Source organism: Hippichthys cyanospilos, chromosome 2 (assembly GCF_059441005.1).
Source record: "Hippichthys cyanospilos isolate Australia breed blue-spotted pipefish chromosome 2, RoL_Hcya_1.0, whole genome shotgun sequence".
Classification (NCBI taxonomy): Eukaryota; Metazoa; Chordata; class Actinopteri; order Syngnathiformes; family Syngnathidae; genus Hippichthys; species Hippichthys cyanospilos.
In genome coordinates, this window is record NC_142370.1 from 7,057,743 (window position 1) to 7,129,831 (window position 72,089).

At 40.5% G+C, this 72,089-nt stretch overlaps 1 protein-coding gene across 1 annotated transcript; it reads right to left on the reverse strand.

Annotated features, from left to right (window-relative positions):
• Positions 1 to 1,474: 1,474 nt before the first annotated feature.
• On the reverse strand, positions 1,475 to 21,870 carry LOC148427055 (prospero homeobox protein 1-like). The gene is made up of 7 exons (XM_088401822.1): positions 21,708 to 21,870; positions 19,428 to 19,817; positions 18,353 to 18,919; positions 16,401 to 17,624; positions 13,537 to 13,644; positions 9,256 to 9,450; positions 1,475 to 1,907 (listed from the first exon to the last, which is right to left on the reverse strand). Exons 2-7 carry the CDS (start codon positions 19,761 to 19,763, stop codon positions 1,722 to 1,724), a joined length of 2,616 nt encoding a protein of 871 aa, XP_088257948.1. The 5' UTR covers positions 19,764 to 19,817; positions 21,708 to 21,870; the 3' UTR covers positions 1,475 to 1,721.
• Positions 21,871 to 72,089: the final 50,219 nt, after the last annotated feature.

Here is a 72,089-nt window from a genome sequence, read left to right on the forward strand (position 1 = left end):
CACGTAAAAAATGTGTTGGCAAATGCGATGGTAGTTTGTTGCGAAGTTCCGCCGGGCTATTCTGGTGTGCGGTCATGCGGTGTACGTACAGCATGTGTTGGTGATCTCGCTAGAAGAGATGAAAACCCTCAAATGGAGGTTTGTAGAGGTGTGGACACCAAAAACAGGGACACATAAGCACCGGCGAGAACGGTCGGTATGTATCAAGGGCAGATGGGCCATGTGTGTACTCACGTGTGAGTTTGTGTACGCGTGTGCGCATGTGCGCGCCCCTGCGTCTTTGTACTGGCTAATCTAGGCGTCAGCAGCTTTTTGAGGCTTTTGTGCTGACAATAATCACACAGCGCTCGTCTTTTCAATTCATCAGCAACAACAAGGAGGGATCACATGTCCTGATGGAGAATGCAAGTGAGAGAGGAACACGCAGTTAAAGTGGCCATCATGTTGCCTGGTTACTGCCTGCTTCAATGCTAAATGCCTCAAAATACAACACGCGATAATTTACTGTCCTGTTGCAGTGTGATGGAGGACTAAACAAGAGATCCAATATGTAGCAAGCTTTAATTAGAATAATTAGCTTCAGAATAATATTAACAGCAGTCATCATCATAAATAAAGCAGTATCAGAATGGTCAGAAATGTCATAACATCTAAAAATACAGCAGTGTCCTCCCCCTGGTTAAAAGGGTTACATATGACCCTTTCAGCTTCTTGACTCAAGGATTTGGTTGTTTTTTTTATTTTTTCGTCTGAGGACACCATGAGACGGGGAACTTTAGTTTTACATTTGTGCAAATTGTTATTTATCACTGAAGCAGGTTTCCATCATTCCCATTAGGTAGAAGAAGTAATTGTTTCAAATCCTGGAAGCAGCAGAAACAGGAATGATTGTTGTGGTGGATGATCATCTTTGAGTTCAGTAAACAATTCATTACAACAAGCGATGCACTCAGGTCTTTTGATTTATGTACATATCATCAGATATGTTCCTGTTGAAAAAATAACATTAACTAAATTAAGCTGCAAACACCCACACACTCACACTCACAAAATTCAATAAGCTTTCAAATATTAAAACAGTAAAATCTGAAGGTTGAATGCAACATACTTTCAAAACAAAAACCCATCAAGTCTTGCTACACTGAACGAGACAAACAGAGTGTAAACCTAGAAAGGGGAATCAATGGTTTTGTGGGAATGCTACGGAGCATTACTGATCAGGAAGTGTGTGTTGGCGTGCACGTGATAGTGTGTAAGCTTGTACAAACATACAGAAACATCACTTTTTTTTTCCCTCATTAATGTCCATAACATTTAAAAACATCCACATCTACAATAAAAAATGTTTTATTTATTTTATATATATATATATATATATATATATATATATATATATATATATATATATATATATATATATATATATATATATATATATATATATATATATATATATATATATAATTTTCTTGTTTCCATTTGCTGTCTGTAGGATGGAGCACATGCATGGACAGCCCAGGACGAAGAGCATCTTTCAGTGCAACTCACATTTTTACTTCAGACCAGCAAAAAGAAGGCTGTCTTTGTCCATGACAAATTTCTTCTCTGCCTCTGAGGATCCGTCATGAACTTCATCGAACAACCCCTTCAAACATCATGTTTAGTTTCACGTTTGTCTCGGCCGTTCGGGGTCACTGGCCAGGCTTCCTGTCTCCTCCTTGTTAGTCATGCAGCAGTTCCTGGAGGCAGTTTGGCGACTTGAAGGTCTCTGGGACTTCACTGTCCAGCTTGCAGATTACCTTGTAGATCGCTTTTTTCCATGATGGATCAGCATCTTTGCCGGCCACTATGGCATTGAAGAACTCACGAAGAGTCACCTGGGCGACTTCAAGGAATCGGTCAGGCACCTGTAAGATGAAAAAAGTCAGTCCAGGTGAAACACCAAACACGTTTTCCGTTTTGTATCTGCTCCCATCTGCAGTTTTGATATTGAGGAAACACTTCTTGTGTGACTGTGCTCATGTGTGTGTGTGTTTTTTTAAAGCAACTTGCAGAGTTCCACTTGTCCTTTTCACACGATTCCCATAAGTGTTTGTGTTCCTAACAAGCAGAAGAATACATACACTTACACGGCATTTTTTTCTTTTTTTCCCCCTCTGCCCTCCTCCCGGGGGCAAGAACATCCAAAGACACTAAACAATCTGACAAGCTTGCTCTCTCTTTCCTCTACCTGTTTGTGAGCCATTTTGAATGCAGCTACACACACATCGTACACATGCTGACTCCTCCAGACAAGGTGCATGATCCTAGACAGTCCAGAAAAGTGTGTAACCCCGTCACACGTGGCAGGACGCGCCAAGGTTAGACGCCACCAGAATGGATGGATCGCCCTCACCGCACACACATACGCACACTAAATGATTCCCCAGACTGTTGTTCACTATATCCACCCTGTCTCTCTTTTTAGCAGGCCTCTTGAGACCACAGTTGTTTCAGCGTGGCCCTCTGCCACTGTCCCGCCATAAAAAGCAGACACAAATTCACCCAAATACTATGTCAGATGAATTCTGTGCTTGGACAATAACGGCACCTGAGCAAATTATCAGTGCGCGCAACAAGCAGGCCATTGGGGGGTCTGACCGGAAAAAAAAAAGATACTGATTGTTTCAGGTGGGTGTGCTAATACAGATAATAAGGGGTACTTCATGCACTGATGCTTTTATCCTGCCTTCGCTCTCATCGAGCGACGCCAGTGATGCTTTCATGCTCATCTCTTGCTGAGGGAAAACCACATTAAACTAGTGATGCTTTTTACTGCAAGTACATGCCGAGGTATGTTACCTCTGACATGCTGTCGACTGACAATTGAGATCCACTTTGCTACTTGTCATTATTGTTCTATCACCATGTGGCTGTGTTTCTGGAAGGATTTACTTGTGAGAACCGTTTTGAGTTTTCTACCGACTTCGCGAGGGCATTTTGGAGAAGTAAAGACATTGAGGCCGGTCCTCACTTGTTCAGTCCTCTTCTGAGAATCGAGACTTGTTTTTTGAGCATAGATTTGTGTTGGGTTAGTGTTGAGGGTTAGGCAACCATTTCTGATGGTTAAGGTTATGAGCTAGGAAATGCATGATGTCAATGTACGTATGTGTACGTGTGCAGCTGTGTGTGTGTGTGTCAATCTCTCTGCCAAGAGACAAGCATCTGTTTCCTTTTTCCTCTTTTTCAGCATCCCCGCTATCAAGCCTGGCTTTTGTCACATTCTCCTATTTCCAAAAATATTGTTCACTTGCTTTGAAATGTCCCAATTAACTTTTTTTCAGACATCCACACTAGACACGCTTGCATATGTTAAGGATGTTCAACGCCGTTTCCAAAATTCTTCCTGTTTCAAAGATAATAATTCTCAAGATAGATTGATCATTATAAATCATGATTTCCTAAGAATATACTGCCTGTAAAATATTGTCTTCTTTTTCATCACAAGAGTCACTGTTGTTCCGAACTATTTATCAGAATGGTTCTATTCCCATCATGGCAATTTCCTTAAGATAGATCTTTTTTTGTACACAACAAAATTGTTCCACCCATTTTGGAGGGGAATGTAAAACTACAGATTTCGGCATACATAGTCAGGGTTTAAAGACATGTTCTAACACTGTACCATTTACTGTGTGAAGTGATAGTTGATATTATTCTATATAATGTAGAATAACCTTATATTAACTCCCTTTGTGTTGTCAAAGGTGAGGTCATTTAAAACCTGTATGGATCCCCCTGGTGTGAAAATGACAGTCATGACAGGAAAACAAACAAACAAACTTTCTTTTTATTGCGTTGTGGAATGGACACCTGAATCGGGTATCTTTGATTAACCAGACTGTGACCACAAAGGAAAATGTCAGTTACATGTACCTGGGCATAGGTAATGAGTAAGCGTTTTTGAGGAGACTTTGATATAAGCATGTGACCGAAAAAAACGGAAAACTGAAACCCTACGTGCCTGAGTCAAAAAAGTCCTCATTTCCCTCATCAAACTGCTTTGCCTGTAGGCGACCGTGGAGCATCTTTGCGACAGACCCACTTCACAGAGACAAAAATAGACTACAGTTCCCTTTGCCATGCATGTTTGGTATTGGTTGTCGGTGGAATGTACAAAGTTGTATGTTTTGGGGGATGTACCATCAGATAAATGGTTAATAAATCACTAGTCTCAGCATCACACAAGGACAGTGGTAAAGTTGCTCTTTGTTCTTAGAGGAAGGGTCTGCATTCTGAGATTGCTTATGTGTGTGTCACCAAAGAGGACAATAGCCTTGGTCATCTGACCAAGAGGCTGCAGACCACTCGTATCACATGACAGCGGCTCAAGGCCACGGCTTTGTTAGCCGGCCCATTGTCAAAGCTGAGGAGACAGCTGTGGAGGGGAATCACTGTGTACACACACACACACCCGCACACGCACACACACCAAGCCCACACACCAACACATAAACCGTCCCCTCGTGACTCCGCATGGCTCAGTGACAAAGACGATGCCTTCTTCTTCTTCGTCCCAACTGGAAGACACTTGCACATGCGCGCACACACATGCACGCATTTTCCAAGCGCATCGCTATATTTATAGTGACAGAAACTGGCAGGTGGCTTTGTCTACAGCTACAGTAGGTCTGCTTTCTGTTCATTGGCACCATCGGGATATCTGCTTTGGTCCATTAGTAACTTGGATCAAAAAGTTTGTAACAATGGTTGCCTTCTTTAAGAGATGAAAAACAAACGCAAAAAAGCTGATGTTTTATAACCCCTGGTCACCAGTACAGATTCATTTAGAGCTGTGGGCATTAAAGAAGAAGAAGATAAAAAAAAAAAAAATCCGCTATTAGAATGGGCTGCGGCAAGTTGAGCAGGGCTTCTCAGCATGGGAAAGAATAGGAAGCAAGAAGAATGAATGGATGAATAAGACGAGAGGAGAGATGAAAGAATCAAGTAACAGAGAAAGGCATGAGAAGTGGAGCCCTTCATGTGACACAGTGCTTATGAAATCGGATAGTCCTGAAATGTGAGCCCCCCCCCCCCAAAGCCACCACAAAAGTGTGTATGTGTCTCATTTGAAGTCAAAGGGCAGAATTTGTCACCGCACCTACACTTCAAGGGGTCTTTTTCAGATCATCACAAACAAATAACTGTCTGAATGTATTGACCGTGTGTATATCTGTGCGTGTTTTGCCACAAATAAACATTCCTCAAATTGTAGAAATTTTTTGCGACAAGCATGTAAACACAAGTGGGCATGTATTTTTGTACTTTAAAGTTCAGTGTATCGTGTTGCTGATGCGTAATGCAACGTGCCCCCCCCCGACTCGCATACATTGGCTCATTGTGCAAATATTTCAAAACTTTTAAACTCACAAAAGCCTTGTGCAAGTTAAGGATGTCATGCCCAGTGCTGCTGGCAGACTTAATGGAGACTCGTCGGTCTGTTCCCAAAAGAAAGTAAAAAAACAAAAAGGAAGCATTTTTCTTCCTCTTGGCAGTGGCTAGAAGCTGACACCTTCCCCTGAGTGTCCTGGCAAAGAAAATCCCTCTGTCTCTTTTTTGTTTTTTGAAGATGAAACTATTCCCCATTACCTTTCCCTTTCTCCCGCCGCCCCCTCCTCATGCTCCTCATGCCTCCCTCATTAGCTGTCGGCCGAGCTGTAATTAGGACAAAATACTTCCAGAGAAGCGGTGGTGGGCGACAGTTGGGGGAGGGGGTGAGATGGGGAGAGGGTTGGCCGATGGGGGTGGTTGTGTACAGAGGGGATGCGGCAGGAGAGTGTGGCGTAATAATAAATAAATAAATAAAAGTTTTAAAAAAAAGTCTGTGAGGAATATGAGGGAATTAACGTAGTTGCAATAAGTATGCCAACATACGCTAAAACAGAATGAAATATCATCGGCAGGTCATTATTTACGTTAAATGCTGACCGCAAGCAAATGATGTTAAAAGTTAGAAATCGAACTGCTGGGATGCTAACAAGATGTTCAAGTAATCCTAACCAGGCAGAGGATAGGTGCGATGAGGAGCAAGCTGCTAAAGATGAACCAGGTTGATAACCGATGAGGAGGACAGAGTCAGAAGGACAATGGAAGGAGGGGAGTGGGGGGGGGGGGGGGGGGGGGGGGGTGGAGGGCTGACGAGGGACAAATCAAGGTGGAACCGTGATGCTAAATTTGGCTAAAAGGAGAAGACTCCTGTGCGCGGCGGAGACTTGCTGAATCGGCCGCGGTTCCGGTTTCACGCCTCCAAGCTTGACAAAGAGAAAGAGTCCCTGGCCAGTAATGTTCCCTCAGGGCAGACAAAGAAAGGAGGCAGGTGAAGGTGGATGCAAACGCCGTCAAACTAAGGCAGAGAAATTTGGAACATTTTATGCACAACCTCCTCAATGTCTTTTGGGTCGTTGTGGAATTTGGAAGTTGTCTGCGTCAGTTGCAGCTTTATTTAAATGATGAGGTCTAACGGCTGAACTCACCGGTTTCTAAAAAGAGGCTCTTCAAAATAGACCCCTAAGTACCTGAGCCAAGATAATCCATCGACTAAAAATAAGAATCCTAAACAAACTCAGACTTAAATGCTTTTCATATGGCTCAAGTCACCTAACTCTAGTTATCCAAAATATTAACAGGAAAGTATTTTAAGTTTAAAAAAAAGAAAAGTGTTTTGTGCTTCTGCTCGATTAGTTTGATCACATTTGAGTGATGGAAATGCATCATTTTTAATTAATTACTGGAAAGTCATTGACGTTCTTTTTCATTTATACGGTTGTTGCTGGTGTTTATGCTGAAAAAGATGAATACATATACACATTTTTTTTATTTTATCTTTTATTTTTTCTACCTGCTCATACAGATCATACAGTTAACGGTAAATAGCTAACTACTACTTTTGTTCTTGTCCTATAAGCTAAAGTAGGACTATGTTTGAGATTTTAGAGAACTATAAAGTGATGTAAGAAGTTCTATGTATTTTCGGAGTTCATTTGTATGTTCTTTTTTTTTTTTTATTTGCGTTAGTGCCTTTGGAACAAATGCACTGAAAAGTACAAGGTCGTCCTTTGACGGGGCTCCGGTACATTGCATGTTTCACAGATTCTGTTACAGAAGCTTATATTAAAGGCAGAGTGTATCATAATACTTGTCATTTTATGTCCCGAAGTCACACCATTGTAAAGATAACGTTGAGAAAGTGTTGGAACGTGAACAACAGATTTTGTTATGAAGCAATCGCTGGATTAAGAAGTAATTTATGAGGTATTTTCATTTATGGTAAATGTGTCTTGTGCAGTGAAAAGTTGAATGTGACAAATGACCTAGAAAAGGAATGCACCCCGTAAAAGAACAGAAATGTGGAAAATGAAGAATTTTGTTTACATATGGTGTGCGCAATAAAACAAGCTCAAAGCAGTGCACGTCACATCCTTATTTACACCTGCTTTCTACCTGCTAATACAGTTAACATAATTGTCACTGTGTTTCAACTCGCTGGACCCATAACGTGCATATTTCTAATGGACGTCTAAATGCTGCTGATGTAGTGTCAGAGTTTAAAGGCCCTCAGGTCCCCTTAGACTAATATTGGGAGGAGAGAAGTGAGGGGGAGAATGTGACTTGTGCAAATCGCTTTGACAAGGACACCCATGCCTTGAGCGGCGTCCTCTTTCGCCTCGTGGAACACACACAAACACACACATAAACACACGCACACACTGCAACGTCCACACCTCAGCAGAAAATCGGGAGGTGACTGTTGCGCTCTGAACAGCTGACTTGGAGGGCATTTGCTGAAGCCAATTTGTGTAAAACATTTTTCACCTGAGCTTCTTTGGGCTTTTCAGACTGGAAGTCAAAATCATATGAGTCTTGCTCTTGATTAGAATCATCGCTCAGTGTTGAGTTGTATTGTAGCCTTTGAAATGTAAAGAATCTTGAAGGTTCCTATTTAGTTCCCCAAGATATTTTATTGGGGGCAGTTACAAAATTAGCTTGCATTTTCAAGTTCATCCATTTTTTTAGATCTCAGGAAATAACCAAAATGTTGCAAAATGTCCCAATGAAATGAGCAATATGGCCTCACACCCCTCTCATTTGCTATGACTTGTCTGAACGAACCGGCTTTAGCTCGAGCTCTGTGTGTGTATTTTTTAAAACGGGATTGTATAATTTTAGCTAGCATTTATAATTTAATCAAAAAGTAGGCCGATTTGCTGGATGTGCCATGCGGGATATTTTTCGAAGACTGTCTTTATATCCATCCATTTTCTACACGGTATCTTCAATTAGGGTTGCGCGCACGCATGCTGGCCATTTAGCAAGCATACCTTGCCCTGCAAACGCGGAACGCTGAGTTGCTTTCGTTGGCGGACACAGGCCAGAGCGTTTGGCTCTGATGATCGACGGCCATCCACGATCTTCTCGGTAAGAAAACAGCGTCATGGCTGTATTCAGGCGATACAATGTTGCCGGCTGTTACCGGCTGGCCAGTTAACTGTGCTAATTACTTAACTGCAGATGCATCCAACAGGTGAACAAGCTGGCTGGCTGTGCATAAGCATATTGGTAGCAAAATGCTTACTGTTTTTGATGACAACTTACCATGGCAAACCAAGCTTTGAAACATTACAATGTTTGCCCACTTTAGAAGCTGGGTTTACAAAGAGACTCTTTTATTATCCCATCTGAAATAATTCCAACAGAAGCTCTCTGGTCACCTGTTTACATGTGAGGTAATCATTTCTAATCCAACTTTTACAATCAGATCCACATTGAGAGCAATCACATGATCTGTAAGGATGGAGTTTATCTATATACCACGGGGGTTACCAGTGATAAAAAAAAACAAAAAAACAAACTTACAAGTACTTTAAAAGTGACTCTTTGTTAGGGTTCTCAAGTTGTTTTTTGTGTGTTTGATTGTGATTGTACTATTCAATAAATAGTTTTAAAAAATACACTGGTGGCTGTTACTTCGTCTTTTCCACTTCACCCAACAATGGTGTGCCTGAAGATTGCTCGGAACAAAAACTTTGGCTCACAACATAAAAAAAAAATTAAAAAATCAAGCCAGTGACTGCTTGCAACACAAACAAATGTTCGAGCTCTCTTAAGCCAAGTTACCACTGTATGAAATGAAAACGACCTTTTTTCTTAAAACAAACAAACAAACAAACAAAAAAAACTAAACAAAACATTGTGCCAGCCGTATGTTCCTTCACCTACCTCAAAGTCATTGGCTTTGTTGTAGTGCATGTTGAGTGCCCGGAAGAGTTCGGCGTCGCGGCCCACTGACAGCTCCTCGACGGCAGTCACGCCCTCATTGATGGCCTGCCGGGCATACTTCTCCATCTGGATGTAGTAGAACTCTCGAAAATTGCTGAACCACTTGATCAGCTGCGAGGTGATGCAGCGGTTGAACTGCAAACGCACAGGAGTCAGAAAAGTCCAACCAAAGTCATTCGATGCTCAGAGGGAGCGAAAGCAACAACGGGTGTGTGTGCGTGTGTATGTCGCAAAAAAATATGCAGGCGCTTCGTAAAACACATCATGTTGCAAAAACATTTGGATGAACGCACTACAATCATAAGATCAGATTGAGAATGCTACCTTGATTTTACAAGCTCGATTCATCTTAAACTTGTAACTCAAGTTACACGTACTATAGCAGTCAAAGGTTTAAGGGGAGTGTCTAATTCAGTGTAATTCAAACAAACCTGAATTGTTGATTAATACTGAGGATGATCGTCAAAACAGGATTTACGTAAACTATAATTGAGAAGCACTGGTTTACAGTAACTGTTAATATATACATGGGTTTTTGATATTCATTGATCCACAGTACATGGAGACAAGCAGCAAGTCATTAGAACTGTGTAACTTAAAAGAGCGAAGCCAAAAAAAAAAAAAAAAAGGGGTGGGGGCTACTGAAGGCTTGTTATAGGACAAAGTGTTCAGTTGCGGCACTTGTGAATAAAAGCACTTTTGTAGTCAAGCATTTGAGCCACATGAATTGCTAAACATTAATATGTGCCACCTCCCCCACTACAATTCAGATCATCCCAATCGCTACTTTACGTAGGAGACAAGAGGTGACAAATCGCTGAGCATGAGGCATGCCACTTTGTATTTACAACCAAAAGAGGAAAAAGGAGCAGCATCAGAAAAACGTGTCAAGTGTTGCTCGCATCCCTAACCGCCTCAGCCGTTCCACATGCCCTTCCCGCAACCATGACAGAAAGCAAAATTTAAGAACTGCATGCGCTGCAGCTTGGCACATTTTGGGCTAAGACAATTTGAACATGCACAATCAACATAAATAGTTCCTAGAACTTTGTTGTTATTTTATTTGTATTTTGTTGCTGTGGTATTGACAGCGATTGGCTCTGCCATGGTCCAAAGTCCAAGTATGTGCAGTAACTGCTTGTGATGCAAAATTATCTTTGGATAAACATGTAATTGCTTCACTATTTGCTTTCAAAAGTTGAACGTAATGTGAACATGCTCATGAGACTAACACGGTCACTACTCTATAACCTAGATATTTACCCGTGTGCCTAGGTCAGACGAAGTGTGCGGACATGCGCCCTTTTTGTAATGTGCAGATTCTCCAATTGGTTTAGGACTTTCACTGCAGCACTTTCATGAAATGTGCCTTCCCTGTCAAAATTGACACACCATGTATTCTCCCAGACTTAATAATACACTGTAGTCATGAGCACAATACTCTATTAAATAAATGAAGTGTTTTTTTCCATGTAATAAACACAGAATGCAAGTACACACTGCTTTAAAATAGCATTTTAGAGAAGCCGTGCACGGCAATGTAACATCCAGAGCCACATTTCACAACCTAAGTGTGACATGTTTTCAAGATTGATCTCTTTTCATTGGACTAAATAATTGTGTTCACATGTAGTGTAGTCTACTTAATGCCAGCAAGATCATTTATAGTATCAATTGTTATAAAATCAATTGTTACAAAATCAATTGTTATAAAATCAGTAAAATGACAATCCTGGCTACTTAAGGTTTAGTTTCCCAATAAAATTGATTGACAAAACATTTTGTCACCTTGAGTGTTTTAATAATCGATAATAGAGCTGCTGCTGGGTCACATCTTAATCTAGCCAAATTGACCCTGTAACGCCAATTATCAGGAAGGAAAAGTGGAGGGAAGGACGCCAATTGATTCCCCATAATATGATGCCAGCCAACCTCTCAAGCAACGGAGTCCAGAGCGACGGGGTGGACCGTAAGCACACTCATCATCCTCTTTTACAGAAAACTTGGGAGATGAGGAGTGAGCGTCAAATTAATCCACATCCCCTTTCACCTTAACAATGCCTTAATTGCTCTCGCTTAGTCTCTCAAGACGGGACGACGACAACCTTGAAGTCTTCACGCTCATATGTGAGTGTCTCCTCGGAAGGAGAGGGCTATTAGCACTGCCGATGTGCGTGTGTGTGTGTGTGTGTGTGTGTGTGTGTGTGTGTGTGTGTGTGTGTGTGTGTGTGTGCGTGTGTGTGTGTGTGTTTGTGCACGTGTGGGGATACAGTACTTTATATGAGACTAAAAGAGTCGTGCTCTACAACCCACTTTCGCAGCATGCCCGGCCGTCATTCTACAAAAGGGCCTCATCTTTAAGAACTGCTTTCCCAGAGACAAGTCCATTCAAGTCTAATTAGTGTGAGCCATTCAGGGTCCTAATTCCCTTACAGTGAGTCTGCCTGATCCTTTGCACACATGCTACTTATTGTTCCCTCAGAGGGAGGGGCGGAACAGCAACGAAAGCGTGAGTGAGACACTGACCCGGATTTTGAATATATGATAATAATGAGGGCAATGAATGCAATGGGACAATGAAACAACACAATAAAGTAAAAGGACAGCCTGTCTCATCACAAATAGGATTAGCTGAGGTTCATTTTATATTAAGCAAAATAATATCCTCCCATAGATACATTATCTGTGCCAGATTAACGTGGATTATCTGTCAATCAAAAACAAATTTATTAATGAATCATCATTTGCATAAAATGCTAATATATAGGCAGACGATTTTCTTGAACGAAGATGAGGCTAAATTTGTTTATGTGTTTGTTTATTTATTAGTCCTTGTAGTTTTTTTGTTTTTTTAGTCATTGAAATTCAATCTGTCCCCCTTTCCATCCCAACATGGATGATTACTTTAGTCGTATATATATATATATATATATATATATATATATATATATATATATATATATATATATATATATATATATACATATATATATATATATATATATATATATATACATATATATATATATATATATATATATATATATATACACATATATATATATATATATATATACATATATATATATATATATATATATATATATATATATATATATATATATATATATATATATATATATATATATATATATATATATATGAATTATATCTGTTGTAAATGTTTTTGTAATGTATGTTTGCATATGTGTATATGTGTGTGTATAGTTAATGGGCCATCAGTCTCAATCGAACACACATGTGCAGCAGGTGATCTTAGCAACCCAGTGTTTGCCTAGCAACGCCATGTCCCGGCGACCCTTGTTACCATGGCAGCCAACGAGGATGTGGCACTGCCTGGAGGAAGTGGTCACAGCAGATATGAGCCACAGGGCAGCTGGTGTGTGCGTGTTTGCGTGTATGTGTGTGAATATACGCACACACACACGCACACACACTGATTTGAATGCCATGTCCTGGATCCACGAAGCGGCCGTATGCTCTTTTGCAACAAAACACATCACAGTCTGTAAACATAACACAATCGACGGCTTTGTTTTAAAGCTACCGTTGTTGTAATTTGTTTATGCGCCCCTCCCCTGTACGCTCCCGCTGTCATTTTCTCAGAACTATCCACCCCCACACTCACCTTCCATCTGTGGTTCTGTCAGTTGAACTACACTTTTGCTAATACACATCATCTTATCGTCAGTTTTGCATGATTTGATGTTTCATGTCGGCCTTCAGAATAAATGCCCTGCTTTTAATTTCACACGCGAAAGTGAAAGTCTTGTGTGCGTTTTGAGAGACAAGACGAGATGGAGTTGAATGTTAAGGTGAAGAAGGATAAAACGGTTTGGTTAAAAAGAGATAGGCATTAACCCCCACCATCACCACATACACCCACCATTGCCCCCTACCCAGTGTCCGCTGCAGGCCGATTAGGGCCAGAAACTCTAATTGTGCTCCAAAGAGAGTGACAGACTGGAACACCCATCTGCGGCACGCATGCGTTCACGCAAATGCTCAAAGCATAAAATGAATAAAGCGAAAAAAAGACACATCCACACACACAAAGGCTCCAAAATGCTGGATGGATAATTTAGCACCATGTACCCGCACACCTGACCTCCTCTTCAGCTAAGACTGAGTGCAACAAAACGCATGTGATTTGAACGCAGAATATAGACATGTGAGAAGCAGGAAAGCATGGGTGCTCACCTTGACATCAGAGAAGAAGATTTTGAGCATGTTTGAGGATGGATAGCGGGTGTAGAAGAACATGAGCTTGGCCTTTTTCAGGTGGTTGGGAGACAATCCCTCCTGGATCTGGAGAGGAATGTTAAGGTACTAACACGTTAGTAGGATACGCCGTACAGCATGTATTATATAAAACAAACGCACAGCTCTTGGAAAGAAAGAGAGACCATGGCAAAATCAAACAAGAAATTAAGAAGAAGAATTCACAGTCTTAAAGACGTTTACAAGGTATGTTCATTTCTTTTCATCTTGATGCAAATGTCTTCATATTGACTAAACATTTGAAAGAGGCTTTTATTCGGAAAAATCACTGTAATCTATATTATTTTTACTATTACAGGTACTCAAATTATTTGGTCCCAAACAAGAAAAATGAAATGATTCGCGACCATACTGAGTAGAAGCAGATATAGAAAATGGATGGATGATTTAGTTAATGAAGATGGATCTCCTGCAGGAAAAACTGCTCTTCTTTAATAACATGTTGCTTTGGATGCTGCATCACCATACCACAGAAAATGTACATTTAAGTAAAATGGGTATTGTTTTTTCAAATTTCATGTAACGGTATTTTATTGTGAGAAATAAACATTTTAAACAGTGTGACACATAAACCATCAAATTCCGTTTGAATTACACACCAAATATTTTAAGAAGTAAAAATATTGAATGGTACTGCAAATTTTTAGCTTCTACTAAAAATGTTATACATAACCCTCATCTTGCAATTCCACAGGTGCTCCCAATGTATGTTCCATCTACTCTGCTACCATCGTGCTGAAAGCAGAAGAATAAAAATCATAGAGACCTTGGTTGGATGATCCGTGTGTGCTTGTTTGTGCATATGTGTAATACATGCATGTGTGCAACGACAGCTGTGCCCCACCACTCTGCCATTTTGCCACCACATTAACAGCCCCATAATCTATCAGTGAAGATGAGGCAATCAATGCAACCCCCTGCAAGGTCAATTAGTGTGCACTCACACACACACGCACACAAAAACCCCAGGGGCCCGATACGACTGCAAAAAAGGAGAAAGCGGAAAGTTAAGTATGAAGAAAGAAGAGAAAGCAGACATTGGACTTTTTAGTCCTATATTTCACTTAACTTCTACTGGTCAGCTATGTGGTCAGCTTTCTGTTGTCGCCACTAATAAGTCATAACACTTTGTAAGTTTGGGGGTGACTCCCGCTCACTCATCCATCTTTCATTCGGCCGCGGATATGCCCTTTAAAATGAAGCAAGACGATTACCTGTTTAACATTAATGCCAACCTGTCACTGTGGGGTGGGCAGCACCGTGGATAATTCATCTGGTTCATGTAACAGCTTACAACTTTGACCAATAACGCGATGGCGTGTCGAACTGTGTGTGCATGCGGGTGTGTGTGTGTACGTGTGTTTAGGTAACAGTGAGCCGGTTAATAAACAAAGCAAGTAGTGATGCTCCTTCCTGCTCTTCATTGTCTCTTTATCATGTGTGTTGATCCCGATGTGTGTGTTTTGTGAAGGACTCACCGCATCAGCTGTAACCTGACCTTGCAGCCAGGTGTGAGCATGCTTGTGTGCGGGGCTAGCTTAGAGGGAAAGAGGTGGGAGGGGGCCAAATTCATAAATGGATTGAGTACATCTGCTCCGCTCCGCACAAAGGATTACCGATACAGAGATCTGAGTGCTTGTTTTTGTACTTGTGGACTGCTTGCTCCGAATAATCACTCGGACCTAAAACCATGAGCCCTTGTGCAATTTTATCTATTTACCGAAGAAGAAAGCGAAAAATTTGTGCCGAATTGGCATTTATTTCCATCTTTGATCTTACTTTTTTTGCATGGTGTCTTCTGTGCCATTTTCAGATGTGTCTGAGCTTGTCTTGTTTAAAGTGTTTGTTGAATCCTTAGAAAGCTGAGTTCATGGTCAATGACAATCTTTGAAAAAAAGGATAATTGCTTTTCCTTGAATTCATTTAAATCATTGTCAAGCTCGCCTAAAAAATAGGATCAAGAGGTCCGACAAATACTCATTTTTTAATCATCCAAATTAGCTTTGAAGCAACACGTACATCAAATCATTGTGACTGCAAGGAATTGCTTTTTGTAAGGTTCAAAGTCTTCCATCCTCCCGACTTTGTTCTTCAAACCGCGTGGCTCGTCCCTGTTTGCGTGTGTGTCACAGCGACTGTGAGAAGCCTTCTCCATATGAAAGGTTAGGAAAGAAAAGATGAACGGCTACCTGCAAACACCTGTCCACAGGCACACTCCCAGAAAGGGCGAACATGCATGTGTATGTGCGCACAAGTGAAAGGAGTGAGTGCACACACAGCTGCTGAGCAACCGAGCGCAAAGGCCAACGAATCAAAGTGCGGCCAGGAGGGACTTAAGAAGGAAGACGGCGTTTTAAACGTGGGCGCCTTTTGAAAACTGGCATCAATGAGGTAGAGCATCTTTTCCTCTCTTTGAAACGCGATTAGCTTTGAGCTGCTGTATACAAGATGTTGACCCAAAGTTCCCCCCCACCCACTTGCTTTGAGCGTTCGTGTACAAAGTCTGTGTGATGAAAGCGAGCAAACGGCCCGGTGCGCACGAGTGAGAGTGAGCCGCACCGACTTAAAAGAAGTTGAGGGCGCAGCGCGGCGTGCGACCTGTTTAATCTTCCCCGCTCTTGCTAGACCCGGCCTACCTCATTTCATCCTCCCCTCTCGGCACGGAAAGGAGAGGGACGCCAATTAGCGAGGACTAATTGATATTAAAGACTTTGTGCCAGCGCTGTCGGCAGCCGCTACCCCAAGACACCTCAGACGAAGGTTCACGATCTCAAAAAGGATACGGTGCTGCTTGAGTACGGCGAGATGTCGGCCATATCTGCCAGTTCGCTGCATTCGGACTTGATGAGAGACAGGGACAAACCTTCAGGCCCGTGTTGACTCGGAGAGCTCTGCCTGTGGTGGTGGTGACCAAGCTGGCCTCCTCCCAGTGTGGCCATTTTGGTTCTTAGGCTTACAGTTTCACGGGTCATGTCCATGGAATCTGGGGAAGAGTGGATGTGTTGGTGGTCCTTGGGCCCCGGGGCGTAACCCGTCCCCCCACCGTGCGATCCCAGAGGGCCGTGAAAGGGGTAGCCCATGAGCGGGAGAGGGAACGGGTGGCGAAAAGACGGAGGGCTGAAGCCGAGAGTGGCTGTCAGAGGCGAGGGGTGGAGGGATGGGTGGTGAGGAGGTGGTGGAGGAGGAGGAGGAGGTAGAGACGGGTTGCCGTTCTCTTCACCTTGGCCGCTGCCCGCGGCACTCTTGCGCACCACTAGCGGCAGCGCCTCCGTTTGATCGTTGGGTGTCGGCACCCCGTTCAGCCTGCCATTCAGACCGTTGAATGAGTCCAGTGGGCTCGGGACTATTATGTCTCCGAAGCAGTGGAGTCTTTGATTGGAGGAGTGGTAGTTGGAGCTGGGGCTGCCATCGTTGTGAAGATTGAGGGCAAAGGCTCCGCTGCCAAAGCGTGGGTCAGGGGTGAGAGAAGGGAGCGACCCAAAGGGCAGGGGGCCAGAAGAGGATGAGTTGGAAGAAGTGGAAGGGGCGGCTGGCATGCTGTGGCAACCGTGATGGTGGCTAACGGCCTGCTTGGGCGACGAGAAGCCCTTAACGACCGTGTCAACAACCTGCGAGACGGCGCAATTCAGCTCCTGCTTCAGTGTCTCCGCTAACTGCCTTCCGCCGTGCCTCTTCATCATCCTCTCCCCATTCCTATCCTCATCCTCCTCCTCAGTCCTCCCCACCACATCCTCCTCCATCTCGCGATCCATTAAGGCTTGCTGCCGCAGTAGGGCTCGGGCCCGGTCCAAGAACAGGCCCGGGTCCAGCTCTGACAGGTCCTCGTGACGCCTCCGCCCTCGGTCCCTATGCCTCTCCTCTAGGCCATCCGAGCGGATACTGTCCTCAGACAGGTTACCGTCCTCATCCCCTCTCGCCGCCTCGCCCCCCTCGCGGTTCTCGTCCTCCTCCTCTGTCTCTGAGTCGTAAATCTGGTAGAATTTCTCCTGGAGTTGGCGCAGTTGCTTCTGAAAAGGAAAGTGGAGGGAACATTGAGTTTAGTGTTTTGTAAGTCTGAGGGACCAGTAATGTTCTGGACCTGCACAATATGCGGAGAGCCTTCAAAGAAATCGATTGGCGTGATATAAACGACGTTGACTTGCTTAAATTTTTAGTCCAAGGTGCACGATTGGTGAGCAGTAGTGACAAAAGGTTTTACAAATACTTAATTACTTTACTGAAGTAGAGATTTCAGGTATCTGAACTTAACTTGATCCTTTAATTTTCCCTTGTTTTAATTTCACTCCTTACATTTGTCAACAAATATCTCTTCTTTCTGCTCAATTTGTCACAGTTGACTCGTTACCATTTCAACCTCAACAGATGGATCCCATAAATTAAAAAAAATTAAAAACAAATAACCATTAATAAAGGGATGTCAGTTTAACACTGGAGGGGTTTTGATTTATTTCTAAATTGAGATCATTGTAAAAATGTATTGACGGCGGTGGCATCATTTGGAGAAAAACTAGAGTGTATTATCTACGGCCTTATTATACAGTTGACAAAATAGGGAAACTATTGTTTGCTGAGATACGTTTGGCCATGGTGCAAATATATCAAATCAGCATCTGTTCTTTGTTGCTTTTATTGAAGTACAGGAGCTGAATCAGTACTTTTGGTTTCAGCACAAGTATTTATACACCTACATAACAACGGAGCACGAGTACGTCTGCCATATCCGTTGGGGACCCACCTGCATGTCTTCCAGTTGCAATTTAAGTTGTCGCCTCTCTTCCAGCCGCTGTTCCTGCCTCGAACACACCAGCTGGGCGAAGCTGTGCTGCTGCTGAGGCAAGCGCTGCTTCCTCTTGTTTTCCCGGTACACCTCGCCAGCACTGACCGCTCCAGCCCGTGAAGCAGGAGAGCTGAGGAGGGAAGAGGCGCAGTCGCCTCGTCTGCGGCCGTGGCTATTGTTGTCACCCCTGTGCTCGTTAGCGTTCTCACGGTTGCTTTCCTGGCCTGCGCTGGGCCGGACCAGCGGCGAGTGACTCATGCCGCGGATGATGTTTTCCACCCGAGCCCGCTTCGCCCGAAGGTGCTCATCCGACAGCCTCTCTAAGTCAAATGTGGAGTGGGAAAAAGGCTGAGCGTGGGAGCTGAGGTTGGAAGGAGGTAGCGGTCGCCCGAATGACGGCGGGGCCGAAGACAGAGGGCCGGGCGAAAGGCAGGTGGACGGGCTGTCCCGATCTTGAGAGGAGGAATTGCTGCAGGCATCCTCAGCCTGGGTCTCCGAGCCGCCACTGGACAGAGCTCCACTGCCCTGAAAAAGACGCAAACCATATGTAAGAACTGATTGACTGATATGTTCATTGGACGGCATTGTATGACAGTAAAGTCACTGTGCCCTCCAATTACAAACGCCCGAAACGTCTAAATCATTGGCGATGAAAGTGACCGTACCTCAAAGTCAAAATCTAACTATCGTGGCCAAATAGCTCTTTTCAGTCCTTGGTGTCATGTACTGTTTATTGATCAATTCTGCTACTGTATTATCATTTGGGTCAAAGTTAACCCAAATTCCATCAAAAAGAGGCTTATCTCACATTTGGGGTCGAACAAGCCCCCAAATTGGCTCAAATGATTATTTCACAAAACAATCCAATAGTTTGGGGTATGTACATATGTTATCGTTTGACCCAATTTTGGGGGTTTGAATTAATAAACCCCAGATTTGGACCAGTCCTTTTTTGACCCAACTTGAGTTGTTGTTTAATTGAAAAATGAAATGTAAATGAAATTATTAACTTCACTTGAAAATAAACAATTACCTGGAAGCCTGAATCACTCCCTCCATTCTTCTCCATATTGTTCTTTAGAAGCTGTGAGATAATAGTTGCACCTGTGAAAGGCATCATGGCATCCTCGAATGAGTTGGCTCTCTTCAGTAACTTCCTCAGAACGTTGGATTTCTCCCCATCTCCGCTGTTACCACTGTGGCCTCGACCAATGAGTGAACAATCGGCGTCCTGTTCAGGGCTATGGGATTGGTTCATGTTGTCGAGTAGGATACCCGTGACACTGCCCACGGTCCGTTTCACACCGATGTCCACTCGTCGGCGCTTGGTCTGTCTGGTTAGGAGCGCGACACTGTCATGATCAGGCATCACGCAGGGTAGCTACGCTGAGCATAACCAGAGGTCCTCTCAAAGGCAAAGAAACTGTGTGGAGGGACACAAACACAGTTGACAAGTTATCTATGTGTTTTCTATGCCACATAGATTTGGTAACAAGTGACAGTAGCTTAAAATTCGAGTGTACGCACTGAACTGGTCACAAGCCATTAGCAGGGCACAGAAAAACAACCATTGACAAACATACATTTTTACAGTTTTCTATTATCACAGCATGTGTGTTTTTGATAGTGAGAGGAACCCAGATTGCCTAGAAAAACAAACACAGGCAAGGCAAGCCCAGAGCCCATGTCCTGACTTACAGGATTATGAGGCGGACAGCTAACCATATAACCGCAAGTCCCACTTTGCTACAGTTAATTGCACTTTATTTAGTTTTAAAATAAGTGTTTATTTAAAATACAGGACAGGTTAGAAAAAAACCCTAACCCTTACCCTTTAGACATGTTGAAATATTGTTTTCAAACTTTTGACATATCAAAATTCTCTCTCTCTCTCTCTCTCTCTCTCTCTCTCTTTCTCTCTCTCTCTCTCTCTAATACTGTATATATATATATATATATATATATATATATATATATATATATATATATATATATATATATATATATATATATATATATATATATATATATATATATATATATGTATATATATATATGTACATCCTTTTGGCCTGAAATAATTTTCTAACCACACACACAGGCACACCGTACCAGTCATACATTTGGAAACACGCTCAAATGTACATGGCCTGGTACATAAGAGTAGGCCAAGCAATTAACGCTATGAATTCTTGTGACAAAGCATCATCCGCATCATAAAGCTGACTAAATAAATACCAAGATATGCAAAGCTTTTATCCGGGCAAAAATCTAAAACATGTTTTGGTTTGATAAAATGTTTAACAGTAAATTATTCTTTACACGTCAGTGCGTATTCGGTTTGACTTCCGAAGTATTTTCAATAGAAAGAAAAATAAATAAATATAATTAATGAATTTGAAGACGGGGGTTACAAGCTAATTTGACGTATAAGGAAACATCCTACAAGGGATAGCAAAATCGCTTAAACCCGCTTCAGTGAGCTCTTTTGCCCAACTGCAATCACGCTTCTCCAGAAGTGAGAAACTTTCATAGAACTTTATTTTCAATTAAGCAAGTGCGCGTTTCTGTGAGACTTGTGTTCGACATTCAAGCAAGCTCACAAGCTGGTTAAATCTTTAACTCACATTCTCGCACGCACGCTGGTTCACAGGCGCGCGCGCGCACACACACACGCACACGCGATGGGCCGATGTCTTGTTGCACTCTGCCTTCATTTAGACAACACAAAAGGTTGTTAAACGCATTCACCTATAGCAACCTGATTTGTACTGCTTTGAAAGCATACTGCATGTGGAACTAAAAAGTGCGTCTGTCCATTTGTGACCTCGGTGACTCGCAGTAATGTCGAATTGGGCAACGTTTTCAAAAGTTGAGATAAAAATGATATTTTACGTTCATGCAAAGTAAGGAAAACGTTCTCAAATAGGCCAGAGGTTTGAGTTTGCTGCTATGTTTAATTTGGGAGTTTTCCCTTATTCATCAAAACAATTTTCAAAAGCTTTAAAATGACACCAAAGGTTTAAAATGACATCCACAAAAGTCACCACGCATCTACTTGTCATTCCATTTCAAATTTACAAGCAAACTTTGTGTTTGAATCCACGCACAGGAGTCCTACAGCTACTCAGTCAGAGCTGATGACATACACTAGCAGAAATGTTTGGAAAAAAAAATCCGCGAAGTTAGTCACACAAATATAAACCACGAAACTCTCAACCGGACACTATATAAATATCAACACTTCCATTAACAAACTGAGCCAATATCCGTATATCACGCTTTTATATAGGCAGCGCAAGTTTATACTCACTTGGTTGTCCGCGGAGTTCGTTCAAGCCAGAAAGAGAGACCCACGAGACGGATCCTAGTCGCCCGGCGTGGCGAAGCTGTGACAAGTTTTCGAGCTCTCGGGAGGTGAGTGCATGCGTGCAATAGTGGACCAGGGAAGACGTGCGTGAAAGGGACAGCGTGAAGGAGAGGCAGACAGAGAGAGAGAGAGAGAGAGAGAGAGAGAGAGAGAGAGAGAGAGAGAGAGAGAGAGAGAGAGAGAGAGAGAGAGAGAGAGAGAGAGAGAGAGAGAGAGACCTTGGCTCTTCGGATTGATGACCAACGTTGGGGGCAGCGTGTGCGCATCGGCCGGTCCGCCGCTTCGCACCCTGGAGTATTCTGAGAAACACTTAAGTAAAGTTGGCAAGATATTGGCAGATTCGGACTTTCGCGATCAATACCTCTCAGACAAAACGTCGTCGAAACACCAAAGTCGCCTTTATACCTCCTTCATAACACGGACTACCGGCTACAATGTCAAAAAAAGACATTTGTAAAATATTTAAACCGTTTCTTTCGGTGAAAAGACGCAATTGATCTCTATGAGCAGCAGAGGCTGGGTGAGCGCGCAAGAGACCGTCTGCAAATTACTAGATGAGGAGGGGGAAAAAACAATAACGCCACAATTTGTGATTATGAATTCAACGAACACATCAAAGACATTAACATAATCATATTGGGACAGTGCTTTTGGATAAAAAAAAAGCGTTTGTTTAATTTTGGACAATGTTTGTACTTAAAAATCATTAATAAACTGAATATTCATCTATAGCTCCAATATGGTTTAATATAAGGAGTCAAACATCACTGGGCACATTCATGACATTTTCATGATCACACTAGAACACTCGTTTTTTAAATAAATTATTTTGATAAATTTTGGGGATTTATTTTAAATGCTTGTTAATCATTTATACCCTCAAATGAATCAGTGGCTCCCCTTTTTGAGTTGGGGTAAACCCTCCTAAATCACTACACCATCAACGAAGTACTCCCAATTATCCAACAACTGCTGGTTTTCTAATAAATTCCTTTGCCTAATTTTAAGAATTTTTTTAAATGCATATTGACCATAATTTACCAATATATTGATCAATAGCTCTGCTGTTGGTTGAGTTAGAGACTCCAAAATCACCACACAAATCAGTGACATCCCTCCCCTTATGCTACATCCTCTGGTTTTCAAAAAAAACCCTCTGCCTAATTTTAAGGATTTTATTTATGATTATTGATCAATATTTAACCATATATTGATCAATAGCTCTGCTGTTGGTTGTGTTAGGGACTCCAAAATCACCACACACATCAGTGGCATCCCTCCCCTTAGGCTACATTTACTGATTTTGAAATAAAGCCCTCTTCCTATTTTTAAGAATTTTTTTTAAGTTTATTGATCAATATGTATCAATATAGTGATCAATAGCTCTGCTGTTGGTTGGGTTATGGACTCCAAAATGACCACACACATCAGTGGCATCCCTACCCTTAGGCTACATTCTCTGGTTTTCAAATAAATCTCTTTGCATAATTTTAAGAAATATTTTATCATTATTGATCAATATTTACCCATAAATTGATCAATAGCTCTGCTGTTGGTTGGGTTAGAGACTCCAAAATCAACACACACATCAGTGGCATCCCTACCCTTATGCTACATTCTCTGGTTTTCAAATAATTCCCTCTGCCTTTTTTTAAAGAATATTTTATCATTATTAATCAATATTTACACATATATTGATCAATAGCTCGGCTGTTGGTTGGGTTAGGGACTACAAAATCACCACACACATCAGTGGCATCCCTCCCATTAGGCTACATTCTCTGGTTTTCAAATAAATCTCTTTGCCTAATTTTAAGGAATATTTTATCATTATTGATCAATATTTACCCATAAATTGATCAATAACTCGGCTGTTGATTGATTTAGGGACTCCAAAATCACCAAACACATCAGTGACATCCCTTCCCTTATGCTACATCCTCTGGATTTCAAATAAATCCCTTTGCTTAATTTTAAGGAATATTTTATCATTATTGATCAATATTTAACCATATATTGATCAATAGCTCTGCTGTTGGTAGGGTTAGAGACTCCAAAATCACCACACACATCAGTGACATCCCTCCTCTTATGCTACATCCTCTGGTTTTCAAAAAAATTCCTCTGCCTAATTTTAAGGATTTTTTTTTATGATTATTGATCAATAATTACCCATATATTGATCAATAGCTCTGCTGTTGATTGGGTTAGGGATTCCAAAATCACCACACACATCAGTGACATCTCTCTTCTTACGCTACATTTCCTGGTTTTCAAATAAGTACCTCTGCCTAATTTTAAGGATTTTTTTATGATTACTGATCAATATATACAGTACACATATATTGATCAATAGCTCTGAGTTTGGTTGGGTTAAAGACTCCAAAGTCACCCCACAAATCAGTGACATCCCTCCCCTTATGCTACATCCTCTGGTTTTCAAAAAAATCCCTCTGCCTAATTTTAAGGATTTTATTTATGATTATTGATCAATATTTAACCATATATTGATCAATAGCTCTGCTGTTGGTTGTGTTAGGGACTCCAAAATCACCACACACATCAGTGGCATCCCTCCCCTTAGGCTACATTTACTGATTTTGAAATAAAGCCCTCTTCCTATTTTTAAGAATTTTTTTAAGTTTATTGATCAATATGTATCAATATATTGATCAATAGCTCTGCTGTTGGTTGGGTTAGGGACTCCAAAATCACCACACACATCAGTGGCATCCTTACCCTTAGGCTACATTCTCTGGTTTTCAAATATATCCCTCTGCCTAATTTTAAGGATTTTTTTATGATTATTGATCAATATTTAACCATATATTGATCAATAGCTCTGCTGTTGGTTGTGTTAGGGACTACAAAATCACCACACACATCAGTGGCATCCCTCCATTTAGGCTACATTTATTGATTTTGAAATAAATCCCTCTGCCTAATTTTAAGGATTTTTTTATGGTTATTGATCAATATTTACCCATATATTGATCAATAGCTCTGTTGTTGATTGGGTTAGGGACTCCAAACTCACCTAACACATTAGTGACATCACTCCTCTTATGCTACATCCTCTGGTTTTCAAATAAATCCCTTTGCCTAATTTTAAGGAATATTTTATCATTATTGATCAATATTTACCCATATATTGATCAATAGCTCTGCTGTTGGTTGGGTTAGGGACTCCAAAATCACCAAACACATTGGTGGTATCCCACCCCTTATGCTACATTCCCTGGTTTTCAGATTAATCTCTTTACCTAATTTTAAGATTTTTTTTACTATTATTGATCAATATTTACAAATATATTGATCAATAGCTCTGAGTTTGTTTGAGTTAGGGACCCCAAAATCACCAAACACATCAGTGACATCCCTTCCCTTATGCTACATCCTCTGGATTTCAAATAAATCCCTTTGCTTGATTTTAAGGAATATTTTATCATTATTGATCAATATTTAACCATATATTGATCAATAGCTCTGCTGTTGGTTGGGTTAGGGATTCCAAAATCACCACACACATCAGTGACATCTTTCTTCTTACGCTACATTGCCTGGTTTTCAAATAAGTCCCTCTGCCTAATTTTAAGGATTTTTTTATGATTACTGATCAATATATACACATATATTGATCAATAGCTCTGAGTTTGGTAGGGTTAAAGACTCCAAAGTCACCCCAAACATCAGTTACATCCCTCCCCTTATGCTACATCCTCTGGTTTTCAAATAAATCCCTCTGCCTAATTTTAAGGATTTTATTTATGATTATTGATCAATATTTAACCATATATTGATCAATAGCTCTGCTGTTGGTTGTGTTAGGGACTCCAAAATCACCACACACATCAGTGGCATCCCTCCCCTTAGGCTACATTTACTGATTTTGAAATAAAGCCCTCTTCCTATTTTTAAGAATTTTTTTTTAATTTATTGATCAATATGTATCAATATATTGATCAATAGCTCTGCTGTTGGTTGTGTTAGGGACTCCAAAATGACCACACACATCAGTGACACCCCTCCCCCTATGCTACATTCGCTGGTTTTCTAATAAATCCCTCTGCCAAATTTTAAGGATTTTATTTATGATTATTGATCAATAATTACCCATATATTGATCAATAGCTCTGCTGTTGGTTGGGTTAGGGACTCCAAAATCACCAAACACATCGGTGGTATCCCATCCCTTATGCTACATTCCCTGGTTTTCAGATTAATCTCTTTGCCTAATTTTAAGATTTTTTTTTACTATTATTGATCAATATTTACAAATATATTGATCAGTAGCTCTGAGTTTGGTTGAGTTAAGGACCCCAAAATCACCACACACATCGATGACATCCCTCTCCTTATGCTACATCCTCTGGTTTTCATATATATCCCTCTGCCTAATTTTAAGATATTTTTTATGATTAATGATCAATATTTACCCATATATTGATCAATAGCTCTGCTGTTGATTGGGTTAGGGACTCCAAACTCACCAAACACATTAGTGACATCCCTCCCCCTATGCTACATTCGCTGGTTTAAAAAAAAAAAACCTCTGCCAAATTTTAAGGATTTTTTTATGATTACTGATCAATATTTACCAATATATTGATCAATAGCTCTGAGTTTGGTTTGGTTAGGGACTCCAAAATCACCACACACATCAGTGGCATCTCTCCCATTAGGCTACATTCTCTGGTTTTCAAATAAATCTCTTTGCCAGATTTTAAGGATTTTTTTTATATTATTGATTAATATTTACCCATATATTGATCAATAGCTCTGCTGTTGGTCAGGTTAGAGACTCCAAAATCAACACACACATCAGTGGCATCCCTACCCTTATGCTACATTCTCTGGTTTTCAAATAATTCCCTCTGCCTATTTTTAAAGAATATTTTATTATTATTAATCAATATTTACACATATATTGATCAATAGCTCGGCTGTTGGTTGGGTTAGGGACTACAAAATCACCACACACATCAGTGGCATCCCTCCCATTAGGCTACATTTCCTGGTTTTGAAATAAGTCCCTCTGCCTAATTTTAAGGATTTTTTTATGATTATGGATCAATATTTACCCATATATTGATCAATAGCTCTGCTGTTGAGTGGGTTAGGGACTCCAAACTCACCAAACACATTAGGGACATCCCTACCCTTATGCTACAACCTCTGGTTTTCAAATAAATCCCTCTGCCTAATTTTAAGGATTTTTTTATGATTATTGATCAATATGTATCAATATATTGATCAATAACTTTGCTGTTAGTTGAGTCCAAATTCCCCAAAAACATCAATGACATTCCTCCCTTCATGCTACATTCTTTGGTTTTCAAATAAATCCCTCTGCCTATTTTTAAGGATTTTTTTTTTTTATTAATATTGAGCAATATTTACACATATACTGATCAATAGCTTTGCTGTTGGTTGGGTTAGGGACTCCAAAATCACCAAACACATCGGTGGTATCCCACCCCTTTATGCTACATTCCCCGGTTTTCGGATTAATCTCTTTGTCTAATTTTAAGGAATTATTTACTATTATTGATCAATATTTACTAATATATTGATCAATAGCTCTGAGTTTGGTGGGGTAAGGGACCCCAAAATCATCACACACATCAGTGACACCCCTCCCCTTATGCTACATTCTTTGGTTTTCAAATAAATCCCTCTGCCTAATTTTAAGAGTTTTATTTATGATTATTGATCAATATTTACCCATCCTTAAAATCCTTAAAATTAGGCAGAGGGATTTATTTGAAAACCAGAGGTTGTAGCACAAGGGTAGGGATGTCACTAATGTGTTTTGTGATTTTGGAGTCCCTAACCCAACCAACAGCAGAGCTATTGATCAATATATGGGTAAATATTGATCAATAATGATAAAATATTCCTTAAAATTAGGCAAAGGGATTTATTTGAAAACCAGAGGATGTAGCATAAGAAGAGTGATGTCACTAATGTGTTAGGTGAGTTTGGAGTCCCTAACCCAATCAACAACAGAGCTATTGATCAATATATGGATAAATATTGATCAATAACCATAAAAAAAATCCTTAAAACTTGGAAAAGAGATTTATTTGAAAACCAGAGAATGTAGCATAAGGGGAAGGTTGTCACCGAGTTGTGTGGTGTTTTTGGAATCTCTAACCCAACCAACAGCAGAGCTATTGATCAATATATGGGTAAATATTGATCAATAACCATAAAAAATTCCTTAAAATTAGGCAGAGGGATTTTTTTTGAAAACCAGAAATTGTAGCCTAAGGGTAAGGATGCCACTAATGTGTTTGGTGATTTTGGAATCCCTAACCCAATCAACAGCAGAGCTATTGATCAATATATGGGTAATTATTGATCAATAATCATAAAAAAATCCTTAAAATTAGGCAGAGGGATTTATTTGTAAACCAGAGGATGTAGCATAAGGGGATGGATGTCACTGATGTGTGGGGTGACTTTGGAGTCCCTAACCCAACCAACAGCAGAGCTATTGATCAATATATGGGTAAATATTGATCAATAATGATCAAATATTCCTTAAAATTAGGCAGAGGGACTTATTTCAAAACCAGGAAATGTAGCCTAATGGGAGGGATGCCACTGATGTGTGTGGTGATTTTGTAGTCCCTAACCCAACCAACAGCAGAGCTATTGATCAATATATGGGTAATTATTGATCAATAATCATAAAAAAATCCTTAAAATTAGGCAGAGGGATATATTTGAAAACCAGAGGATGTAGCATAAGGAGAGGGATGTCATCGATGTGTGTGGTGATTTTGGAATCCCTAACCCAACCAAACTCAGAGCTATTGATCAATATAAGTGTAAATATTGATCAATAGTCATAAAAAAAATCCTTAAAATTAGGCAGAGGGTATTATTTGAAATCCAGAGAATGTAGCCTAAGGGGAGGTAAGCCACTGTTGTGTGCCGTGATTTTGGAGTCTCTAACCCAACCAACAGCAGAGCTATTGATCAATATATTGATAAATATTGATCAATAAACAAAAAAAATCCTTAAAATTAGGCAGAGGGATTTATTTGAAAACCAGAGGTTGTAGCATAAGGTTAGGGATGTCACTAATGTGTTTGGTGAGTTTGGAGTCCCTAACCCAATCAACAGCAGAGCTATTGATCAATATATGGGTAATTATTGATCAATAACTATAAAAAATTCCTTAAAATTAGGCAGAGGGCTTTATTTGAAAACCAGAGGATGTAGCCTAAGGGTAAGGATGCCACTGATGTGTGTGGTGATTTTGGAGTCCCTAACCCAACCAACAGCAGAGCTATTGATCAATATATGGGTAATTATTGATCAATAATCATAAAAAATTCCTTAAAATTAGGCAGAGGGATTTATTTGAAAACCAGAGGATGTAGCATAAGGGTAGGAATGTCACTAATGTGTTTGGTGAGTTTGGAGTCCCTAAACCAATCAACAGCAGAGCTATTGATCAATATATGGGTAATTATTGATCAATAACTATAAAAAATTCCTTAAAATTAGGCAGAGGGCTTTATTTGAAAACCAGAGGATGTAGCCTAAGGGTAAGGATGCCACTGATGTGTGTGGTGATTTTGGAGTCCCTAACCCAACCAACAGCAGAGCTATTGATCAATATATGGGTAATTATTGATCAATAATCATAAAAAACATCCTTAAAATTAGGCAGAGGGATTTTTTTGAAAACCAGAGGATGTAGCATAAGGGGAGGGGTGTCACTGATGTGTGGGGTGACTTTGGAGTCTTTAACCCAACCAAACTCAGAGCTATTGATCAATATATTGGTAAATATTGATCAGTAATCATAAAAAAATCCTTAAAATTTTGCAGAGGGATTTATTTGAAAACCAAAGAATGTAGCATAAGGCGAGGGGTGTCACTGTTGTCTGTGGTGATTTTGGAGTCCCTAACTCAACCAACAGCAGAGCTATTAATCAATATATTGGTAAATTATGGTCAATATGCATTTAAAAAATCCTTAAAATTAGGCAAAGGAATTTATTAGAAAACCAGCAGTTGTTGCATAATTGGGAGTACTTCATTGATGGTTGTAGTGATTTAGGAGGGTTTACCCCAACTCAAAAAGGGGAGCCACTGATTCTTTTTGAGGGCATAAATGATTAACAAGCATTTAAAATAAAGCCCCAAAATTTATCAAAATAATTCATTTAAAAAACGAGTGTTGTAGTGCGATCATGAAAATGTCATGAATGCCCAGTGATTTTGGACTCTTTATATTAAACAATATTGGAGCTATAGATGAATATACAGTTTATTAATGATTTTTAAGTACACAAATTATCCAAAATTAAACAAACGCTTTTTTTATTCAAAAGCACTGTCCCAATATGATTATGTTAATGTCTTTGATTTGTTCGTTGAATTCATAATCACAAATTGTGGCGTTATTGTTTTTTTCCCCCTCCTCATCTAGTAATTTGCAGACTGTCCCTTGCGCGCTCGCCCAGCCTCTGCTGCTCATAGAGCTCAATTGCGTCTTTTCACCGAAAGAAACGGTTTAAATATTTTACAAATGTCTTTTTTTGACATTGTAGCTGGTAGTCTGTGTTACGAAGGAGGCATAAAGGCGACTTTGGTGTTTCGACGACGTTTTATCTGAGAGGTATTGATCGCGAAAGTCCGAATCTGCCAATATCTTGCCAACTTTACTTAAGTCTGAGAAACAGACTACAAGACTCCACGCAAGAGCCACTTAGAGAAAGGGATGCCAAGACGCCGCGTCACGCAAGGTAACGCCCCCACCTGACCAATAAGAAAGAAGAAGCAGGACTGTCGGCTATTATTTAAGAGGAGCCCGGGAGCGCAAAAGCGAAGGACCAAGATCATGAGGGTAAAACTGAAAGACAATCCGGTACACTCACTGAAAAGCCGAAAATCAATAGCAAAACACATAGTTGTATGAGCATTCGTGGTAGCGTGTGTTATTATTGCTTGTAATACATAACCGGTTCTAATTGATTTTAGGTCATCTCTAATGCTCTTGTTATGAACATGCCTTGCGGCTTACTCATTATAATAAACTCAGAATTCACCCAGTGTCAGCTTGCTCTTTTGTAAACATGGTAAAATGTTAAGACCACGCGCATGAAGTCACACATAAAAAGGCCAACGTGTAAAAACGTACAAAAGAAGCTGCAACAAAATGCAATGTATATATATATATATATATATATATATATATATATATATATATATATATATATATATATATATATATATATATATATATATATATACATATATATGGAGATAATGGATTTTTTTTCTCTCTCCCCTTTTTAGGGTGCCATCCGAACGTCTTAAGTAGACTGCGCTTAAAAAAGCCTACCCCTCCCTATTTTGATTTTTATATATAAAAGCAATATAATCTGAAAAGTGTTCGCTCTTCTACTGTGTTTGTGCAAAGGAATGTCCGCGTTAAACATATACAGTACACTAAAATGACTGTCCTGTAAACCGTTTCTGAGCATATCTTTTTCATATCAGTATTATTATCATCGCCATCGGTCTCGAGCAAATTGAATTGCCCCATGAGGAGTACCGTGCCACATAGGTTCTTTTTGCACGCGGTGCCAACCGGGCCATAGTCCTCCTAATGACCTCTCTTCAATTATTTGGCACGGATTTGATGTGACGCGCTACAATGTCCTGCAAACCGCATGAAACAATTACAAGAATTGTGACCACCGCCGTGGTACGGTTTAGGTCTTTTGCCTTCGACGTCCGCACTCATGACTCATTTATGCGCTACAACATGTAAGCGTGTCCTCAGATCTTACCGTATGCGAAGGCCAAAAGAAAAGTGTGAGTTTACATCATTGTGTGCGTGCGCGCTATGATGCAAACAATCCTCTCCTCTGCCCATGAGGAGGGGATGCAATATTGAATTTGCAGGTTCTCTCAGAATTAAACTGGGACAAGTCCGATATCGGTGTGTGGGTGGTGCGTGTGTGTGCGTGTGCGCGTGTGTTTGTGTATGTGATGCGTTTTCACAAAATTTTACGTCTCCAATAATTAAAAGTTGAGACGTTGACATATTATAATTCCACATTTATTTCTCTTTAAAATTAAAGAAAATACGGGGAGGTAGTTCAAAAACGCATGAGGTTTGAATCTTAATGTTTCCAAAGTGAAATCCATAATTTTGAGCAAAACATGTTTAACGTTTTGGCACATTCATCTTTCATATGCCCATAGCGACGAGGAACCTAGGAAAAAACATATTCAGCCGTGTTAAATGACCACTGGGAAGCAAATTCCAATAGCAAGTAAGGATTTCATCTGAAATGTGAACTTTTTAAAATCTGAGGATATTTCACATCTCAACAGATGGAATTGGGCAAAAATGATTCTTTGGCCTTAACCTCTAAACCAGTTTTCCATTACGATAAAACTTCAATCCCTCAGGCATCAATGCCAACGCCTGCTTGTATTACTGTTATCTGTGTTTATTTAAAGTCAAATGATCTCAAGGTGTTTAGGACATTTGAGTGAAGAATTTTCAGTCACTTCAAAAATGATTTAACTGTGACCAGAAAGTTTTATCATGGATATTTTATCTGAAATGTGACTACATACAGAAAATACTGTTGATGACATTATGATGGTTCGCCACAGTTTTGTTTTGATTGCTTATGCCTTCACATTATTCAGACATCAACACAATATTCAATGTTTATGAATCGCTCCAAACATTCACAACGTGCATTATTGACGGCAGAAAATACTGTTGATGACATTATGATGGTTCGCCACAGTTTTGTTTTGATTGCTTATGCCTTCACATTATTCAGACATCAACACAATATTCAATGTTTATGAATCGCTCCAAACATTCACAACGTGCATTATTGACGGCAAGACTGGCTCTGCATCTTTTCATCTTCAGTTTTTATATTTTATTCACCACATATTTGATTCACACTTCATCTCTCTTTAACAAGCATAAAAGTAGAAATTTGTGGTTTTAGTTCTACCTTTTTGCAGACTGATTAGTCAGACGTGTGTGTACACAATAATGAGGACTATGAGAAACAATCAAAGCATTACTTCATTACATTACATTATTAGAGTATTTGATCACTCGAAATGCATTTCAAAACATTTATCTTTTTTTCTTTAAACTTTTATCAACTCAGAAATCTCTCTTCTGGTGGGAGTATGATGCTCTCACGTATACCTACTTCGAATGACCCGTGACACAACTTGTTTGAATGCATGGATGTAATCATTGAATTAAAGGTAAGAAATTAAATAGAGATCCCGGAGCTGACAATGATTTTTTTGATTACTCTCCAATATTTGATTGATATAACGAGCTGCTATAACAAAGTTTTTCAACCGGTTTTCCATGGCACAGTGGTGTTCTGCAAGATATATTCAGGTATGCTTTAGAAAATTATTGAAATTTCACTTTGTTTTTATTTTTGAAAACGCATTTTTGTTCAGCACCAAATGGGCAATATAATCTGATTTTAAAAGTCAGGGTTATTTAAAACTGTCCAAATCAGCCAAAATCGGTAAGTGCCCCCCGTGCGCGTTGCCTTAGCGGAAAACTGCAGTGGGTAGCTGGAGCCTCCTCTCATTGCTATCATATGTGAGTCCTCCTTGGCAGCAGAAGCCAATCACATTACAGCTGCTGTTGTGAGAGAGAGAGAGGGAGAGAGTGAGGGAGAGAGAGTGAGAGAGAGAGAGAGAGAGAGCGAGAGAGAGCATTTGTGCCTGCTTGTAGCATGCGTGTGTGTGATTGTGTGCAGAAAATAAAACGGTTGTCAATATGAAATAATAGAATCCACATTGTACTATTAGCAGGGATGCACATAACTCAGACATCACTGATGCGTAACATCGCATATTTCACTTTGTGCATTTGAGTTTCCTTTCTTGACTTTCACCCATGACAAGTGCCAAGCTTTCGTTGAACATATTTTCTTCCCTGAAAAGTGGCTCCAAGATTTGCCGTGGCTTTAAGCATACAGAAATGTGTTGCAAGATTCACCGCTCATGTCCTCATCTAACAGAGAAAACAGTTGTGTTTGATCTCGGGTTGAGCATTTTCATCCATGCTTTATTTGACAACTGTGATAGGAGCAGGTGAATGTAGCGCAAATTATGGCTAACAAACAAGCTGATCAAGCCAATCGCCTTCTAGCTAGGTGGTGAGACAAACTGCAAGAACAACGCAAGTACTATGTAAAAGTTTTCTCTGCAAGGATATTTGTTTACTGAAGCGGCTTGGACTGGCTGTCTGGGCTGCATATCATTCTCATGAAGGAGATCTTTTATGTTGTCACTTTACAGTTGATGGAGAATTTGCCTCTGAATTCCTTGGACAAATTAAACTGGGTCCTGAACAAGCGTTAGGAAACTTTGAGGCTGCAGGCTGGCTGTGAGCACACACAGATGTGGCACTGCTAATGTGGCAGCAACACTGACAAGATGTTGAGAAAGACTGTTTTTAATGAAAGAAACACCAAACACTATGCCACGGTACTCATGTGAGCAACCCACAAAAACAAATATGCACATCCCTAACTATGAGTTTATTCCAGTGTTTCTCAAATAGTGGGATGGGCCCCCTGGGGGGGCGCGAGGCAATGCCGGGGTATGTGCAGACGACCCCAGGGTAAAGGATTTGTTTTTACCAAAATAAGAACTGGCGTCTTTTTTTTCAGGCACTTTGATGCACTTGTTTTTTTATTCTGCTTAGTCAAACCTCTAACCTGTATAAATGAAAAAAAAAAGTAGTTAACAGTTGTTGAATTTTGTTTTTTATAATTGCTTTTTCCTTGTCTTACTGTTAAAAAAGATATGGTTTAAAGTATTACGATTTTTATAAATATCAATCTTATTTATGGACAGCGTGACAAGTGGGGTTGTGTGGTGTTGTGCGGGGTGCGAAATGTTTTCTCTTTCCTGGGGGGGCTTTGCAAAATATAATTGAGACGCACTGGTTTATTCATAAGGTAGTTGGTGTGATGGTAGTTAATTTCAAATCAATCAATTTTTTCATATTGTTGTCCTAATTGTTCTTAATTTGTATCAATCAGAAAGAAATAATGTAAACATTTCTTGTTGAGCAAAAGCAGTTTTGAACTGAATGTTTTGATTTTATTTATATATTTATTTTAATTTATCTTGGTAATGTTTGCTATTGTAACACTTGCTGTAATATATCCTGTATTTTTTATTAGAAAATAAAACATGTTTTTTAACGTGGAAAAAATTGTGTGTTTTCAAAAATTCTAAAACGATTTTGCAGCAGTGATTTTAATTTTATGATACCTAAATATTTTACAGTGGGACAGTGGCTTAAATACATGAAAACTAATTACAGAAAACACACATTAGCTTGGACGGGTACATGAGGCAGGGGAACCGGATTGGCTAACACGCGAGGAGACGGAGAAAAAGGCAGACGCAGTGGAAACCAACACAAATTTGACAGGTAAAATAAAACAAAACCTACTTAAGCTAGATCCAAAAACAGAAAAAACCCCGACAGAACGTGAGATAATCCCTCCCTCAAGGGACGGATACCAGACATCCCAAAAAGGAGAAAACCCACAAACCAAAGAACCCGAGCAGGGTGTGTGGCAGACTCAAAGGGAGGGAATAAAGCTCCCCAGACAAAAAGAGTCCATGAAAAACACCACTGGCGTAAATCAGAAGTCCGAGTGATAGGCTTCACTCGGCACGAGAGTCAGTTTTGAGTTCGAAATGCCACGTTAGGTGGGCCCAGCGTGGCAAATCAGGGGGTAGTCTGGAACGTCAGATGAGATGCGCCCAGCGGGGTGAGTCAGGGGGTCATCTGGAATGCCAGGAGAGACGTGGCCGGCGGGGGCGTGTCTGGAGGGTGCCCGGAGCGCCAGACGAAGGGAGTTAGGGTTAGGGTTAGGGTTAGGGAGAGACCCGGGATGCGGCGGCTGTGCGCCATCTAGATTTGGCCTCTGGGGGCGTGCTTGGTGGGCAGCTTGAGAGGCTGCAGCTGCGGAGCCTTGTTGGGCGGCTGGGAAGACAGCCGCAGCCCCCTTGCTGGCTGCTTGGAAGACGGGTGAGGCGCTGTGGCTTGGGACTCCGGATGTGACGGCAGTGGCTTGACTCGAAAATTGGGGGGTGGTTGCCGTGCCTTGACTTGGCATCCGGGAAACGACGGGGGCCAAGGAGACTGTGAAGAGTTGCAGAGCAACCCGGGAGGCAGTTGCAGTGGCTCGACTTGGTACTCTGAGGGCTGCTGAAGCTTGGTGTGGGACTCGAGAGACTGAGCCAGCTTGATTTGGTACTCGTGAGGCTGCGGCAGCTTAACTTGGAACTCGTGAGGCTGCGGCAGCTTGACTTGGAATTCGAAAGGCTGCGGCAGCTTGACGCGGGACTCTAGAAGCATGCGCCTTGTACGGAACGAGCGCTCGGGAGACATGCGCTGCGGCAGGGTAGGGGACACGGAAGGCAATTGCCAACTCACAGATAGCCCAGTGGTCCGGTACCTGGGTGCAGGACCTGGGCCATCCAGCTACCAGTGCGCAGGGTCCGGGCGTCCTGCTGCAGGGTCGCAGGCTCTCGGGCGTCCAGCTGCGGGGGCGCAGGGACGGGGATGCTCAGTAGCCGGGGCGCAGAGATAGGGACGCTCAGTTGCCGGGGTGGTGACCTCAAGCCTATCTGGCTGGGGACTAGGGATGGGACACGTACCCGCATCAGCCTGCCACTGGGAAAATTGAGGGACGCTGGAGTCATAAAGTGGGGTAACAAATGGGGGTAACAAATGGAACGCGAGGAGGGTGTGACTCTTGATCGGGCGTGGAGGACGAAGCGCGATGTGACGTGGGGACCACTACAGAGGGGAGTGACACGGGATTCGGGTGTGCCTGAACAGGTGCGTGGGGACGAGACAACGGGTAATGAACCTTACCATTGTGCCCCCGCCGACCGCCCCGGGAGGGACAGAAGCCAGGACGAATGCCTCGGTAAGGTCCATGGTCGTGACGAAAAGAATCAAAATCATCACTATCAGAGTTGGAAGAGCATGAGTTGGAATAAAGAAATTCTGTGTTGAAATAAAAATTGTTATACAAAGTGGGGTTGGGATGCATGAATTTAGAACAGGTACTGGAACGAACTCTAACAAAAGGGGCGCAATCCTCTAAATCAGAGTAATCAGAATGCAACTTTTAGTGAAGGGGACGTGAGGGTGACTGGGGGTGCTCGGAAGGGAACGTGGGTGGTGAGTAATTATCCAGGTCGGAGAAATCAGAATCACAAAAAACTGGGCAAAGTAGCAAAATAAAAGAGAAACGAAACTTAACACACAAGAACTGCGATGACGGGGAAGACGAAATGCGAGGGCTAGTAGGAGGGGAACACACAGCGGCATAGGAAACATGAAGAGATGATATCGGCCAGGTAAGCGGTGCAATGATCCGACAAAGGTTACAGGGGGAATGTAGCTTAAATACATGAAAACTAATTTCAGAAAAAAACACTACAGCTGGGCGGGAACATGAGGCAGGGGAACCGGAGTGGCTAACATCAAGGAGCAGGGACACACGGACAACAGGTGCACTAGACAAAACTAACGAGACGGAGAAAAAGGCAGACACAGGGGAAACCAACACGAATTTGACAGGTGAAATGAACCAAGAACGACTTGAGCTAAATCCAAAAAGAGACAAACCCTCACAGAATATATATATATATATATATATATATATATATATATATATATATATATATATATATATATATATATATATATATATACTGTATACAGTATTAGAGAGAGAGAGAGAGAGAGAGAGAGAGAGAGAGAGAGAAGAGAGAGAGAGAGAGAATTTTGATATGTCAAAAGTTTGAAAACAATATTTCAACATGTCTAAAGGGTAAGGGTTAGGGTTTTTTTCTAACCTGTCCTGTATTTTAAATAATCATTTATTTTAAAACTAAATAAAGTGCAATTAACTTTACTCATCGCCGATCAGTGAGTTGAAAGTGAACCAATAATGTTCTTGTTTATTTATTATTTACTGCATGTCGTTGACACACAAGGTGCGTATATCCACAACATGAAAATGTATTTCACATCTCTTCGAAAGGCTAGCGCCTGTTCAAGCACCCTGCCAGTGACACAGTGACAGTGACACTTGCTATCCACCTCTTTGCTCACTTTCATACAATGCAGTGGCATTACTGCCCGTACATTGTTTCCAAAACGGTCCACCTTATCCCGCCCAAGTCAGTGTGATGCGTCTTGTTTGCACATTGCACGCAATTGTGGCACATTCGTAATGTGTGCGCCAAGCTGAGCGCGTTACGTGTACAAGTCAGTATTTTGAGTGAACAAAATGTTTTTCTGTGCTCATCATCTATCCTTGCTTGCTCAAAATCTTTAATTGCTCACTAACGACGGTAGCACAAATATAATTCCGTACAAATGCAGCCAGCCACCATGCGTGACGAAAACGACCCAAGTCTGTTTCACGGAAAACCGTTTTAAAAAGTTGCCTGATTGAACACTAGCTAAATAATGAACACTTTCATTATATGTGCACTCATTAATCTGAACTGTCACTCCATCGAAGCACAACAGGCCCAAAATGCCACCTTCGAGCGAAGCATGTCTCTGCTAGCGCTAGCACAGTTACTAACACTGGGGAAACAAGCAACAGTAATCAAGTGACGCTCGCTGAGTGCAGACTTGAAGTCATCAACAAAAGGTCAAGTAGGTTGAATAATGCTATTGCTACATGGATTACTTGAGACTGTTCTATTTATTTTGAATCACTCGGTATGCGCTTGTCTGCTCCTTAAATTGGCAGTTGATTGTGGGAAATACTAAACACTATTTAAGACGCATATTGTCTTTCTTAATTGTAACCTGTTTAAGATCAGTTTATGGATACTCCATTTTTATTGAATCCTTGCTGACGTTATATAAAAATGTAAAACTCAGATTAAGTAATTCTTTATTCAAACAATATACCTGTTGTCCTGATTTTTCTTTACGTCAACTTAGAACATAGAACATTGTGACCTTCTAGGAGTTTTACAATGAATTATACATAAATTAGATTTACATTACATATTACACTAGATTTTCATATTTACCACAGCCGTTTCTTAATCATTGCGGGAAATCATTAACATGATTGGTGTCTCCTCTAAACAAAAATACATGTTACATGAATACTACATTATGACATCCACTTTGAAAAAATTCGTCATTTCAGAAGTGTTTATCAAACTGGTCGCCCATCGTATTACTCTCAGTCTCAAAGGTAAGTGATCACTGACCTACGCTATGGCATGACAATAGAGCATTTGTAATGGCCCCAAGTAACACTATACTTGTTTATGTGAGAAGCTCTTTGAAATGTTCAGCTAAAGATGCTGAAAGTAAAGTAAATTAAAATAAATTAAACTTTCAATCAAAACCCTGAAGGCCAATGGTGCATTCTGGGATGCTGGTTAATTTCTCATTTATGCAGATTTTGAAGCAAATTATTCACTTGAAAACCATTCAAAGCTTCGCACAATTGTGAGGTTTGTAGTTCAAACCTAAGATTGTGTGTGGAATTTGCATATTTCTCCAGGTATATTCTGGCTTCCTCGCACTCTGAAAACAGGCATGGTTGGTGCATTGATGCCTGTAATTGTTCCGAGTGTTGAACGCTTGCTTGTTTGTCTATATTTATTCTGCGACTGGCTGGCGTCCAGTCTAGCCCTTCCATCCATCCATTTTCTATAGTCGTTTATTCTCACTAGGGTCGCCCCGAGCACAAAATCAGCTGAGATGTGATAGGCTACAACACCCCTGAGACGACAGTGAGGAAAAGGGGTGTTTGGGAGAAGACAGATTCATTGATGAAAATGAATAAATCGGTCGCCTGCAAGATACTTTTAAGTGACATGCTAGGATGTATGAACAATTTAGTGGAAAAAAGTAAAGACCGTTCTAAGAATAAAACGAGCAATAAGACAATCAACTTAAGTTGTGTCACAGGTCCCGCTTTTTAAAATGATAAACGTCACGTAAGTGTGTAATGTTAACAGTGATGCTGTAAACTGGCTTATGCCCTTGTATGTTCTTTTTGTCTTCTCACAATCTTTTCGATACTCCTCATTGAAGCTGGCTATTCTTTTAATACAAGTATTTTTTAAAAATGTTTATGCATAAAGGACAGTAAGCAATTGTTGTGTTAATCCCGGAATGCTTGTTGCACCGAGCTTTGTGAGGTACACTCCTGTCCAATACAATATTTTATCTCGCATAAACCCGTGTGATGATGGAAGCTTCACATTTCTCTTGGCTTTCCGAATGGAGCATCTGAAGTTGCACTGAGTATTAACACTACAATTCAGACTTGCTTGGACACCTGCTTTTTAAAGCAAACGCATGTTGCAGGCGGGACTCCTTCAAGTACGACTGGAGGTTGTGCGCAGCAGCTTCAGAGATGCCACATTGCTGAAAAAAGGCCGCTCACTCTCTTATAGTTCACTCTGCTTAGAGATTGGCGTACTGTGTGAGGACCCTACCAGAGCATGTGAGTGAACACTCGGACTAATATACCTCCTGTTGCAAAGGGGGCAAGAAGAAAATAATGACAATGGAAGGCAGAGAGGGAATAATGACAGGCCTGCAAGTGATGGAGGCCTGGAGGTAACTACAGATGGATGCCGAGGTTCTTTTTCTAGCCTTTAGCTGTTCTCCCCTTTTCTCTCACCCTTGTCTTTCTCTTTTCCCTCTATTCTCTCTCCATCAACATGCTATTATTCAGGATATTAGTAGAGAAGAGCTAAAAGCTCTCAGCGTGGAGGAGGGTCCCAGGGTCCTGTGAGCGAGCTGTGGCACACACGCGGAAACACATGACGAGGTGGTAAAAAGGTCTTATTGTAGACATTACCAGGTGTCTCGGTACCTCTTCTTTCTGTGGGCAAAAACGTGGACATTAGCTGATACAAAGAAAAACTGAGAAATGATCTTCGTGACACGTTGCTCAGCGTGGACACCGGCGCATGATTTACGCTTTGTTAACTTTGCATATTTGCATACTTTGCAAAGTTCCAAAGACTGAAAGTGTATGTCTTGTCACAGCAGGTTGACTTGAGCTGCAGCGGCACATCCTTCATTTCGATGAAGAAAACAATGACATGATAGGTCGTTGAAACCAGACATTTGCCACTTCAAACCTAGTGTCCTGTAGGTGAAAGTCAATTTGCGTGAAAAGACGCAGTTCAGTAATAGAGTTAACGTCTAGAGTTGAGTGAAAATCCGTGGCTGACATTTATTGACAAACTTGGTACTTTAACTTTTCAGGATTGTTCCCTCCTGTGGTCAGGGACTCTCTTCTTCCGTCACGGTCATTGTTCTGCAAAGCCATCTCAACTATTCATCTGCTCCCTTTTTCAATGTACTGTTCTTGCGTCCTTCTCAGCAATTCATGTTTTTTTTTTCCCCTTTTATCAGTCTAGTGCTCATGTATTTATTCATGCATGTGGCTCTTGTGGCTGCATGAATGGCCCTGAATAGAGATTGCATGTATGTGTGGAGACACTAATGTGTGTACGCCTCTAAGAAAAGGTCTTAATCTAACACCCGCATTCCTTCTGCTGAGACCTCCACCCCCTTGTCCTGATGCCGTGCCCGGCCACGAGGCTCAACGCGGCCCAGCTCAGGGTCTTGGGTGTGGAGCTTGGCCTGGATCCTCTCTCTTCATCCTCCTGCAGATCCACAGAATATAGCTTCGTCCTGGCATGAGTGGACCCTGAAGCCGCTTCCTGGCCGGCGGCTCGGGATTGGGGGATGGGGTGAGGAGGGGCGAGGGGGCACTGTGGCTAAATGTGCAGTGGGGTGAAGAGCGGTGACGAAGCAAACAATGCTATCAGAGAGCTGGCGTCCGTCTCGCAAACATTTGTCTTTATCGCAGCTCTTCACTCATAAATGACAACAAAGCAAGAAAGGGAGTGAAAAGCATCAAGAGACAGGAACAGAGGAGAAAGAAATAGAAGCTGCAAAAGTGGTTGAATATGTTGGTGGGGTGTTCTATAGGTCTTATAAAATGAAACAGATAGTCACTGCCTTTGGCCATGGTTTTTGACATTGTCGGGCTGCCCAGGTCCCAGTTGTACCAAAAATCAACATGTTTGATTGTTACACGTTCATTGACAGCTCATAGCCAAGCCAGCAACGCACAGCTAGGGATGTGTGGCTGCCAGATAAAAAAACATTCTAACACAAATAGCAGGCATAAACAAAGGATAAAAAGAGTGAAATAAACTTGGTGAAAGCTGTTTTTCCCCCTCATGCCTGTGTTCATTGATCCATGCTGTTTTGTCCACAATATAGCAGGTCCAACCAATTGAAAAAATTTCAAGTGATGACTGTGGGACCTATGCTAAACTTTAAAACATTCTTGAAATATTTGCTATCAAGCATGAAATAATCCAGGGCAGGTGAAGTGTCTTCAGCTGTTAAACATTGAAGAAAAAAAAAAAAAAAAAAAAAAAAATATATATATATATATATATATATATATATATATATATATATATATATATATATATATATATATATATATATATATATATATATATATATATATATATATATAATCTGCTTGCTGGTCAGTAACCTCTTAAAAACAATAACTTCAACACAGACATAAATTGTTTAAACATTCAGCACACACTATCCATAGAAGTTGTTTCTGCTATAAACTAATTCACAGCCAGCCCAGTAAAAATGAGTCTTTGACGCCAATAGCCATCTTTGGCAGTCGCTGATTTAAGTATCATGTTTCCCTGTTCTTTGCTTTTAGTAGCACAAACAATGAAGGGTTTGACATTTTCTGTTTTAAGGTGAATAAAACTGTATCGAAGGTCTTTGAACATGACACATCCAAATTTACTCCCTAAATTAAGGTACACGTGACTGATGTTGTGCAGTAAAGACTTGCCACGCATACAAACACTTTTGTTTCTCCTTATCAGGTCAAGGGATAATGTGCCATTTCTGCAACCGGCTGCATGACAACATGTAAATGAACTAAACATGTATTTACTCCCTCAATCAGTGCACTTCTAAAACCTTACACTCAATTAAGCTTCTGTGTGCTCCCCACCTGGCCATGTGTGTTTGTGTGCAGGTGTGTTACACAATGAAAAAGAGTGTTACGAGTCAAGGGAAACTGTTCTGAGAACAACTTTGAAGATTATATAAAAAGCATATTTAAACATATACAAAACATATATATATATATATATATATATATATATATATATATATATATATAACATCATATATATATATATATATATATATATATATATATATATATATATATATATATATATATATATATATATATATATATATAATATATATATATATATATATATACATATATATATATATATATATATATATATATATATATATTTATATATATATATACACTGTGGGCCCCTGTTTTACATATTTTTCATGTTACGACATGGACCGCGGCATATTTCGTCCCCCGCTTACACACAAATCTTACGTCTTACGAACCATGAAACATGCCGGTCAGTGTGTCCGCACTATTTTTTTCGCTTTGCTGAATCATCAAAAACAACTTTTCTCGCATGTCACGGAGATGCCGATATGCTATTGGTCGATTAAGGTCATAGTCACAGTCTCAGTCACGGAGATGCCGATATGCTATTGGCCGGCGTCACGTCAATCACAAAATGCCGATATGCTGATGGCCGAACGCCCTCATATAGCCTGATGGCAAGAGCTGGTCGGTGTGTTGTGAAGACTTTGCAAACTTATCTGTTAGACATGGCTTCTAAAATTAGTAAGAGAATGATGACAATAGAAACGAAGCAGGAGATAATTTAAAAATACGAAGGAGGCGCACGCATAGTTAACCTTGCTAGTGAGTATGGCCGTAACCGCTTGACGATCGCTACAATTCTCAAGAACAAAGAAGCCTTTAAAGCAAGCAAGTCTTCTAAGAGCATGACTTTCCTTGCCAGGGGACGGACATCGGTCAACAACAAAATGGAGAGGCTTCTTCTATTATGGATTAAAGAGAAGGAAATCGCCGGTGATATGTTCTCGTTTAAGAAAAGTTCTCGTTTAAGAAAAAAAAAAAATCTATTCTGCGGGTTGGTCTCTGCTCCCCTCCGCCTCCACCCACCACCAGCTCAAGTCACGTCGCCCCAAAGGTAAATGTCATTTTTCCTTTCTATATTTATGTTATTTAATTTAACTGTATGGTAGATTATGTTACTAATTTTTAATATATGTATAAAGTGATGATGTTTTAACCTAAGGTTTTTGCACGCGTTGCACATTCACTAATTAACATAGCTTTGGATTGACCGTCATACGGCCAATTCGAGTTACGAGCCTAGCCGCTGAACGGATTAAGGTCGTAACACGGGGGCCCACTGTATATATATACCGGTATATATTGGGCTTATTAGACCGGGTCCCAAATGAATCACGCAAACCACAACTGATGGACTTCTCAAACTTTTTGAGGACGCAGGTTTTAAAAAAGCGATGTCGCTGAGTGCATACAGACAGTGGGCTGAATGTGGGAAAGTCACTGAGAATGACATTGATTTATTTTGAATAAAATAAATGGTAGAAATAAAGGGTGAGTACCAAGCACCACGCCCTGGTACTCATGTGAGTATTCTATGAAAAAAATGATGTGATCTGAGTATGGTACTTCCACAGAATGAAGGAGATCATAAAAGAGAGCGAGAGAAAGGTTTCTTCCACTTTTTATTCAAATGAGTTTTAGATTACAAAAATGAAAACATTCCAGTCTGATTGGTCCACTGTAATGTTTTACATTCGTTATCCTGTTCAAGATGTGCAGTGTTTAAACACATTCCAACAGTTGCTTTTGATGTACTATGATGTAATCATAAGTATTGTACAAGAAAAACTTTTTATTTCTCGGTTGACTATTTAGTCCAGGGATTAATTAGGGAAGCGGGAATGATTGAACACGTCGAAACACAGCCCTTTTCTGTTAGTATTCAAACAGCTAGCAATATGCAGTTGGGTAATACTTCTTGCATGATTATGATGACTGCGAAAGCCACTTCATATTCTGTTGGTGTGTTAAGTAGGCCATGTGCACTTGTGCTTCAATATCATTCTAAATCGTTAATTGAACAAGTTACAAAGTTATAAAACTAATAGCATGGCATGCACACTTAGCTGTGGGCTCAAGGATCAACTTCACGACCTCGGGCTCCATCATCACCAATACAGTTTAACCTGCTGCGCATCCCCCATTTTGTTTGTGTACCATTTTATTTGCCGGAAACAACAACAGCAACAAGCAACCTCTGCAATTATTCCTTAGTGCTGCTGCTCTTACTGCAATTATACACCCATATACACACTGTGTCTAGATTAGTGTACATGCCTTTGTTTCTCAGCAGCACACTGATCAGAAAGAGGAGGAGGGTGTTGCTAAATGACAGTGTTTTGCCATCAGGGTCTCCATTTAATTTAAACGTGAAGCTCATTTGCCGATGTGTTGAGCCAAAGCGGATGCACCAAACTTCTTGGTCAGCCAGCAACAGCAGGTACAATTACATGCGTGAAAAGAGGCATCATTTTCCTTTTTGGTTCACATTGTAGCAGGGTGGCTAATCCCTCTACACTTCATTCATGTAGAAATGTCTGCTCTCAGCCAAGTCATCTCATTTTCAGTCAAGGCAGAGAAGTAACCGAATAACCTCAGAGCTTCACGGGAAAGATTTTGGTTCTTGCTATCGTTTTTATTTACACTCGACATTTACCTGATTACCAAGTGAACAAAACATCAGTTCCATGCAATTTGTGAAGGGTGACAATTGCTTTAAATGTAAGCACTGTTCTATAATGTCACAAAGAATGTCTAGTATTCATATGATGATGATAATAATAATAATAATAATAATAATAATAATAATAATAAGATACTTACATACTGTAGTTAAATGTTCGTGTGGCACCTACAGGTCTTTGCTGTCATTATGTGTGTGTTTTAATGGTGTCGTATTGCAAGATTATTTACCATTTGCCGTGGCTTGTGCTAAGATAGTTCATTTATTTTCACAATAATATACTGTCAAACATATTTGGTCACAAGAAGATGAAATGAAAAAGCTTTGATGGTTCAACATTTACTTTTTTTTTTTTTTTTGCATTCAACATAATACAAAAGGAGCACCTTAAGTCATTTCAAGTTTCTTGCATCCTTTATTGGGAAGAGGTAGGACCTATCACAATGATCTTTACATCTTCAGGGGCAGAGCTGAAGAGGATGAGGGGGACCAAGAGCGAACGGCGAACATGCAAGTGATCAGGTTTAAATCCATTCACAAGCTACCAATCAAATTATCTCTCATGGTAGGCCAAATGAAAGACAAAGAATATGGAGTGGCTTCAGACTGGTGGTGGATAAAGACAGATGTGTGCGTCATATCATTGAATGCCAGGGCATGGTTTGCACTGTAGTTGAAAGAATTCAACTTCAGCCGACAAAGAGTCTCATGGCAAATTCAGCGAAGCCGAGGCGGCTTCATCAGATGAGTAGATTCAGATACTGATATCAGCAAAAATCTTAACCCAGAAACCTTCTGGAAACCGTGAAGCAAACATCTAACTTGCTCTAAATTTCTCTCAAGCCCATCAAGTGTAAAGAAAAGTCTGCTTGCATCCAGGATCGTGTATCATGAATTATCACAAAAAAAAAGTATTGGGTTTAAAAAACAACATGCATTTTCACATACTTTGTTAATAGCCAAGTATGTGGAAATGTGTTGTCAAATACGTAAAAATTGTTTGCATACTTGACCAAGTAGCTATAGAAATTATTATTATGCCATTTGAAACACATTTTCATGGTTTTTCCTCATGTTTTATAGAAAGGGAGGACTGGTAAGATGTTTCAGATGCCACGACACCGAAAAGATATTAGTGTCAAAGTCACAGAAAAAAAACAAAAAAACAAGCTCAATTTCTCCTTATTTTGTTCACAATGGCTTGGTGTTATTAAAGTTACTTATTTTCAAATAGTGATGGGTAAAGAATGGGATCCATTCTTGTTTATGGTATCACCCATGTTTACATAGACCATACACTTCAGAATTAATGGTGAAGTCTGTGCAGAGACATAGCTGACATCATTCAGTCGGACTTGAATTTGAGTAAAAATGTTCCAAATTGGCTGGCAGTTTAGTGGTTGCCTTTTCAGAAAATGCTTGGCACTGACCCCTGCATGAGCCGTCACCTTACCGTGGTGGAGGGGTTTGTGTCTCCCAATGATCCTAGGAGCTAAGCTGTCTGGGGCTTTGAGCGACTGGTTGGATCATCCATGACAAACAGGTCCTATGTGAGGGACCAGACTAAGCATGCTCCCAGATCCCTTATGACGATTAAAAATATTGACTCTTGCTTTTCCCTGCCGGATGTGGGTCACCGGGCCCGCACCCATGGGGCTTCGGCCAGGGTCGGCCCGAAAGGGTGACAGGGTGTCGGTGTAGGAGTCAAGTGCAATGTGAACTGGGCGGAGGCCAAAGGCGGGGACCTTGGCACACCGATCCCTGGCAACAGAAGTTAGTGCTTGGGACATGGAATGTCACCTCCCTTGGTGGGGAAGGAGCCCGAGCTGGTGTGTGAGGCCGAAAAGTTCGGACATGATAAAGTAGGACTCGCCTCCACGCCAATGTTCCCTCTAATTTTGAATGTGCCTGAGCATTCACACAGATTCCTTAGCAGGTATTGGACCAAGGTGAGCAAATTCAGACATGCACACAGTGAGCTGCCGTGTGCATATCTGATGTCGCCCCTAAAGTAACCTATATCACATGACTCACGTGCTGTCATTAATGAGCAAGGAAGGAGGGGGGGCTCTGAGCATATCCAGGGGCCGCAGCTAGGCCCCAGAATGATGATGCAAGGCGGCTTGGAACTCTAAGAAATGAAGGCTAAAGCACAAACTGATGATGTCCAACAACTTTTAAACATATGTAAAGACCAGTACTGTGCTCCTGGGCACATAGCCTGTCATTTATGGTGGACATTTATGTTACTGCCCCTTTAAGTCTGGGAGAGAGGACCATGATACTGGCCCTTTAAGAGCCTTGGGGTTTGCATCACAGGGGCAAATGAGATTGATTGCAGATTAGAGCGCACGGCTTCTTTACCTTAATGTTTGCCTTTTACTCGAAGTACTTTTGTTTGAAGAACTTTAGAACTTCTGTGGAAATAAATTTATCGTTTTATTGATTCAAAGAGAGACCTGTGGAAATATTATTATATTTATTTTATTTGAACCTGGGCAAGCATATGCATAAGCCAGGCGGCCAGAAGAAGAAGGGATGCCTCCCTTGGGAGGTCTTCTGGGCATGTACCACTGGGAGTAGGCATCACGGTTGACCCAGAACACGTTTGAGAGACTATGTCACTTGGCTGGTCTTTGAACGGTTGGGGATCCTACGAAGGAGCTGAATAAAGCGGCCGGGGAGAGGGAAGTCTGGGCTTCCCTGCTCAAGCTGCTGCCCCCATGACCGGACACCAGATAAAGCAGTAGCTAGTGGAAGGATGGATGGATGGATCCCATGATGACAAAATCGTGTGTAACACAAACTTATGTCAGTCTTCTGTTTGATTTCATACTGAAAAGTAGTTTTTATTAGTTACTATATGCTTTTATATGAAAAAACGTTGTTTGCAGAGAGGATCACAGGGTTATTTAGGGACTGCTTTAGTGAGACACGCCAGCTAAATAGTCAGATAAAAACACTTTAGCAATGATGAACATCATCTAATAATTCCTTTTTGTCATACACTCTAATTACAGTTTTAACCTTTTGGCTGCTGGGAAATGAAAACATTGACATTAAAGGGACAATGTGCTGCACGAGCACTACAGTGTTCCAGAGACCATACTTTGCAGGCCTACACCAAGCAAGCGAGAGAATGAGCATTGGTTTCTGAGCACAAGAGCGCAGAGTCTGGAAAGCTTGGGCAATATATGTCAACAGTAGTTACCCTGGGCTCCCGTGAACATAACCAAGGAAGTCCTAACTCCTAAAACGATCATTGTGCACTGTCGCAAGAGTTTTGCTGCATGGAGCCTTTCTTCTCTTTCTTCTCGTACTATTACTTATGATTGGCAAACAAACCTAATTTTTCTTCTGTTTTTCATTTCCGTTTGCGATTGGCCTACAAACCAGAAACTCACTTGACAATACACAAACCTACATCGCAATTTGAAACACTGTCCCTACGGTGAAACATGGAGGAGGCTCAGTAATGTTTTGGGGCTGCTTTGCTGCATCTGGCACAGGGTGTCTTGAATGTGTGCAAGGTAAAATTAAATCTGTAGACTATCAAGGCATTCTGGAGAGAAATGTGCTGCCTGGTGTCAGAAAGCTTGGTCTCAGTCGCAGGTCATGGGTCTTCCAACAGGACAATGATCCAAAACACACAGCCAAAAACACCCAAGAATGGCTGAGAGAAAAGCGTTGGACTATTCTAAAGTGGCTTTCCATGAGCCCAGATCTGAATCCCATTGAACATCTGTGGAAGGAGCTGAAACATGCCATTTGGAGAAGACCCCCATCAAACCTGAGACAACTGGAGCAGTTTGCTCATGAGGAGTGGGCCAAAATACCTGTTGACAGCTGCAGAACGCTCATTGACAAATACAGAAATCGCTTAATTGCAGTGATTGCCTCAAAAGGTTGTGCAACAAAATATTAAGTTACGGGTACCATCATTTTTGTCCAGGCCTGTTTCATTAGTTTGTTTTTTTAAATAATTATGTTAATCAGCAATTCAAAAGTGATGGCTGATTTTGATTATTTAATTTTCAATAAATTTTCATTTATTGTTTCTTTTGTAAGTTTCAAGTGATTTCAGTGAGAATTGTGGGTTTTTCCTTCTTTAACTAAAGGGGTATCAACAATTGTGTCCATGTGTGTATATATATAACTATAATAAAAGTCAATTTCATTTACAATGTATTTTTACTATATATATATATACATATATATATATATATATATATATATATATATATATATATATATATATATATATATATATATATATATATACATATTTCATATGTACAATTATTCTTCATATTATGTTCTTTTTGTGTCATATTATGTGCATATAGTTACACTCCTCCCAAGTGCTAAAATTTTAGTGTAAAGTTTTTAGCCAATTAGAATTCAACTAAAATGTGTCGCCAGGCAGACCTCATGTCACACTTCATGTTTGCCTGAGCCCTGAGGCGCTGGACATTTGCTTGAACAGTTGAAGGTTTCTGTGCAGTATGCAATGACATATTGTGCCCATATTTTTATATACAAGTGCGATAGTCAATCCCATAAAAACACCTTCTAGAAACCTCACGTAGAACGCAACATAACCAGGCGCTCACTGCAGGAAGGCGGTGCTGTATAGATCCGCCATGTTTTATGGTGGACGCAGTTAAAAAAAGAAAAAAAGGAAAAAAAAAACATGTTGCTCATCTGGCTAAAATTAGCATTAGTGTACATCAAAGCCAGACCTGCAGACACTTTTTTTTTTTTCCAAACCCACAATGTCTGAAGAAGAGCAAACTAAAAATTGGATCTACGCAGCTTTCAGCATTGGCGTCAATGTCAAAACAAAAGGATTTATAATTTCCAATGAAAGAAGAAGACAAACTCTACAAGCAAGTCATGACAGGCTTTCTGAGGGAAAAAAGAAGACTGGATTTTTAACGAAACACCCGTTTTGGGTGAGTTAATCTGTTTTTGTCATTTGATGTCGTTCATATTCAATTCTCTTGTTTGGTTGGGTTTGGTTGTTGTGAGTTTATGGGGTTTTGTTCATGTTTCTGTTCCACTCGCGTCTGCCTTTATTGTCTGTGTCATTAGTTATATTTGGTCCACCTGTCTGGTGATACTTTGTCCAATTTTGCACCCGGTTCCGTCCTGCCTCATTTCCTTGTAGAATGATAAGTTTTAATTGCTGATGTGGGTTTATTGATGTATAAATGCTATAAAAAAATAGCATATATATATATATATATATATATATATATATATATATATATATATTAAAAAAACTGTAATGGAACACTTTCTTTTGAATGATATTAAAATTTAAAATTTAGAGTTGGTTTTAAAAGCAACTCTCTAAATATTACACAACTATCTAAGTATTACACACTGGGGCTTTCAGGTGGGTATTTGTGGAGAAATCTCAAAATGGATGTTTTTGCCTACAAGATCTAAATTTGTCATTTACGTGAATCATTATCCGCCGACATGCGGACCTTTTCCTCACATATTCTTAACAACAAAGACAATTTTCATTTTCCATAGCGGCTAAGGGTTACTGACCTGCTGGTGCCTATCCCCAGCAGTCATTGTGCAGTAGGCGGGAGACATCCTGAACCAGTTGCCAGCCAATCACAGGGCACACAGAAACAGCCAACCATTCACACTCATCATGACATACGAGAGCAATTTGGCAGTTGAGGGCAGACCGTCAGCACTGACGGACTGTCTGCAGGAATGTCGGAAAGTGTGTTTTTCCTCGGTCATTGTCATCATCTTTTGAAGCATCAAAGGCGATTGCGTACCCCGAAGCAGAATTGATATCTTCAATCAGCAGTCTGGTGACATTTTCTGTCATATTCACAGTTCTGTCTTGGATAGTTTTTGCAGAGAGAGGCATGTGTTTTATTTTCTCTAAAATGCCATCATTGTTTCTCAACTCTGAGAAAAGATGTTCTGAAATCTTAACAAATGTTTTTTTTGAGGTAATCTCCATCTGTAAATGCCTTAGCATGCTTGATTATTTCCCGAGCAGTCACAACATTTGCACATGTAGTTTAATTTGCAGTCTCAATCCACTTCTTTAAGTCACATCCACTCACTTCAGCCATCCACATAATCTCTGAAAGGGCCTTTTTTTCGGTCCTCTCCCTCTGGATATGTTTTAGCAAAAACAAAGTGTTTGTTCTTGAAATGCCTTGCAACATTTGACTTTTTGTAGTTTGTGAGTCGGCATTAAACATTCTGCTATCTTCACACGTTTTCCTTTTCTTGGAATTATCCATGATGTATCTTTCAGGCAAGGGTCAAAAAGTCAATAAATCTTGCGGCTAAATGAATGCGGTCCGCCGGGAAATAAATGAGGCATGCCTGGAATGCCTGACACACATCGGGGACATCATGTGATGCATATTTTGCATGGTAAAATTATTCAAAATGTTTTTTAGTGTTCCAAGTGAAAATGTATTTGAAAATGATTAAACTAAAATCAATTTAAATTTTAATTAATCCTCTATGTATGTCCCAAAGTCACTAGGAGCTACAATAGAAGGATGAAAGAGCCACACATGGCTACGCATGGCTATTGGTTGCCAACCTCTGGGGTAGACCTTCTATCACGGGGATGCCCAAGTCCAGCCCTCAAGGGCTCCTATCCAGCCTGTTTTCCATATACTCCTCTTCCGGTACACCTGATTCAAACGTTCAACTAATAAGCAAGCTCTGCAAAAGTCTGATACCAATCATTGTTACTTGAATCAGGTGTACCAGATGAGAGTCACAAGTTAAACAGACTGGACAGGGGCTCTCTAGGACTGGACTTGGGCACCCCTTGTTCTATCAGATGGACACCGCCCTTTTGCCAACAGTAAGATAAGCCAACTGTGTTGCTTGGTTGTTTCCATTAGCTATAATACGGAATTGCTAAGTGGATGTGCGTGGATGTGTGAATTGACTCATCTTAGTTCAGTTTGCTCACAATGAGAAGCCCGCTGGTCTCCTGTGGCATGAACCTTAATCAATGCAGTAACACAAACAAATGTGGTGCAGTTCCTAATTAGAACACACCGAAGGATCTGCGTCACCTCCCTGTCCTGCTGCGATATTGCAATATTCTTGATATTTGAGTTATGCCCCACATTTTAATGCCATTCCCCTTTCCAGCCTCAAAAGTTCCAAAAATGTCAAAAGCCATCAATAAAGTCCAATTACATGGACAAATGTCCAGCAAATGTATTTCTGTAAAATAGTCCACACCAAGCTTTACATCCACAAATCCATGCTATTTGATACTGAAAATATAAAAAGAAGCATCAGGTACGTGTTCATCCACACTGACGAGTGTTGTACCAGCATAAAAAAAAGATAAAAATGAAGTAAAATGCCCACCTCTGCAATTTGGAGTGTCCAATATACCTACCATGAATGTTTTTGGAGCGTGGGAGGAGACCAGCGAGCCACACAATTACGGGGAGAATGTGCAAATGCCACAGAGAAGGTCAGGCTCAACTGAAATTCAACCAGGGACCTGTGAACTGTGAGGCTAACAAATGTGCTAACCAGTCTGCCACCGAGGCACTGACTGAAATTGTCAAAGAAAGGAACATGGAGTTCTTAAAAAAATAGTCAAATAATACAATAAAATGAACTTGTTTTGTGTGATTGCCAAGCTGGTGTGCACTTCGGTTGATAACACCCCGGCTGACAACAAACTAACTACAGAAGACATTTTCAAATATGTGCATTACTCTATGTTCCTTTTTTCTTATTCTAAAACGAGTTAAGCATTCACAAGTCTCAGGTTAATTCATTCCTCTTTGGTGTTTGATAACTTGTCCGGAGTCTAGGTCTATTATGTAGGACTAGTTGTTGATATCCCTCTATCTAAGAAGGCATTGATGGGATTCAAGTGAGCGATGGGATTCAAGTGAGCGATGGGATTCAAGTGAGCGATGGCATCCTTCGGTTTGTCAAGTGGGCGCCCTCTTTCATCGGTGTTTCGCTGATTAACCCACGGCACCTCCAGAGAGTTCAGCAGTGAAACCCAGCGTCCCAGGTTCACTCCCTAGGAGCCGCCGCTTCACCTGAATGCCCACGTTGGATCTTTTCTCTTGAACCACAGCCACTGACTCCCCTTCTCAGCAGCCCTAGAAAGGTCCTTGATTGCCTGTCTGTGGGTCTTTCCTTGCACTCTCAATTTCCTAAGTAGCCTAGATGTTGAGGTAGCCTACCTCCACTGGACGCACAAATACTTTTCAGCCATGTTGCTGAGCGTCTGCAGCGAGGTCTGCATACCTCAGCTTCTTGCGGTGATACGCCTCCTCCACTGCACTCTCCCAGGTGACTGTGAGCTCTATGATGTATACAAGCTTGGTTGAGAGTGACCAGAGCACAATATCTGGTCGCAGGTTGGTGGAAGCAATCTCAAGTGGGAAGCAGAGTTTCTTGTCCAAGTCAGCTAGCAGGTTCCAGTCCCATGCCCTGCCCAACTGTCCAGTGTCCGCTCTAGTGATGGAGAGGCTGGTTTGTCCCTCCCGTACAAAAGGAACTGGCTGCCAATGCTCTGATGGGGGAGGCAGGGCATTTATGCTAGTCCGTTGGTTTTCCAGCACTGCTGCAAGACACGTTAGCACCTGGTTGTGTCGCCAGGTGTATCGGCCTTGGGTGAGGCTGGTCTTACATCCCACCAAGATGTGCTTCAGTGCTGCCGGACTTGGACATAGGGGGCACGTGGGATCTTCGCCGTACCACTGGCTAAGATTTGCAGGAGAGGGCAACAAATCATAGGCAGCCCTGATGGTAAAGCTCGCCCTGAATGCCTCCCACAGATCTTTCCAGGAGATCTTCCTCTTCTCCACACCTTCCCATGACATTCACTGTCCTTGCTTTGCCTGCGCCACAGCTTGCCCGCACCTCCTTGCTTCCTCTTCCCGCCGCACCTGCTGGACCACCAGCTGGCGTCTCTCCGACGGGTTGGCTTTAATCCAGGCTGGTGTACTGGCCGCAAGACCCACTCCTCCCCTCCTGGGCTTGGCCGACGATGTCTTTGTGTCTAAGTGCTGCCTTTGCCTGCTTCGTTGCAATCGACGGGGTCTACTTCCTGCCGGTTGCCAGAATAGGTGCCACATGGGCTACAACTGGATCGCCTGACTCTTAGAGCATCATTTCTAGTTGGACCTTGGCGTACTTGAACTCTTCTGCCAGACTAGAAATCGGCAGATGTAACATCTCCCTGCTGTAGAGCCCGATGCCTGTCAGACACCTGGGAAGGCCAAGCCACTTGCTTGCATATGAGTTGACCAGCCTCTCCAGTTTTTCCACCTTTGAGAGTGAGACTTCATAGAGAGATAGTGGCCACAGTAGACGTGGAAGTAGCCCGTACTGCATGCACCAGATCTTCAACTTGCCTGGAAGCAGGGTTCTGTTGATGCTCTCCAAGCTGCTGGCTATCTCCTTCCTGAGCTTCTCCACTTGCTCTTTATCTTTAAGGGAGGCATCATACCAGTGACCTAGGCTCTTCACGGGCTTTTCGGAGACTGTTGGAATGGGTTCCTTGCCAATGTGGAAGTGGTGGTCTGACAGCTTCTCCTTCACAATTGAAATGCTTCTGGACTTGCTCGGATTGATCTTCATACGAGCCATCTTGATGTTTTCCTGAAGCTTTTCTAGCAGCCTAATTGTGTACGCCTTGGTCGTGGTCAGTGTTGTGAGGTCATCCATATAGGCTCTGACTAGTGGCAGCCTCAGCCCAGGTCTTATACGCTGTCCGCCAACCACCTATCGAGAGGCCCGTATAATGACCTCCATCGCCAGGGTGAAGGCCAGCGGGAGATGGTGCAGCCAGCCATGATTCCCAACTCCAGATGTTGCCACGCTGTAGTGAACACTGATGTTGACACACATAGCTGGATGTCCTGGAAGTATGCCTTAACAAGGGTTGTAAGGGCAGGAGGGACTCTAAAGTAGTCAAAGGCTGTCCAAAGGAGGTTGTGAGGAACTGAGCCAAAGGCATTTGCAAGATCCAGGAACACCACATAGAGATCTTTTCCCTCCTTCTTGGCAACCTGGATCTGATGCCAGATAACACTGGGGTGTTCCACACAGCCTGAGAAGCCTTAGATACCTGCTTTCTGAACTGATGTGTCAATCATGTTGTTTCTTAGCAGGTATCTTGCCAGTCTTTGAGCGACCACACTAAAGAAGATTTTTCCCTCGACTGTTAGAAGGCTAATCTGGCGGAACTGGCTGATTTCTGATTAATCCTTTTCTTTGGGAATGAGGATCCCTCCATCTCTCCACCATGACGTTGGTATCTCCTTCTTCTGCCATACCACTTCCATCAGCTTCCACAGGAATCGTAGAACATCTGGTACGTTTTTGTAGAGTCTGTACGGGACTCCATTGGGGCCTGGAGCTTATGCTGTCCTTGCTTTGCGCAAAATTTTGTCAACTTCGTTCCACCGGGGTGGACTGATGTCTAGCTCATAATCTGGAGGGCTAAGTGGAGGCATATCAGGTGGAAGTGCAACCTCTTCCTGGTGAGTGAAGAAATCGTGGACAGATAAATGAAAAATGCCCAAGCCTAGGTGTGTTCAAATGGATTTGAGTGTAAAGACAAGATTCTATTCGTGGTGGATCAAAGCAGGCGAGGCGCTGTGCAACGTCATAGGCCAAAAGCTGAATACTATCAAAAGGTCAACAATTTACCTTGACTGCAGACAACTCGCAAGCACTTGAATGCACTAATTTTTCTATGTATGCATCTCAGCAACAACAGTGCTAATTGCTCATTTCCATTCAATTCAACTCATTTCTCCGCCGGCCTTTCCTTGAGCTTCCTCTCTTGGAAATTTGTGCATGCGACCTCTCCTGAACTGTGCGACCATTTATGAAGATTAGATGAAGTTGCCGCTTGTGTGCTACATTGTGATTAGGCAGGTCACAACAAATAAACGAAGACGCACATAGGACATCTTCAATCTGCGGTATATGGCCAAATTAAAGGTAAAAGCGTGGCTGTTTTTTTTTTTTCTGTAGAAAGGCATCATTTGCTTTTTAAAGAAAAATATGTGTCCAGTGTGCTTCGGTTCCCTCTAATGGACTTTTGATTTTTTTTCCAGAGCGTGCAGCATAATTAGTTTAAGTCATCACTCTTTTTTTCGAATGTCACGTGCACTCCATTCTTCCACCAAATTATGGAAGCAAGTGGTCTTAAAAGTACTTTCCATGCATATTGGTGTGTATGTGCCTTAGCTCTGACTCATTGTTTTTCTTTTCTTCAGGTTAAGTAGTATGTAATTTATATAAAGATATTCAGTAGTTATAGAGTTTTATAGGTGTATAAACTGACTGGCAATGGCAAATGAGGAAGGGCAATATTTTACAGCTGTAGAAACTTGCAATATTCTGTAGGACATTTCAAGTTCTATATTGTAATTTCAAAACTGTACAGAAGAACCAATATGTTGCTGTCGTCCAGTGTAATGGGACATGACCTGACGTCGTCTGCGTTTTCTGTAAGTCACATTTGAGGGCTGACATCTAGTCAAAGACGCTCTTGGCTATGTGCAAAAAATGACAAATTTAACTGTAAGGTTATCAAACCTCTTAGTTCAACAGCCTGTTAGTACTCATAGTCTTATTCAGCTGCAAATGAAGGTACTTTTGCTTCGAACTAAACCACTGTTCCTCATTCCACAATGAATCAAAGAGTCATGGCATTATTTAAGGGCGTTTTGGCAACAACTCTTCATGACTCCAATGTGGGAGTCCTTCACTAAATTCACCTGTTTAAAAGCTCGTACTCAATGATGTCGTTATTCCTCTGCCCTTTACTCTGTTTCCCCACTTTTTATCTGTTCTTTTATTTTACATAATGTATGATATCGTTGAGTCCCAAGAAAGGCACCACTGGGTAAAAAGCATTTATTATGATGATGATGATGATTATTATTTTTATCGGGGTCACACTGTGGCAGGAAGGTTAGCACATCCACCTCACAGTTCAGAGGTTGTGGGTTTGCGTCCGGCTATGGCTGTCCAGCTGCACTATACCCTGCTGTGTGGAGTTTGCCTGTAACCCCCCAGCATACACAAAGACATGCATGGTAGCCAAATTGGAATTTTCAAATTGACTTTAGGTGTGTTTGTGAGCGAGAATGATTTTTTTGTCTCTGTGCCCTGTGATTGGCTGACAACTATTTCAGGGTGTAACCGCCTACCGACCAAAGACAGTTGAGATTGAGGTTCCAGCACGCCTGTAACCCACATGAGGACAATTGGTTAAGGAAATGAAATTATTATTATTATGATTATTATTATTGAAAGATGAAATCATCAGGTCCTGCCCGAGGAGTTACAATTGGCACTGTCAATTGCCACAAAAATTCACATTCATTCATTTAATGTTCATAAAATCCAAAACGTTAGTGCAATCAATTTGATATTTTCAGAGATTGATGGGACACACCTAAATATGCATGCGAACTGTCATAATGATTAGTATTCATTTTCTGTTGCGAGTTTTTATGTCAAAATGTGGTCCCCTCACATAAAGGGTTGGCCTTTCCACCGATGAACGGCAGTTCCACCCCAGTTTTCTATAGGCTGTCTCACTCAAACTGTTTAGCACTTTGCGCTTGTGAATTAGACATTGTTTATCGAAGATACTCATTTGCATATAGGAGGGTAATTTGTCCTGTGGATATTACCTCATTTAAATACGCGTATATACCAGCGGCACTCCGAGCAGCATTTTGCTTGGCATCTCAGTTAGCAACGCATTTCACCATCTGTGCGTGCCTTGTGAATTAGACACTCTATTTTCTCCATTTTTACCAGTTAGCCCATGCAAAAGCCAGACAATCCTTTGCTGAATCTGGCTTTGAGTATTTTCTAAATTCAAAAATAAAACTCCAAAATTTCCCCAGTGGGTTTGAAAGGGATGTCAAGCAATCAATAAATACTTTTTGAGAGCGCACCTGCCATGCTCCCCGGTTTCCTTCTGTCAACCAAATGACCAGCTCACTGATGAACCACACAGAAGCAGTTAGGTATTTTGGATACCCTAGTCTAAATTGTACATGGATTTAATTGTGACTGCGAACGGTTATCCATCTTTGTCTCTCCTGCACTTGACTGGCAACCAGTTCAGGATGGACTCCGCCCACTGCTTGAAGACAGCCGGGATTGGGCGCAACACCCTCCTGACGCTCGTTTGGATAAGCAGCCAAGCGATGGATGGATGAATGGATTGATGGATGGATCAATTGATTGATTGATCAATGGACGGATGCATGACACGTAAGGGCACTTTTTTCAGTGCGGGCTCGGGGAGAACATGTAAACTCCACACAGTGAGGCCAAAGCGAGCTGGATTAGAACTCGGGACTCTGTGAGACGGACGTGTTAACCACTCTCCCGCTGAGTCGCCAGAAGTTTTTAATGCTACCATTTTGCATGAGAAAACATCAGCATTTTGCGGTCAGTCGGTAGAACAGGAACTTATAAAATGTTTGTAAAATTTGTTTGATCCCTGATAACTTCAAGCTTATGCAGAACATCCGCCGTGTCTGGATTGATTTCAGTGAATTCTTCCTTAACTGCAACAACTCACCCAGAAATCAAAGCACTCGCCTTCTAATAGCAATATTGCCAAGACTTTAATTGAGTAGACACAGTACAAATGACATGGAAAAAGTGCGAATGAATTCACGTTGCAAAGAAGACCGTATTTAAAAGAATGAATTCCTCTGTGTCATCAACTGTTCTTTAATGTACTCAACAATAAGGAATTGAATGAAATTAAATGCTCTATGGCCGGTTCCTCTCAGCCATTGTGCAGAAAACTATCCGTGGCTGGCGCAAGTGTAACAAGAAGTTGCATTTTCAAAACTTCTCTGCCTTTTCACTCCCAAAGTACGAACATTTCTCCTCTCCTCAAATGGTGCACTTGTAGGGAGTAAACACAAAATACTATAAGTGCAGGTGCACAAACGCTCCTGTTACAAGGTGAAATCTTTTTATCCAGGTAGTAAAACACACACACACACACACACACACAGTAAACACCTATTCTACGTCTTTCATTAATACACGCAAGAATTTAATTAGCGACTATTGATGAGCATGTCGGTCTTAAGGACATGCTTGTTTGTGTTGTGCTCGGCACATGGTGTATCTTAAGGACGCACTCATTATGCAGTCACAGCATGGCAATCTTGATTTGCAATATGAAGAGGCTTTGCTTGAACAAGCACGAGCACACATCCAAAATACAAACATGCTGGATTGCACGCAAGTTTTCAATAATCATAATTATACCTAAATGTTGTTTGGGAATGTGTGTCATTCATGAAGTTCTCATGGTCACAGAAGAATGTTTAACGAATAGGCCGTTGAAGCAAAATCCAGTATCCTCGATATTTTGCCACACTTACCTCTCTTGTTTGAAGGAAAATGACATTTGGATAATAATTCAAATCCAAGAAGTGTGTTTTTGACTAGAAGTATACGTTTACAAGCATTTTAGTATTGATTACGCAAGAAGCAATATATAAACGAAGATTGGACAAGATGAGCTTATTTCTGATGTCAAAATGTGTCACATGCCATCTTCTACAGCCAAGCATTCAGTAACGCTTTGCCCTGTCAATGCCACAATGTCAGGATGCTCAGCGCTCCTGAAAGCATCGTGAGGGAGCAGAAACAAACATCACTGCGTTTGTGGCCCATCAGCCAAAACAGGACCCACAAAGACTTCGATCTGGCCCACAGGACGAATTTGCCAGGGGCGAAAACTGTATATGGAACAAAACAAATATTTATTCATCTTCTATATCCTATTCTAATCATCAGTGCAACTTTTTAAATAACCTTTTAGACCAGTGCTTCTCAACCGTTGTTTCAGTGATGTACCCCCCTGTGAAATACGTAATCAGCCAAGTACTCCTTAAAGCATTTTGGTTAAAATTAAATAAATAAAAACTTAAAACAACAGTGTCTGATTTATTAAAGCTTAGAAATTTGTATTGGCCCACAGACAAAACAAATCAACATAAGCGGTTTTCGCAAAAACTAATATCGTTAATAATAAAAATTTGTACAGAAAAAATATTCAACAGTGTCAGACCTGTTCTCAAAAAGAAGAACTTATAGATTTTTGACAGAAAAGTATTCACCTTAAAGTGTCCTCTTTTGAGATCATGATGTAGAGCTGTTCACAAAAATAAATCGTTAACTTAATTTTTAATAAATATTTGTCCAAAAAAATGTAAACAATATAAAGTATCAGACATGTTCTGAAAAAGAGATTATTATAAAGAAATATTTCTCCACAGAAAAATATCCAACTTGAAGCGTCCTCTCTTGGGATCACAGTAGTAATTACGTACACAAAATAAATCATTCAATTGGCGGGTAACGAGAGGTGGCAGTGATCATTTGGGTCCAACCATTCTAGTATTGGACAAAGCTGGGCTTTTCAAATCAAGAAATTGACATAGAATTTGTTTGGTGAACTTTTCCTGAAAAATGTATTTCTAAGGGATTTTTTTCATGTTGGTTTGTTTGATTTCAAATCTGGAGTACCTCCTGGAGTTCCTTCAAGTACCCCCAGGGGTACCCATACCCCCATTTGAGAAGCACTGCTTTAGACAATAAGTTACACATGTCATTCTCATCATTACAGGATATCCTGTTCCTGATTGTTGCGACTATAGGTTTTGCCAAGATTTTGCAAAAAAAACCAACAAAATGAAATAATTAGATGAAAAATGCAAACAAACGTCATCATTTAAATCAATACAGATAGCAAAGCAAGCCGTTTCTTGAAATTGACTAATCTATTCTATTATGCAATTTAGTCTGTGACATAATTGAGTTCAAATTGCACAGTGTGTACAAATAGGTAAGTCACCCCTAAGCTACAAACATGCCTGTCATGTACAGTTGACAAAAAGTGTTTGTTTGGTTTTTTTTTTAATTCCATCTTTTGCAGGCATTGGGCACACTAGTAGACAACTGAGCATTTAGTAATCAGCTCTTGATGACCGAGGCTAAGTTTAAGTGACAGACTGGCTGAAGTCAGGAAGAGGAGGAAGGGGGAGAAGAGATATAAGGAGGAGGGACAAGACGCACCTGTTATTAACTTTTCTCCTTGCTGTCTTCCAAGGAGGGACATCAGTGAACATATGACAGAAGGAGATCCTATGAGACCAAGACTGAGATTGTCACACATTAATAATAGATGAAAATCCTTAGAGACTTTGTCCTGACATCAATAATGGATATGAATCAGCTGGAGGAGACCAGGCAAACGCCTTGGAAGCACTTGGGCGACTGGAGTTTGAAACCATTCCTTTTTCACGGCTTGTCCCGAACAGGGTCACAGGTGAGCTAGACTATACCAGCATTGTGCTTTGCACCAGCACATGGGGATATTTCGTGCTGACTAAATATCTACCGTTAAGGACTTAGCCAATTGCGTGGCCCGGCCCACCCAGCGCAAGACTGTCCCGCACAGTAGTGAGTGGTTGCGTCTTCCATCGATCTGGATGGAACTTAAGAGTCAAACTTTTCTTTTGTGTGTACGTATGCATGTATGTCGCTCATGCAGCTGCTTGTTCGCTTACAAACTTAGCTGTCATCTTGATGTCTCAGGTTCAGTTATATGATGGAAGAGTGTCACTTTTTCATCCGTTACTGCTTCAACAAAAAGGCATACGGTATGTGGACCTTTTTACGTTATGTGTTGATTGTATTGTTGTTAAATGTTTTTAATGTTGAATACTTTGTTACCATTATTTATTGCATAGTATTGTATGCATGTAGCAGTATAGGTGAACGGTGGCAGCGGGCGGGGGTGTGCAGCTTCGTTGCGGTGGTGGCACAACGCACTGGCGCGGGAACGCAATGCAGTATGTGGAATCCAGGAGTGAGAGTGACATTGAGGAAGACTTTTTAATGAAATATATATATATATATATATATATATATATGTATATATATATATATATATATATATATATATATGTACCAGTTGTTCTGTCATTTTATTTTTACAATGACTTCATTTCTGCAGTTAAACAGAAAAATTGTGCCATAAACATTGCCAATCCGTAGAATACCAGCGCACATGCAATATGATTGCAGTTTGCCTACAATTTTTTTCAGCAAGTTGATAGACAAGTAACATTAAAAGGGTGCGCATGCGTCTAATATATGCCATTCAATGACAAAAGACCCCCCTCAAGCCCTTTCAACGTGGCGCAAAGTGGTGCGCAGCACAGCGGTTTGTGTGCTACAAAAATATGTACGACATACCGTTATAAATCGTTACGGATGTTCATTTGGTCATTGTTGATGGCACAGACACCGCCATCCGCACCCCGATCGTGCAGGAGCATGGACAACAACCCACTTCAATATTGCTTTCCTTGCGGCCGTGGTGTTTGTGTGTGGAGGGGTGGAAACGGGGTCTCTTAGGCATTTTATTTATTTATTTTTTTTAAGACAATGACTCCATTTCGATCAATGAATTGATGATTAAAGAAAGAATGCACCGCACACATCCCAAGAGCTGAATCAAACCCACCAAATCTTACATTGCATGTGTCATCTGCATCTTGAAATAAACCTGCTTTTAGCTTATCCAACAGTTTATTTCATTACAGTCATAAAACTGAAACAGTCTCCTTAGACGTCGAGCACGTTTGTGCCAGAACACCTATTGAAGCGAAGGGGGGGCAGCCCAAATTGCAAACATGACAGGCGAAAGATGTGACATCACAACATTGAAGATGTTCGCTTTAGTCCAAGCGAAGTGCGGCTGTCTACCAGAATAAAGCTGGGTGCCTGCAAGTTTTAAGGTTGAGTGCTCACCAAAGACCTTTCAACACATCCTATAAGATTGAGGACAGTAACTGTTCTCAAGATTCTGGATGCTATGGCACTTTGAAAGATTTATGTGTCAAAAAAAATCTCAAAAGTAAGAATTTCAACCAAGCAACAGTCAAACTGCTGTGACTTCATCAACTTTTGATCTACTTCCATGTGTTATTCATCAGTTTAAAGAGAATTAAGCGTGGAATTAGAATACATCGCGAAACCAACTTCTCCTTTTTTTTTTTTTACATAAGGGACCTACCCTTTTGCCAGAGCCTGTCACATATCACGTTTGTTGATTTGTAATATTTTTTTTCAGGAACTTTTATTGGAAGACTCCTTCTCTCATCCTACTCTTGACATCAATGACTTTACTACAACTGTGATGCAAAAGAACAACAATGAATAGACAAGCATTTACTTTGCAAGCCCATAGGTGCAACCAAACAAAGTAGCGTTTGCAAGGTGTCCAACAATCTAACTAAGGGGATAAATAAGATGATAATAATAATAATAATAATAATAATAGCAACCACAATAATAACAATGCAACTACTGTCTGAAAAGGCAATCAGAAACAATTAGTCATTTCAACCTTTTATATGTAAGGAAAGAAATGTTTGTTTTTTACAGACGTACACACAGCTATTTGCATTCATGTTTTCACATGCATAATCACACAACTCAGTGCCTCCGACTTATGTTTTAAGACTTTTTTTTTTTAATTCAGAACCTTAAGAGTGCATACACACACTGACCTTGAGACACAAAAGATTAAGCACTTGAACTTCGACACATCCTTCGAGTGTCAGAACCTTGCACGAAAGCAACAACATACTTTCTAAGAGATGGGAGGCAAGCACTTGAGGGAAAATTAAAATCCCTCCAAGGATGCTGTGGGGGAGTTGAGAAAAGATTTGCACGTTTTGTGTCTCAGTATGCAGCGCAGCTTGCTTTTTTATCATGCTCAAGGGTTTTGTTTCTGACTGAGACAAAGCTTCCTTTCTGTTACTGATGGTGAACCAACGTAATTGCTTGTGTAGTGTTTGTTCTAATCTAATTGCTGCCATAATTCTTGCACTGTATAATAATAATAATAATAATAATAATAATAATAATAGATTATATGTAACATTGACAGTTATCATTTCGCTTCTGAAAACACATCACTTTAATTTAGCTGATATTTTTATTTCAATGTTTAAGTTATTTTACGTCATAAAATGTCAATGAAATAAAAAAATAATGTTGCCATTTTAATGGTGAAAAATGCCTGTTAGGATTCAGGAGTATGATTACTCAACTCTTGTTTTCCTCTTTATCAGACAGAGAAAGACTTCAACATTTTAAAATTCAAAAATAAAAACTTTTACATTTTTAATATTTCGCAGAGATTTCCCCTGACATGTTTTGACGTTAGCTTTCGCCTTCTTCAGAGCGTCACACAGAGTGTATGATTAAATTCGCAAAACACTGTATGCATTTAAAAGATATTTACTTTCATTACCAGTGTTGTGCTGGAATATTATTAAATATTCTCTGACCAAGCCAAATAATTTTAACATGATGACATTTATGTAAAAACAAAAACGTTTTCTGTACATGAACCAATATGTAATTATGTTTTGAGAAAAGAGCTGCTCAAATATAGTTTTTGATAAATGTGTGTGAAGTTGTGAAACGTTGTGTGTGGAACTTTTGTAAAGTGGGTTTTTCAGGGTTAAATAAAAGAAACCCGATATGTTTCCTCTATTCCTGCTTTGATTCTTTTTTTCTTTTGCTTGGCTATGATGAATGAGGGACTCTGACCTGGGTGTTCCTCACAAGAATGAAGCTTATTTCATTGCCACAAATCTTTATTCACTTGGTGAATGTCTTTCTATTCGAAAAGCTAAATTAGTTAACACGTTGAGACGGAAAAAAAAAATCTGGTGAGAAAGCAAAGTTAAGACGGCACTCTTCAATGTCTGAGCCACTTCCTTGACATTTTCCGCTTCCAGTTTGAGTGTGCGTTGACCTACGAGTTAAGATTTTGGCACTCCAACACACATGTGGACAGACACCCACGTACTCAGACCTACAGTATATACTTGTATGCTTGTGAAAAGATGAATGATTCAATGTTAACTTCTCATTGAGAAGCAGGTCATGTGCAAACTCTGCTGTGGTGAGTGATTGACTTACACTTGTTCACGAACATAGGGCAAGATTCACAGTGGGCTCTCCCCAACCTACACCTGTTTTAATCCTTTCAATCCCTTTGGGACAAAGCTTTTCAAAACAATGGCACTGAGTATAGAAATGGTAGGAGTTTGAACAAATTGGTGTACTGAAGAGCAAAACTGACAAGAGGCATTTCGGCCTACACAAAAACTGGCAGTGGGTATAGGAATGGTAGCGATAACATGAAATGGCATCATGTCGGTTGATTGCGCATCGATCTACATATTCTATTGGCGTTAACTGACTTTTCCATTCACAAGCCGGCGCTGGGCCAATTGTCAAGGTTGCGTTGTACAATTTTTTGTGTATTAACGATCTCGTATTGCAGAAATTTATTGATATGTGATATATATATATATGTGTGTTACTACATATAACACGGATAACTATGCATTCTAATTGTAACTTTTTATATTCTTATTCTTATTCTTATTCTTATTCTTATTCTTATTCTTATTCTTATCCTTATTCTTATTCTTATTCTTATTCTTATTCTTATTCTTATTCTTCTAAAATACTGATGGGACAAAAAGAAAACAGGCCCTATAACCTAATCTATGAAAGTGGGAATTTTCTAACACATTTTCCACGTATTCTAGACTTATAAACAAGTAATATATGCCATAGGTTTTATTTAGATAAATTGATAAAAAGAGTAGTGAAAGGGTTAATTGATCTTAACCTAACTTAACTTTCCTTTCAGCCGGGGCCTTAACATGTTTTAGCATCATCGAAAACCAAAAATAGCTGGGGCTTCTTAATTCCTGCTAAAATTTGAAAAATATAGGTGCTGTGAATCAAAACGAAAACAAAAATATAGACCACAAATATGTGTGTAAGTAAGAAACATAAGAAGCGCATAGTGGATTAAGAAAAAGTAGAACAATTGCTGAAAGCAGCTAGATTGTTATTGTTATTTCTTTTTTAATGCTGTATGGTTTTTGGTTCCTGACTGATTACTACAGCGCCCAGGGCCTGTTACTGTTCAGAGAAGTAAAGTGAACACACGTGTCCATTGTGCTGTGAGCTCACAAGCACAAAGCTGGTAGCAGCGGGTGCCCACATCAGAATGCATGTTGGAGGTTTGACATTCCTGCAGGCGGTGTCCGTCTAGCCAGTCAGGGGGAGGACAGCCAATAACACTCACAACGCCGCCGCGACTATCTGATGAGGCCAGTGCGCTTCCAAGTCAATAGTTAGGACAAAAGCTTTTAAACGCTCCACCTTTTACAAGGCCTGCATGTGTGTTCATGTGTGTGTTGAATGTCCTAACGCAGCATTGACGGTAGTATGAGAGATTAGCACAGTCGGGTACCTTTGTAGACCTCAAGGTCAAAGGAGCACAAAGGTGCATTTCAGCCCAATGTGCATGTATAGTTATATTGTGCGCACATCCCCAACCCGCATACATATTATGTATGTATGAGAGGAATTTGTGTAACTATGTGCGTATTCAAAGACCAAGTCATTAATCCTGCATGGGGACAATGAGAGAGCAACTCAAGACCTACAAGGAAGCAACTGCTGGAAAACGTACTCAAATATTAGGATGTTGGAAGGCACAGAAACGACAGGCAATACTTAGAAAGGCATAGTTGAAAGATAGTGTATTCAAAAGCGAACAAAGCATTGGTTTAACTGCTCATTTTCTCACCGTATTAAATTACAAACACTTTCAAAATGGATCAAGATTAAATTTATCTGCTACAATATGAATTCAACACAGTTAGAGGTGGGACTATTGTATCATATCACAAACATTTTCACGGGACAGTCCCTTACTTGAGGATGATTTGGACCTCTTAACGTGATACATTTTTCTCGAGAAATTAGAATTTGTCTTAAGGCTGCATAAACTGAGGTGATTACACTCCACAATAGGTCATTTAATCATTCCTCTTCAACATGTTGTTGGCCTCATTCTGATCTAATGAAACAACACCTAGCGATCAATGGTACCTTGTCAATGGAAGGTTCCAGACGGGATGTTTACACTTGAAGTGGCCACTGAACTCAGAGTGTCACTGAACTCAGAACGTCAAGAGCAACAAAGATACAGAGAGACTAGAAGTGTCACAGAAAAACTTACCACCTAACACCACATACCACCACACCACATAATATATTTACTGTATATACAGTAAGTTTTTCTGTATAAATATATCTGCTGGCCGGTAATAATCTGACATTATCATAACTATAATAACTATTATAGCTATAATAAAAGTCAATTTCATTTAAATTAAATTTTTACTGAATATATGTATTTTATACATAAAATCATTCTCCATATTCTGTTATTTTTGTGTCATATTATATCCATTTGGTTACACTCCTCCTAAGTGCTGCAATTTTAGTGTAGCATTTTTAGCCAATTAGAATTCAGCTAATGTCAGTCGCCAGGCAGACTTCTTGCCTGCCTAAACCCAGAGGCGCAGGGACTTAAACAGACTTAAACAGTTGAAGGCTTCTGTGCCGTGTTCAATCACATATTGAGTACGGGCCCATATTTTAAATAGACTGCTGCAATAGAAGATCGCCGTATAGAGGCCTCACGTAAAACGTGATGTGAGTGGATGCTCACTGCAGGAAGTCGGTGCTATTTTGATCCACCATGTTTAACGGTGGAAGTAGTTAAAAAGAAAGAAACATGTTGCTCAACCAGCTAACATTAGCGTACATCTAAGCCAGACCCGCAGACGCTTTTTTTTTTAAACCCACAATGGCTGAAGATAAGCAAAATTGAAGTTGAACCGATGTGCTCTTAAGCATTGCTTGCTAACCCTAACCCTTGTTCATATTTCTGTTCCACACACGTCTGCCTTTATTGTCTGCGGTCTCTTTAGTTTGATTTTGTCTACCTGTCTGGTGATAGGTGGTCCGGTTTTTCTCTTGGTTTGGTCCTGCCTCATTTCCTTGTTAAAACTTGAGTTTTCCGGCATTTTTTGGGTCCCCTTCCTTCCTCCACCCAACTCATCATGCACAGACGTGACACATACTAAATTACAATTTGTAATTTAGCGTACAATTTTGTTAAAGCGTGCCTGCTCTTCATGAACTTCATTAAACTTTGTGGACAAATAACTGAACTTATTATTATTATTATTTATCCTAAGGTTTGGCACATAGAAGGATAAGTTTTAATTACTGATGCGAGTTTATTGATGTTTAAAAGCTCTGAAAATAGCCTGCATAGCCCAGCAATGTGTACGTGTGCGCATATATATATATATATATATATATATATATATATATATATATATATATATATATATATATATATATATATATATATATATATACAGTATATATATATATATATATATATATATATATATATATATATATACAGTATATATATATATATATATATATATATATATATATATATATATATATATATATATATACAGTATATATATATATATATATATATATATATATATATACAGTATATATATATATATATATATATATATATATATATATATATATATATATATATATATATATATATATATATATATATATATATATATATATATATATACATGTACAGCAGCCTTATTTTTTAAATCTGCAGTTAATTGTCATTAGCTGTAGAAAGATTTATATTATGTTCTCAAGAAGCACAATTATGAATCAACTTGATAAAGAAACCAATCATTCCAAACTTTTAATGCAAATATGTCATCTACTGTATGTTTGTGTTTGTATTTTGATGCGTATGTTGTATTGTCATGTTTATGACTCGTATAACTGAGTGATTGCACTTCTTCATTTGCTGTTTACAACTGTTTAGTCAACCTTGCCAAAGTGCATCTGAAGTTTTTAATGTCAGTCATTCAATTAAAGTTGGAGGAGGAGCAGAACCTCAGGGGGCAATAAGTCACTTATTGGTATTATCCCGCCCCGCTAATTACTGAAGCAATGAACTTTAATTAATAGCTGAGCTTTCCATGTGCAGCGAGTGTGTGTGTGTGTGTGTGTGTGTGTGTGTGCGTCTTCACATGGTTATGGTGCGCTCTTCCTTTATCCTGAGCCATCTCTCTTCAACACATGCACACTTCTCGTGCACATGAGCTGACATTTCGCGCTGTGTCTCGGGTCACCTGAGAAACGGCGACACCACCAACCTGCGAGCGCTAGCGGGACGTTAGCATTAGCATAATGTCCTCACGCTTATCAGCAGATTTGATGGCTGCTCTAACAACTGAAATGACAACATGCAGTGACGACTAATTTAGGAGACAAATTGGTTTTGTTGCAATGAATACACAAAAAAGTTTATCATGCCAAAACCGATTAGTGTAGCGTCCCATCTGTTAAAGTTCCGCAGCCTTTAGTATCTAAAACACTGTAATGTGCAGATGAACACGTTTTAGGAAATGATGTAACACAGGGATGTTTTGTGTGAAAAGCAACAACTCCACATTCTAAAGTTCTATTTTTTTAATTGCAGTATTTGTTTGAATAGATGGATTTCCTGTGTTTCGTTTACAATTGAATATCCAGTCGATGCGTTGGAATATTGACTTAATTTTTCTGTGACATGTTCCACATTTCAGCAGCTGCTTGTTCCTAGTTTATAGGGCTTAATAGTTTGTGGTCCCATATGCTAATTGAGAATTTGGCCCATGCCAGTCACGTCCACTAGACCCGATTGTCTGGCAAACAAAGGATGACACCACCGTGCCCCTGAACAGGGAGATGGCAGAAAGTTGCATTATAATAGACCAAGGATTAAAAAAAAAAAAAATCATTTGGCTGAATTATTTTTTCATTCTTAAAGTAACTGTGGTCAGTTACGCCAAAGTTTGGGGTTTCACCATCATATTGTTTTTATAAAGTAAAATCTTGTGCATTTCAGGCATGTAAATTGATTTTGATTCATAGCCCTTTGTGACACTGTTAATGTGTTCATGAGCAAGATACTGATCCCCCCCACCTGCACGCACATACAGACACGCCGCCAGTTGACGCTGAATGATCACAAATTGAGTTTTAAAATGCCTTACCTTGAAGGTATATAGTATTTTTTTAAATAACCTTGTATCGTTGTGCCATTTTCATTAATGGCTTGGTTTCAGGCTTAGGACCTGTGGATCTTTGATAAATAAAAGAAAAGTAAACATGAGTTATTTCACTGTGAGCTTTCTGGTACGCCTTTTCAAAGAGCTCAACTAAAATATCCAAACAGTACTTGAGTAAGCTACCGAAAATGGAGATGGCTGTTGCTCCTGATGCTGCATCAGTAGGTGAATGAGGAAACGGTGTCAACATACTGTATTTATTCAGTCCAGGTAAAAGCCCGGTTATCCTTCACGCCTCCTCTTGATGTTTGTTCAAGTGTGTGTCGCTTTATGGTCTTTGTGTGTTTGCTGTTCAGTCTTTTTCTGAAGTTGTCTTTGTCTCATCTTTGCTGAATCTGTGTCCAGTATTTGTGTAATTGTTCCTTTGTGTCTTTAGAACCCGGGTCTGCAATTTCTTAAACTAACTTTTTTCCCCTGCACCATACAAGTCCCGATAGAGGGAAGAATGACAAGGGTTTTGCTGGATGGACGGATATACTGTGGATGATGAGGGAGGAATATAAAAATTGTGAGGGATAAAGAGAGGGTTGGCTGAAGGGATTGAGGAATGGGAAGAGGGAAAGATTATGAAAGAGACAGACATAAATCGAGGGAGTGAGGGACAAAGCAGGGATGGAGGAATAGTTGGAATGACAGGATGTATGGATGAATGCTAAACGTTGTGGTATATTTGTGTATATGTAGGGAATGATGGGGAGGCGGTAAGGTGGGTTGGCTCAATGGAAAGATGAATGAATTAACTCAAAGGAGGTGGGGACTACTTAAATGACGTAGGTTTGAATTGCTGTCTAAATGGTGCGGTAGAAAGATGTACAGATTAGAGGGTTGGATGGACACACATACACGCGCACGCATACACATACGCTTACACACACATATCACCTTGCCACAGGCTGTGTCCAGCCCACACTGCTGTCTGATTCTATTGAGCGACTTTGTTAAATGCAGTCCGAGGATATGCGGCATGCAAAGGAGCTCACAGTGTCTTATGACAACATGCATGTATGAAAGAAGATAAACTGCTTGATGGACAAAGAGTGCTGCATATGTGTTTCCTCTGGTGTGAGTTGTAGATGAGCCAAGGCTTCACCTCTGCGCGCATGTTAATATCCTCACGGAAGCAGCTGCGCTGTGATCCCATACCTGCCCCCGACTTTTGGGTTGAGTTGTAAAAGTGATTTCACCTTTTGGCTGCCAGTGCAGGAAGAAGAATGTAACAAATGAATGCATCGCAATGAATGTGTTTTTCATCGAACGAGA

What these genes read in the sequence shown, in the direction of transcription:
- LOC148427055 (XM_088401822.1), bottom strand. Translation starts at nt 19,763, where the DNA reads ATGCCTGATCATGACAGTGTCGCGCTCCTAACCAGACAGACCAAGCGC. An exon ending in TGCAACTGGAAGACATGCAG is followed by an intron (nt 17,625 to 18,352) that starts GTGGGTCCCCAA and finishes TTTCCTTTTCAG; the next exon opens with AAGCAACTGCGCCAACTCCA. An exon ending in TCTTCTTCTCTGATGTCAAG is followed by an intron (nt 9,451 to 13,536) that starts GTGAGCACCCAT and finishes GTGCGTTTGCAG; the next exon opens with TTCAACCGCTGCATCACCTC.